This window comes from Humulus lupulus, chromosome 9 (assembly GCF_963169125.1).
Source record: "Humulus lupulus chromosome 9, drHumLupu1.1, whole genome shotgun sequence".
NCBI classification, from domain to species: domain Eukaryota; kingdom Viridiplantae; phylum Streptophyta; class Magnoliopsida; order Rosales; family Cannabaceae; genus Humulus; species Humulus lupulus.
Genome location: NC_084801.1, coordinates 118,395,509 through 118,467,597, shown reverse-complemented (window position 1 = coordinate 118,467,597; position 72,089 = coordinate 118,395,509). Strand labels below are relative to the sequence as shown.

At 38.3% G+C, this 72,089-nt stretch overlaps 1 protein-coding gene and 1 long non-coding RNA gene across 4 annotated transcripts; both read right to left on the bottom strand.

Moving 5' to 3' along the window:
- Nucleotides 1-15,919: 15,919 nt before the first annotated feature.
- LOC133802121 (uncharacterized) lies at nt 15,920-38,263 on the bottom strand. Of its 3 annotated transcripts, none has more exons than XR_009877151.1 (5): nt 37,537-38,263; nt 37,300-37,446; nt 34,514-34,642; nt 28,070-28,263; nt 15,920-16,159 (listed from the first exon to the last, which is right to left on the bottom strand). It is a non-coding gene; the product is annotated as an uncharacterized LOC133802121 (long non-coding RNA). The 3 variants fall into 3 exon arrangements; XR_009877149.1 differs by lacking the exon at nt 15,920-16,159 and adding an exon at nt 21,559-21,822 and having other exon boundaries at nt 37,537-37,897; XR_009877150.1 differs by lacking the exons at nt 15,920-16,159; nt 28,070-28,263 and adding an exon at nt 30,133-30,358 and having other exon boundaries at nt 37,537-37,783.
- Nucleotides 38,264-47,722: 9,459 nt separating this feature from the next.
- On the bottom strand, nt 47,723-49,745 carry LOC133802120 (glycylpeptide N-tetradecanoyltransferase 1-like). Its single transcript, XM_062240382.1, has 2 exons — nt 49,582-49,745; nt 47,723-49,285 (listed from the first exon to the last, which is right to left on the bottom strand). Exon 2 carries the CDS (start codon nt 49,243-49,245, stop codon nt 47,941-47,943), a length of 1,305 nt encoding a protein of 434 aa, XP_062096366.1. The 5' UTR covers nt 49,246-49,285; nt 49,582-49,745; the 3' UTR covers nt 47,723-47,940.
- Between the last annotated feature and the right edge of the window lie 22,344 nt (nt 49,746-72,089).

The following is a 72,089-nucleotide window of genomic DNA, read 5'->3' as shown; positions in this document are numbered from 1 at the left end:
ACGACCTCAACCTGAAGAGTGGCCAAGGCGGCCTTCGCGGCCTGCTCACCTTCTTGGGATGATGCAAGGGCGGCCTTGGCATCGTAGTCGCCTTTTTGTGTGACTGTGAAGGCAGCTTTGGTAGCCTGCTCGCCCTCTTAAGCTACGGTCAGGACAGTCTGAAGCTCATTGTTCCTAGCTCGAGCCCGGGCTATGTTGCGGTGTTGAGCCATGGCTGCCTGCAAAGTACAAAGGGGATATTTATGCACATACTGGGGGGTGAAATTGAAAAGGAAAATTTTCACTAACTTAAAGGAAAAGATCTTACAGTGAGGGTCATTCCCAGAGCTGGCTCCAGGACGTTCTCTGGGCTACGCTCCTCTATCGTCCTGAGGTCCCTTGGGTTAGCTTTGTAGACATGTTCCACCATGTGGTTCGCAGTCTCATAAAGGGTCCCCCTGAAGGTGTCGGGGATTTTCTCCAGGTTGTGGGGATCCACGGGAATACGAACGGTGACGGCAAGAGCAGCAGGAGCTGGGGGATCAGCTTGTATGACTTGATCTTGAGTAAGTGCAAACCGGGGAGGAGGGGAAATCCTTTTCTCCATCACGGTGGAGGCCGAAGATGCTAAGCTCATACCTTTCCCCTTAGCAGGGGACTTGGATGTGGTTCCTGCCGTAGGAGGCATTTTCTTCGTATATCCCGAGCTAGACTTCCCGCCCTAGAAAGCAGTGCAGAGATCGAGAGCCCCGGGTCACTCCATTTCTTCATCTGAAAAGAATAAGAAGGGAGTTAGAACATGGATAAATTCAGAAATTTACAAAAATATATATATACAGTATAATAAAAGTCCTACCCTCCGGCTTGGAGGAGGAGTCGATTGTCACAACCTCAGGCCTCAGGACTACTTGGGGAGATGGAGAACCTAAGTCTACGATTTCCTAAATTAAGGGAGGTTCAGGCTTAGGTTCTATTTCAGGGCTGCACTCCTCTACGTACTGCCTAAGTCTAGGGGCAAGGGTACCCAGGAGCAGAGAGGGTCATGACCTGAGTTTGGTCCCATACTTTCCAAAAAAGACTGACCTAAAGGATAGGGTATTATCTACAACAACAATGCCTTTAGGGTAGCCCATGTCATGGCGTAACACTAAGTGGTCCACGCACTGGAGCATGGTTATATTACGATGTGGATCGTTAGGGTGGCGATGGATGAGTTGGTTTGGATTAAACCTAACTAACCTAAGGTCAGTGACAACTCTATCTAATTCCCTATAGGGGTATGTTACCTTGGCCGGAGGGGCCGGCTGCTGCCCCCAATGAAGTTCGCTCTAACTCAGGGTCCCAAGCAGCCTCGGGAGCCCGCCTCTTCCACACGAGAGGCACTTCATCTTCTTCTTGCACCTCTCCTTCAACTGCCTTGGCGTCCCCTTCATGGGTAGGCAGGAGTTCGCGGGCCACCGGAAGAATAGCCCGTGACCTTCTCAAGGCTAGAGTTTAGCCTTTAGAGATTAACTTACACGCTAGCATCGTGTCATTGGTCACGATCTGGTGATGATCCTTCTCACTAGGCAGAAGCCTAGACAACATATCGTATTGACCCCTGAGGGTCACAGATTTGTCCGTCCTCACGAATATGGCTGCACAAAATTAATACTCAATTAGTATATACACGAGGAGTAGGTCCAGATACAAAGAGAATGATTTCATGAGCTAAGAAATGAAAGGATACTTACGAGGACAGTTGAAGTATCGATGTTCGCAGTTGCGGAACCCATTCGACGTAAAGAATTGATCTTTATAGTCGTTGGGGTGGCTGGGGAGCTCGATGACTAAGGGCAAGTTCGGGAATCAGGTCATGTAATAGAACCCGTCACCTCGCCCTCGTTGCTCCGGGCTATCCTTGAGGTAGAAAAAATAAAGGATGTCAGCCAGAGTAGGGGCCTCCCACTCGTGCTTTAGAAAAAGATACTTTAACCCCGCTAACAGTCGGTATGAGTTCGGGGGGACCTAGAATGACGCCAACTTCGCGTATTTGAGGAAGTCGGTGAAGTACTGGTCTAGAGGAAGGAAGGCCGCCACTTTCAGGTGCTCGTCGCTCCAGGCCGCAAAGTCATCCTGGAGAGGCACGCAGCTCCTTTCCCCTTCATACGGAGGTCGGGCGATGAGGCCCCCGGACCCGACCTCAATGTTGTGGGACAACATTATCTTATTGACCCTTCCTTGGGTCATGATTTGAAGACGATCGTCTCTACCTCATAGAAATCATTGGGGTCCACCACAATCTCCCTCTCCGCCATGGGGCCAAAGTGGGGAAGGGGAGACTCAGAAGCGATCTTCTTCCCCTTGCTGATTTGCTGGACAGACAGACCAGGAGCGTCTTTCTTTGGTACGTTCTTCTTTGGTGCATTTTTCTTGGGCGCCATTAGATCGTCTAACGAACAAGAAGGATGAAGCACTTAGTAGGTGACCTAATATTTTATAAAGTGTGACTCGAATGAGTGGGAAAGAAGGGTATCTGTGATATACGTGCTGAGTTGGTCTCAGCCCGTTGCGTGATGACACACGCTACCCTACGCTACGCGCCTCGATTTCCCAACAGATCCCTGATATCTCAGGATTCGTGTGTTAGAGAATTCGGCCACTACTGACCTTGGGAGGCAGTTTAGAGAAAAGACCACCCAAGGAGCGTGTTCCCTAAGCAATCTAATTTTTGAACCCTAACCATTCATCTTCTGCATCTCAAATGGGTATTTCCTAAAAAAAAACACTTACCAATCTACCTAGAAAATTCCCAGTTTCGTAATATCATTATTTTGGGAGGGGTTCTAAACCTTCTCTATAAGCCTAAGGTGGGATCATGTATGCCAAAAATATCAAGGAAACACCCTAATAGTGACTACGGAGAAGCATAAGTGGACATGGTAAATAGAACTCAGAAGTCGAAAAAAAAAAGGGAGTTTAGGTGAAACAATAAAACTTACAGTGTAAACGTCGATGAGAGAAGTGTATTCTGCAAGGATGGGAGTGCTCACTCCTGAGTAGTTGTATGACTTGGTGTTGAGAAGAAATCGCAACAAAGAGTTTTGGGGGTTTTCGTTTCTCTGAGAAAGATGAAGGTTTAAAGATGCAGAAGACGGAAGACAGAGAATTTTCGAATGAAATGTGATGAACTGTAGGAATTGTCTATCCCTTTTATACGTAAATGGTATAAATCAACATGAGCCACCTGATTTGGCCAATGCAAAATCCGAGGGTTGCGGTTTGAAAGACAAAACGACGGCAAAAAGTTAACAAGACAATTAATGCAGTCCTCGGAACCCGAACAGACACCAATTGTAATGTTCCTCGTGTCCAATACTCGAGTAGTGGGCAAACATGGGTAATTGCAATGGAAGCCTAAAGTTCCCTACTAGGTAGGTCAGAAGATGACATCATAATACACGAGCAAGGGCTTGGGGGGCAAATGTGCATCCTAATTTCAGCTCGAGTACAGCTGGAAAGTAAAGGCACGAAAAAAATGGCCAATGAATCCGTGTATTCTCCACGAAGACAGCATGGTTCCCAAGGTGATGGCATGAGCTAGGCTGTATAAAGAGATAGGCACGAACTTATAATATGTATAAGGCCTAGCACCAATGGCACGAGCTCATGGTATAATAAGCTCGGGGCACACTAAAGATCTGGCATGTCCTTGGATCCCTGAAAACCAGGACACGTTATATAATCGTCTATGGCCAAACATGGCATGTCCGCGGATCCCTGAAAACCCGGACACGTAATATAATCGTGCATGGTTAGGCAGGGCATGTCAGCATATCCCTGAGGATCCAGGATCAGTTTTATTTCCTGATCAGAGCATACCTTAGGATAAATTTGAATATTTATAATAAGTGTAATACATATAAAAATAGGGGTTTTAAGTCACATGATGACCCAAAGACTTGTCCAAGGATTTTCTCTATAAATACTAAGATCTTGGATAGAAGGAAATGAGGCTTTTCGGTAATGCAAAAAATCTGTCAAAATTTAGAGAGAAAAACAGTAATAATAGAGCCTCGTGGACTAGGTGGATTTTAACCACCGAACCACGTAAAAAAAGACGAGTGTTCTTGGGAGTCTCCTTTAGATAATTCTAGAGAGTCCTTTTTTCTTATTACGGTTTATCATTAAGCACTAATTCATCCCAATTATTCTCTTAATTCACTGTTGGCAAAAAACTGCGTCAACACTGCACTAATTTCTCTTTTCTTCTCTAAATCACATAACTCTGTGAAACTATCCAAAATTGACCTGGTCAACTTTGATAATTAAATCAATTAATTAAGACTATCTAGATGATTTTATCCAAGGTACCATGGGGACCATGGGCCTATGAAATCAAGCTCCAATAAGTTATCATAAATCTAACAAATAAATTTACTAACTTATTAATTCCTCGTGACTGCACTAAAAACTCGGAATTGAACTCTTAAATTCATAGAAGGCTCTATAATAAATATAGATATGTTATTAATCATCCATTGTTACAACAATAATGGTCACTTAATCATCTATGGATGGTCTACAATGAAATGGTATTACAATAATGTTTCCTTAAAACATTTCGTTCCTTGTAAATGATATTTCAGTAAACTAATATTAATTACTGAAATGAGATCTATATCATTTAGCACCTTGAACCAAACTAAAAGGAAACCATCATTTCACTTCTTCATCAGAAGCTATAGACGTTCATATCTATGATTAACACTCCCACTCAATTATACTATTGAATTCCCAAGATCTAAGTATGGGCTAGTCCGTAGGGTAAGCTGGTAACGAACATGTCAAAGAACTCAAATAATACAATCAGTTAGAATACAAACCACTCAGAATTGAGATTTAATTGACATATGGTCAATTATATGATATGACTAGAATAGATTATAACGGTATGTTTACTTATCCTATCAACTGTCAATATCGGTCCAGTCCGATGTAACAAATACATCTGATGTTATCTACTTTGCTAATGTTCTGGAAAGAACATAACACTACGATGTGTAAGTAGATCATATCATAGATTGGCAAGTAAGTGTAAATCCTGTGCACTGACTAATCTTAGGACTAACTTATTTTGAACGTACACTACTACAAAAAAGACTATTTAGGAATCGCATTGCGAGTCCTAAAAAATTTTTTAGGACTCACGGGGCGCGAGTCCTCTATTTGAGAGCCTTAAAAAATTGGAGTTTTTGCGAGTCCTAAAAACAATGCGAGAACTAAAAGAATGTTTTTTAGGACTCGCATTGCGAGTTCTTAAAAGTTTTATTTTTTATTTTTCAAAAATTAATTCGTGGGTTTTGAATCCGGTGGCGGGGCTCCGGCGACGGTGGCGGTGGCAGCGCCACCATTAAAAGGTGGTGGTTCGGAAAAAAAAAACTATTGGGTTTTAAAGCCCAAGAAGCAAGGAGTATGGTGGTGGTGTTGGTTTAGCTCGTGGTGGCTTGAGGTGGCCGGAATATGCTCGGAAAGTTTGGGAGAAACCCATGAACGACCGAACTTCAAGTGCTCCGTTGAGGGCCTTAGGCTGCGCGTGAGGTCACCATCTCCGGGGGTCGGGGTTTCGGGGGACGGCGCTTCCATTGGACAGGCGCGTGGCGGTGGCCGGAGGTGGGACGGCAACATTCGGCGGTGGCACTTTGGGAGAGAGGGAGAGAGAGAAAGAACTTTGGGAGAGAGAGTGAAAATGTGGGCTGTGTGATATTTTTGGTTTTTTTTTTAATATATAATAATTAAACTTTTGTTAAAAAAAATTGGAGGGAATTCGAAATTTTTCAAAATTCAAAATTTTATGATACACATAAGTTTTTAGGACTCGCGAAGAATGTTTTTAGGACTCGCAATGCGAGTCCTAAAAACATTCTTTTAGGACTTGCAACGCGAGTCCTAAAAAACTCCAGTTTTTTAAAATTCAAAATTTTATGATACACATAAGTTTTTAGGACTCGCAACGCGAGTCCTAAAAAACTTTAGATTTTTAAAATTCAAAATTTTATGATACACATAAGTTTTTAGGACTCGCAATGCGAGTCCTAAAAACATTCTTTTAGGACTCGCGTTGCGAGTCCTTAAAAGTCCAGGAGGTGTTTGTTTAAAAAAAAAACTCAAACTTTTAGGACACACAGTTTTAGGACTCGCATTTATGTGAGTGTCCTAAAAAGGTGTTTTTGTAGTAGTGATATAATCATATTTATATTCCATTGTGATTACATCACTATAAATATGATTAGCTATATGCTCGGGATTTAATAGAAGTTTATATTAAACAAATAATCACGAAAATAAAACATGTGAGCAAAGTTATTGACCAAGTGAAAAAATGATCTCTATTCTTTATTAATAATAAAATGAGATTACAAAGAAATTGGGCTTTATTTAGGGCATAAAACCCCAACAAATCAAACATACCTCATTGACAACTGTTGGAAAGGATTCCATTTAGTCTTAAACATATGAGAAGATGGTGCAATGGGATTCACATTGTCTTCGAAACACAAAAATTTTATGGAGTGATCTATGATCTACCACCAGAGGTTCAAAGATTTTCATCCAGCTTTGATGAACATGAAAAATATGGTGAATGGATGAGATCAAATCACCTAGCACATCAATGCATGCTATCGACCATGCATGACGAAATTAAAGAAAGATATATGGTTATTGAAACTGCATACGAGATGTGGGCCATGATAAAAGATGATGCTATTGCATATGCTCAATTTTTTAAATTAGGGGTAAATTCGATTTACTCAAAAACTCTTCTTTAATATTTTTGAATGGTTGATTCAAAGTTATGCTGCTAGTATTATTTTTCATTTGTTCTTGTTTTTAGAGATGTATAAATATTTTGAGGGAAAGGGTAGTTACATTGAAACCATAGCGAAGAGGAAATGTTGAAGACAACTAAATAAAGAAAAGAATAGTTTAGAAATTTATTTTGTTAATAACAATTTAAATTTTTTTGTCATTTTGAAATAGTTGATTTTCATTAAGAAAGAAATTAATAAGCTCTTTTTCTTTAAAGTGGTTTTAGAATTATTTCTAGAAACTATGTTTTAGATTCCTTTATTTGATGAATGAACAAATTTAGTATTTCTTTTTAATAATAAATTCTGTTGTTATTTTTTAAATATATTTGTCCCACCTATTTCATCAATGATTATAAATGATAATTATGAATTATTGTGTAGTCTCCAGAGGTTGTAAAAGCCTTGCTGCTCTCTAATGCTCATCCTTGACCTACTGACATGTCAAGCACTTAGCCACATATTCTATCACATCCCTCTTTATCTCAGGCCACCAATATAGCGATCTCAAATCCTAATACATCTTCGTGGTCCCTGGATGCAAAGAGTAAGGGGTAGTATGAGATTCATCTAGAATCTCCCGTTTGATAACAGTGTCCATCGAAACACAGATCTGACCCTTGTATCTCAGCAAGCCCATATCCAACATTGTATAGTCCCTAGCCACTTCAGTTAGGACGTCCCCTCTGACCTTTGTTAGCTATGGATCACTCAATTGACCTTCATTTATCCTCTCCAGAAGAGTAGATTGTAGTGTGATGTTGGCTAACTGGCCCACCACTAACTCTATTCCAGCTCTAGTCATATCCTCTGCCAACTCCTTGGATGTCTGTCTTGCACTGTGTAATTTCCCTAGATCTTTCTGGCTTAAGGAATCTACCACCACATTGGCCTTTCTTGGGTGATACATGATTTCACAATCATAATTATTCACCAACTCCAGCCAACGCCTCTATCTTATGCTCAGGTCTTTCTGTGTGAAGAAGTATTTCAAGCTCTTGTGGTCAGTGTATATCTCACACATCTACCCATAAAGGTAATACCTCCATACCTTTAATGCAAAGACCACTGCTGCTAACTCCAGATCATGAGTGGGATATCTCTGTTCATACTCCTTCAACTGACTTGATGCATAAGTAATCACCTTCCCTGACTACATAAGGACACACCCCAAACCCTCTCTCGAGGCATCACAATACACCATAAACTTCTCCTAATCTGTCAGAAGACTTAGAATCGTAGTTGCGATCAACCGCCACTTCAACTCCTGGAATCTATTCTCACACCTATCTGACCATGCGAACTTCTGATTCTTGCGTGTCAACAACATCAGTGGAGTAGCAATCCTTGAGAACCCTTCCACAAAACATCAGTAATAACCTGCCAGTCCATGGAAACTCCTGATCTCTGAGGCATTTTTTGGCCTTGGCCAATCTCTGACTGCCTCAATCTTAGTCAGTTCCACCTTGATCCCATCTTTATCGACAATGTGACTAAGGAAAGTTACATGAAGTAACCAGAACACACATTTCTTGAACTTCGCATACAATATGTGCTCATTCAGCCTCTATAGAACAAACTTGAGATCTTGCTCATGTTTTACCTCTGACTGAGAATAAACAAGAATATCATCGATGAAGACGATCACAAACTGATCTAGATAATCTTTGATCACCCTGTTCATCGGATCCATAAAAGCAGTTGGGGCATTAGTCAAACAAAATGACATGACAAAGAACTCATAATGCTCGTATCTGGTACGAAAAGCAATCTTTGGTATGTCTCCCTCCTTGATCCTCAGCTGGTGATAACTAGATCGAAGATCTATCTTTGAGAATACCGTCTTACCCTCCAACCGATTAAACATGTCATCTATCCTTGGCATAGGATACTTATTCTTGATGGACAACTTATTAAATTCCTTGTAGTCAATGCACATCCTCAAAGAACCATCCTTTTTCTTCACAAATAGAACTGGTGCACCCCATGGTGAGAAATTGGGTCTAATAAAACCCAAGTCTAAAAGCTCCTACAATTGTACCTTTAGTTCTTTCAACTCTTCTGGGTCCATTATGTACGGCTCCCTAGACATTGGCTATGTCCCTGGTGCCAAATCAATGACAAACTCTATCTCTCTATGTGGCGGCAACCCTAGTAAATCCTCTAGAAACACATCCAGATACTCACAGACCAATCTAGTCTCTTCTGGTCCCACTAGCACGACCTGAGTGGTATCTTCCACATTGGCTAGGAATCCTATGCAACCACCTCGTAGTAGGTCTCTAGCCCTCAACATTGATATCATAGGTACATGGGGTCCATGCATAGTTCCAACAAATACAAAGGGGTCATCACCCTCAGGTTCAAAGGTTACAATCTTCTTCTTGCAATATATGGTTGCCCCATACCTCGCCAACTAGTCCATACCTAGAATCATGTCGGTCATAACCAACTTTATCAAGTCAACTAACAACTCTCTGCCATCCACTGTCACTGGCATTGAACTAACCCATCTCCTGGAAACTACTAACTCTCTAGTGGGCAATAAGGTTCTGAACCCCACAGCATAATAATCACATGGCCTACACAGTCTATCTATAATCCTACTAGAAACAAAAGAGTGTGTTGCACCAAAATTAATCAAAACAATATAAGAGGTTTCAGCACTAGAAAGTTGATCTGTCACTACTGAGGGACTAGCCTCAGCCTCTGCCTATGCCAATGCGAACACTCAAGCTGGTGTCGAGCTGTCTGCCTTCCTTGGTTCTTCCTTTCTTGCTTTCGGGAAATCTTTCATTAGGTGTCCCACTATCCCGCACAAAAAGCATGCATTTTCCAAACACTTTCCTATATAGTACCTCCTACATCTAGCGCACTTTGGGAAGGTCCACCAGCCCTCATTGCCGCCCTAGCGGCCTATCTGTACACCATGTGGTCTTCTGTCGGGGCCTGGAGCTCGAAAGGCATCTGTAGCCTTCCTTTTCTGATCATTAGGGCCTCCGCCCCTACTTGAACCCATGAATGGAGGTCCCATCCTCCTAGTGTCTCTCCTAGCCGCGTTCTCGTGGAAGATTTTGTTCTCTACGCCCTCTGTAGTAAGGGCCTTCTCTACCACCTATGCATATGTTGTCACCCCAGGCACAGTGGTAATGTAGACATCCCAGGCTATCATAAGTTTTAGCCCATTAAGGAATCTTTCCTTCCTTGTCCCATCAGTAGGCACCAAGTTCGCAGTGAACTTGGCCAATCTATCAAACCTTAGTGCATACTCTGACACTGACATATTCCCCTGAAGTAGCTTACTGAACTCTTCCAGCTTTGTAGCCCTAATTGCATCGTTGTAATACTTCTCGTTGAACAGAGTTCTAAACTCATCCTACTCTAGGGTATTAATGTTCCTGGTCTGGGATATCACCTCCCACCGAATTCGGGCATCCCCTCGAAACATGTATGTAGCACATGCCGCCCTCTCATTATCAACCACCCTCATAAAATCTAAGATGGTGGTAACCATGCTCATCCACTGCTCGGCCTTAGCCGGATCTGCACTGTCCTCAAAGACTGGAGGGTGTTGTTTCCTGAACCTTTCATAAAGAGGTCCCCATCTGTTCCTAGCCTCTGGCAGCTATTCCACTATTGGCACCATCATAGGTGGTACCTCTTACTGACTGTTCCCTACAGAAACATGTTTTTGTCTCAAGAGGCAGCTTTCTTCTTCCTGCCTCTGAAGTCTGGCTTGCATGTCATCAAGCACTTGCTGCCAGTTCTCTGGAGCTGGCTGAGACGTTTGGCTCTGAATACCATTCTGACCCTATCTATCATTCTGGCCCTGTTATTCCAAACCAGTTGATGATCTATCTGCCTTGGAAGCATACTTCCAAGCTTGTACCTTGCTGCAATAATCAATTCGGCTTGTTAGGTAGTAATAACTAAATCTATTCCTTCCCTACGGTCCAAGACCAAACAAACAGACATTCACACTCAAGAATCATGCTAATAAGCATGTTGGCTCATATTCATACTCAAACATGGTGCTAATAAGCACTTCTTGACATTCGTAACCAAATAACAATGATGATAAGCATAAACAATTAACAATGCTAATAAGCATTTTCTGACATTCATAGACAAAGAGTGATGCTAATAAGAATTTCTTTAACATTTAACAGTGTTAATAAGCACCTTCGTAGCGTACATGTGTCTACAACAGCGCTAATGAGCATGTTCTGACCTACATGTCTTTATAAAAATGCTAATAAGTGTTTCCTTTGCATTCACAAGCAATAACAATGCAAATAAGCACATCTTTATCATTCATACAACAATCAAGGGCCAGGCCCTATCAGAATATCCCATGCTCCATAGTAAGGCAGGAAAATAAGGCATTTATATCTTATTTAAGTCGTTAAACACGTAACCACATAAATAGTTACCAAACTCTGAGTCGAGCTTGTCTTTAGTGGCGAGTGTACATACCTAACTAGTCTTCAGGAACCCTTGACCTTGGCACACTCTGATACCAAGTTTTAACACCCTGGATAGCCAAGACCATTACACTGTGTATTTAAATAGTGCTAGACTCGCTAATCGAGTTGTTTGGCCATAAACGTGCAACTAAACATGATTAACGGCTTAGGGTTAATAAATTTGGATGAAAGGATTAGTCATTTTATTAAAGCATTAACTCCGTACATGGGATCCCATAATAAACATTTACAAAGACGCTTACAGTTCCAAAAGGGTAATTACAACTCAAAAGTTACAATAACTGACCTAAGCGTCAAAACAAGGTTCGACCCTAGCTCCTCTGAGAAACCTCAACCATGGTGGTCGAGCAGCCGCATATGTACACGTCGCCACTGAAGCTCTCCAACTCATGGCTGGTCCAGCTTCCTTTTCCCCTTACCTACACCACATAGCATCTGTGAGCCAAGGCTCAGCAAGAAAACTCAAACATGCTCATAAGCAGTTATTGAATCATATTAAGCATGCCTAGCTGTAATAACCCTACTCATGCACGCATTTTATTCATATAAATGACTAAAGCCTCATATTAGCATCAGTTTCCCTAATTAACTGACTAATAAGTCATACTGGGGTCCGTTGCCCTAGGATATGAGACTAATAAGTCACACTGGGGACCGTTGCCCTATCCTCTGTATAACCAACCTTGGAGCAGGCCCTGCGTACCTAGTGCTTTAATTTTTCAATAACCATTGGGTCAGACAAGCGTATAATGCACTTCAGATTAGGCCTAACCATAACGGCCAGCGCTATTGATGTCCTTGACATATATGTCAAGCCTTCGACCAGAGCTCAGCGCTATTGTCGTCCTTGACTTATAAGTCAAGCCTTTCTCAATCAGATAATGCAAATAGACATACATTATATAACAATTATCTAGATACAGAGCATTCAACATGATTAATCATACAATCACAAGCATAATCATAATTATATGCATTTCCACTGTGTATTCTCCGAATTTAACACACCAAAATATACCCCCAAACACATCCCAAACTCATAATTCAGCCTCAAAACATCATCAATACATTAAGACCACCAAAACCCAACCTTAAACTTGATCAAAATCCCATCAAAACTCAAAACCCACATCTTGAGTTTAAGAACACCTCAAGAACATCCTTAAACCAAAAAAAACATGAATCAAAATAGGGTTTACAACCTTACCTTAGTGATGAATTATGTCCTCCTAGCTTAAGATAATCCAACCTTTCAATCCTCCAAGTTTTTTAGCCTTTCCTCCTCCAAATTCAAAAGCACCTCAAGGCTAAGAGAGAGAGAGAGAGAGTTTCTAAGTGTTTATATTTGGTTCCCTTGGGTTCTAAATTACTGAGTATATCCCTTCCTTAGGCTAAAAATGACCAAATTACTCTCTAGTCAAACTTAGGTCCTTTAGTGCCCTCAAGGGCATAGTGGTCCTTTTCCACCACTTTTTACTAATCTCCAAATTATCTCATAACTTCCCAATTGATTATAATATCTCAAATACTCATCAAATAATTTCCCATTACTTGATAACTCCCGATAATGCACTAAATTACCAAAATACCCCTAAGCTCGCCCCGAGCTGGTTATTTGACCCCGTTATGAATAAACCACTAACTTGCTCACTAGGATCACCTCGTGCCAAATAACCCTAATATATCCACATAATAATGTGGCTCAATCAATATATACACATATATATACAAACATGCCATCAACGGACCAAAATTACTAAAATGCCCTTCTAATAAGAAACGGGCTGACATGCATGCAAATACAGTAATATTATAATATAATTCACATAAATTATTATTCATGCATCAAATCACATAACAATACAATTAATCAGTTATTGTCCTCATGGCCCCCTAGTCAAGGCACTAAGCCTTATTAGGGAATTTGGGATGTTACATGTTGAAGTTTATATTTAACCAAGTGGAGGAATATTATGATTAGTTAAATACAAAGGCTAAGTGTTGTTATACAAGCTAGGTGTAAAACACTTAGCAATTTTACGTAGTGAAGATGTGAAATTTGAGTTTCAATTGTAAACACTTAAAAATTGTGTTTAAGGTTCAAAGTGATACGATGAGGTATCTAAGGATGCCCAAAATGTTTGGGAGCATTTGGAGATTTTTAAGGTAATTTTTTAGAGTTTTGACCTGCTTAGGAGATCGCCTAAAGCTTGAGAGCTATGAGAAACCCAGCAGGTGATGCCTCGCCTGCCAAAAGGTGACGCATCTCCTGACGTGTCCGTACAGACAGGTGTTTTAGCTCCAAATGATGTGCTTTTCAAGCTCTAGTATTATTGGTTAGAGTTAATGACTATGCCTATTCTATAAAAGGATTCTCATATAATTTTCGTAGACATGATCACTCCTCAAATCTCTCTCTAGCTTTCAAGATCTCATGTTTTCTCCATGAAACTCATTAAGAAAATGCTTGTCTTTGTGAGTTTAAAGGCTTGTTCAAACCCAATTCACATTTTCTCTTAGAAAGGTCTCAAGCATCCATTAGGAGCTAGGAAATAGAGAATTATGATAGTGATACATCTCATGTATAAGCCTTGGTTATGTTTTGTTGAAGAAGAAGAAGTTAAAGTTGGTGTTCTAAGCAAGGGTTTTTAAGCTCCAAGATTATTAAAGAAGTTTGGTCGACAAACTAGGGTTTGCGTCATCTAACTCAATTTTTTGTTGGTCTCTGTCAAGGATATTTTTGTGTAGACTCATAATTTTATTGTGGTGTAGTCTCACTCTCCCCCAACAGATAGCTTATTAACAATAATTTGTTACTCATGTATTTGGGGAAGAAGGGGTTTCATACCATAAATCTGAAATTTCATGTATTGAGTAATAAGGAATTTCTTAGTACATTCTTCTTCCGCTTTGTACTTTTTCCGTAAAGCTTCCCATATCTCCTTGGCGGTCTTTGTGTTAATGTAGAGATCATACAACTGGTTGGATAGCGCAATGAGAATATGACCCCTACATATCAACTCGCCTTCTTCACATTTCTTCCTTTGTTTGATGACTTCTTGAGTGTCATCCTCCTTTGCGGGTTCTATGGTTTTTAGATCATTATCCAAGACATATAGTGGTTTTAGAGTGGTTACCAAAAACCTAATCTTGTCTTCCCAATGAATAAAGATAGTTCCATCAAATCTATCCAATCTAACGAAATCTTGAGTCATGTATTTCAAGGCTGAAAATGAAGAAAATTCTTCCATGATGATGTTTCTCAGATAATAGAGAATTACAATGTTGGGAGAATGAGATTACACCACCACAATATTATGAATCTACACACAAATATCCTTGATAGAGGCCAACAAAAGATTGAGTTAGAGAATGCAAATCCTAGTTTGTAAACCAAACTCCTTTGATCATCTTGAAGCTTCAAAACCTTGCTAGAACACTACTTTAAAATTCTTCTTTTTCAACAAAACAAAGCCAAGGCTTATATACGAGGAGTATCGCTTTCCTAATTCTCTATTTTCTAGCCCTTGATGGATTCTTGAGGCCTTTCTAGAGAAAATGAGAATTGGGATTGAACAAGCCTTTAAATTGACAAAGACAAGCACTTTCTTTATGAATTTGTAGGAGAAAACTTGAGATCTTGAAAGCTAGAGAGAGAGAGAGAGAGGTTAAATAGAGATTTGAGAGATAGAGATAGAGAGAGATTTTAGAGAGAGAGAGAGAGAATGATCAAGTATATCAAAACTCTATGAGAACTCTTTTATAGAATAATCACAATCATTAGGTCTAGTCAATGGGATTAAAGCCTCAAAACACACCATTCGAAGCTTAACACGTGTCTGTACAGATACGTCAAGCGACGTGTCACCTGCCAGTAGGCGATGGGCAGTCAAGCGACGTGTCACCTGCCAGTAGGCGATGGGCAATGCAGGCATCGGTTAAACCCCAGATTTTTTAGGTGATGCTATGCCACAAGGATGGTGATTCAACGCCACCCCAGCAATTCAAAACATCCGAAATTGACCTTAAACACCTCGAAATGCTCCCAGACTTTTTGGGCATCCTTAGATAACTCATTGTATCACTTTGGACCCAAAAAAATACTATTTTAAGTGCCAACAATTGGAACTCAAATTTCACATCTTCACTATGTGAAATTACAGTACAAGAAAAAATGCTTTCAATAAGACCAAAAATGTATTATTAAATGCATACCATAACACTTTTTGATGTGTTAAAGAAAGCAGTATTATCGTAGGTTGGAGCACTTTACATAACACTTTTCCAAAGTTAATATGAAATTTTATTGTATAGTCTCCGATAATACTTTTATTGTGTTATTTTAATAAATGGATAATTATTTTCTTATGCTATATATAATAGATTACACAACACTATTTTGTACCTATATAGTACACTTTGCAATAACACATTTTCTGTATTATATAAAATAGTTTGCATAACACAATTTTATACTTATAAATATCTGATAATATTTTTTTTATATTATTAGAAACCTTATAAAAGTTTTAGCTAATGTCATGCATACACTTATATAACACTATTATAACACCATTCCTTGTAAATAATTGATTAAATAATATATATCGTTGAAGCCACACAAGATAATATAGATTATTAATTACTCGAATAGAAATACAATATTTAGTCTATATTAGGCTTCTAAAGTCATATTACAAGATGAATTTTACTCAATTAGAATTCTATCATCACTAAATATGCAACATGACGTGTACAAAGTTAAGAAATAAATTATTTGGTTCCAAAGACCTCAACTACGAGCATTACTCACATTTTCTTCAAAGAAATATAATCTCATTATTCCTGCACATTGAAAAAAAATAATTTAATCATTATCAAAGCAAGACGTAAATAGTTCAATTTGAGCAAAAACTTATATGAACTAAATGAAACAAATACAACTAATAACTAATTAACAATGACATGCAAACTAACAAAAGTACAAACTTTTAACTCAACATAGGAGTTGCAAATAAAAATAAATCCATTCCATATGTAATTATACTTCCCTACTAATTCTATTTTTTGGTAGCTATTAACAATTAAATAGATCAAACCTTTACTAATTCTACTGAACAAATACGAATTGTAAAATTAATGATGAAACAACATACCAAAATTTAAATCTTTTGGGCATGGTGATTTTTTTAAAGAAAAAAAAATAAATAATAATAATAATAAAACTGTATAGCTCGTGCCATTGCATAGTACTAAAATTGACAAAAGCTATTTGACATGTTTAAATGACCCAAACATGTTGAAACATGATCCACTTTTCAACAAACATTGATTTTTATTCTCGAACATCAATCACTTTCCAACTATTTATTTTGGTACTGACTTTCCAACAAAATTTGATTAACAGTTTTGCTCTCCTATCAATTCGGTCATACAAAGGATGTCATTATTGTTATCCCCGTTTCCTCCCTCCATTCACGAATCCGCACATTTAGTCCATCGGCCACCCTGAAGGGACTTAAGGCCAAGATCGGGCCCAATAGATGGAGAGGACGTGACTCCCAATGGCCCAAATATCGATACAGCCCAAACATTGTCCAGGAGTGAAAGCTGGGACCATGAGGTTGGCATGTTTCATCTTCCCAGACCCTTCGCACGGTGTGTCTGGGATGCGATAAGGATATCAATTCCTCCAAGTCTAAAAATGGATCGGGACGACAGTAGATGAACCTGGATCCTGGTAAATGAACCAAGGTCTTGGTAAATGAAGAGGGATGTTAGTAAACGAACCCGGACCAGGCGACCAGGTTAGGCGTGATAAGTTGTCCCCAAAACTGACATCACCCCAACAAACACAGAGTTTTGTCCCCATAACTAACCTACAAAAGAGGTTACATACGGAATGTACGCCGTTATTTCATAACCGTACTGCCATTACTCTAACGGATCCTATTCCCCAGATATCCTTAGAAGCCCACGCGAACCGGACTGACGTTGTGTACTGTTGTCAGTCTTATAGCGTGGTTACGCTCCGGCCGGCCCAATGGGCCCTGATTAGTGCATTTTATTTATTACACTCCTTTGTATTAAGCCTCCATCAGTGAGCAAATAATGTTTATACCCTCATTGGGATTGGATTAGTCCGGCCCAAACCCAGAGCACTCAACTGCCTATAAATATGCACAGTTGTGCATGGTGGAGGGGGTTGGATTTTTCTCTTGTAAGCATATACTCTACTCAAACTCAAATAAAAACTCCATTACTAAATCTCCTTAAGCCCTAATACAACAGACTCGTGGACTAAGGCTCTTTAACGCCCCAACCACGTAAAATTCCTTGTGTAATTATTTCTAATCCTTTCTTTCTAAGCTCTCTTATCTTTTATAATTCAAGTTACTGAAAAACTTGGTAAACATTTTCGTGCTTTCATTGAGAGCCGAAGAAAGCTTTTTAAAGAAGATATCGAATATCTATAACGATGGTGAACACGAGACATACTACATTTGATCCTGCTCACCAAGAACAAGGCAATGGAGAGCCACTGCCTAATCAATCTCTCCCTCAAAATTAACCTGAGGATACACCTTATCAAATGCCCCAGCCTGACGAATCCCAAAACTATGAAGACGGGGCAGATTACGAGGAAGGTTACTACGAGGAAGATTAGGAAAATGAAGGGGGATACCACAATCACGAAGCTGAGGATCCTGGGATCCCATAACAAGTAGACCCCGACTAAGAGGACCCGGACTAAGAGGCCAAGAGGACAGGATAGCAGAACAAAAAGAAGCCACTCGCCAGATGCAAGAATCCCTCCTGACCCTACAATCTTTCATTGCTGCCCAAGGGTTGGTGGCCAACCCTCTAGTTGTTCCTCCTCCAAGAACACGGCCGTCTGCCCCGCCAGTTAGGGCCAACATGCCCAAAAATACGATGTCGATCCCTCCTCTGGGACAAGATCCCGAAGTTGGCCCCTCTAACCCGGCTCAATAAAAAGGGAAAGCCAAAGCAGCTGACCTTGTGGGAAAAGCAAACCCCCAGAGGAAAACTCCTCCAGTTCTGAAAACCGGTGCCAACCTAGGGTCACTCCTTAGCAAAGATAAGGTGCATCCCATCCCAGAACGAGCTCACCCAATCGATCCGCAAGGGATGTGCCTGCAGGGTACCCGGGCCCAGGCTATCCACTGGAAGGGAACAGCATTTCCACCCCAACGCCTCTGTGAATAAAAATCACTGAAGACATCAGCGTGCTGACGAGCCAGACGTCGTTAGTTTAGGGGACGACACGTCTATGGTAGACTTGCACGACAGGCTAAATGCTTGAAAGGAGCGAGCCCGCAAGGAGAAGATCTGCCTCCGAGGGGGAGACCTGAGAAATAACCTCAACTACAAGAGGAAGGAGAGGGCCCCCCTAGATGATGGAATGGCCCGACAGTTCATGGAACAACTGGTCACATTAAAGAAAATCACGGACCGTCTAGTTCGTAAACAGGAGGGAGGCGGTTCTAATTCTGAGGAAGAGTAAAAGGAACCATGCACCAAATACATCCTGGATGTGGTGCTCCCTAAGGGGTTCAAAATGCCAAAATTTCCCACTTATACTGGGAACACAGACCCCAGGGACCATTTGTCCCGCTACAATCGGTTAATGACCATAGCCCATGTCTGCGACAACGGCAAATGCCTCTTTTTTTTCGATCACTCTAGATGGACCTGTAGAGGAGTGGTGGAAGAGGCTCAAGCCAAGATCTATCCAGTCCTGGTTCGAACTACAGTCAGCATTCCGCAAGCATTTTGTGGTAGCCATGAGGATGGACATGCAAATCAGCGCCCTCACTAACATTAAATAGCTCCCCACGGAGACTCTGAGGGCCTACATCCAGTGTTTCACGGAAAAGGCCTCAAAAACCAAGGTGGACGATGGGCAGCGCCTGGTGGCCCTATAGTCCAGGATCCAAGCCAGTTCCCCTCTCTGGGACAACATGCAGCGCAGTAAGGCGACCACCCTCAAAGAATTCATAAGAATGACACGAGGCTTTATCAATTGGGAGGAGGCCTGAATCCAGGCATTCGGATGGTAGCCGGCTCCCCAGCCGAGTGTCCAAACTTTTTCCGGGTACGAAATACAATATCCGGCCCTTCACTATTCAAGACCTCCGGTGGCGCCAGGAGTGATTGGTATGCCCGAAATGACTTTCGCAGCCCCAACAGTCTACGGTCCTACGTCCTCAGGATATGCGCCGGCCCAGTCCACCCAATTTTCATGATATGGGATGGCCCCAGTCGGGTACAATGCTGCTCCCAGCGGGGCCCAACCATCCCATATGGGAGGGATGGAAGCAAGCGTAAACCCTCCTGGGGGAAAAGATCAGGGAAAGGACAGATCCGGTTCGAGCCCTCTAAGAAGGGCAAGAAGGTTTACGAGTCCCAATATTCAGAGTACACCAACTTGGTGGATACCACGGAAAACATATACCTGGCCATAGAGAGGATGGTTCATTACTGGAAACCCACCCCCATGTTCAAACGGGGAAAGAACTCAAGAGACACCAGCAAGAATTGTGCGTATCACAAAGACGTGGGTCATTCGACCGAGGAGTGTCGTCAACTAAAAGACGGGATCGAGAATTTGACCAAACTGGGACATCTCCACCAGTGGGTGTTCCGGGACTGTCAGCGGCCCCTGGACAACCCACGATCTCAGGTGCGTCTGGATCATACCAACCTCCCCAAGGAGGATAAGCGATAGGACCTGAAGCACAGGCCCCCCAAGTGGCCCCAATTATGCAGGCACCCAGATCTGGGATGCCTTTCCCCTCCGGAAACGCCCCCCTATGAATAGATGGTCACGTAGCCACCATCTCGAGTGGGCCGCACCTAGGGGGACCATCCCGGAATGATCAAAGGCGGTATCTCAGCGAGCTTGACCATGACCAAGAGATATGCGCCTTGGTCCAAGACCCGACTCAACGCCCGAAGTTGATGAGTCTCCCCATCACCTTCACAGAAGAAGACGCCCAGAATGTCCACTTCTTGCATCACGACCCTCTGGTCATCGATGCCCAAATCGCCAACAAAATGGTGTCCCAAGTGTTGGTGGATGACGGAAGCTCCATCAATATTTTGTTCAAGCAAGCCTTCATCGCGATTGGCTTGACTGAGGCAAATCTGGCCTCGTGCCCAACTCAGATCCAAGGTGCGAGACATTGGGGAACGAGATTCAATACTCCCAATGGGGAAGATCCAACTTCCCGTGATGTTGAGGAACGAGATCCAAGGCTCATTCAAATTCTGTTGGTTTGTAGTGGTGGACTGCCCCACTGCATATAACATCATCTTTGGTCGGCCCGCACTGGTCGATTTCGGTGCCATTACTTCTATGCGCCACCTCTGTATGAAGTTCCCTTGCGACAACGGAGGGGTAGGAACGGTCCGGGGAGACCAGAAGAGCGCCTCAAAATGTTACCACATGTCCGCCCAACCTATTTATGTGGTCCATGAAGAACCTCTTGAGGAGGGAAATGTCGATCCAGCCCCGCCTCCTCCCCCAGAATGAAGGATGGTCCAGGAAGAGGACGAATTGGATCCGCGGATAGGGGCGGACTGTGTGCTGGAGCCCATGGAAGAAATTCAAGAGGTGTGCATCAGCGACACCGACCCGACCAAGGTGATCCAAGTCGATAAGAACTTGAATGCAAAGGTTCAGGCCAACATCATCGCCCGAGTGAAAGAGAACCAGGACGTCCTGTCCTGGTCTCATTCGGATATGACCGGGATAGACCACAACATCTTCTATCACACCTTGAACATCGATCAGGGTATGACTCCGGTCCGGCAGAAACGAAGACCTCTAGGGGTGGAGAGGGCAGAGGCCCTCAAGTTAGAAGTTGAGAAGTTATACTTGATCAACTTTATTCGAAAAGCTTTTTATCCCGTATGGCTAGCCAATCCGGTGCTAGTGCCCAAGCCAAATGAAATGTGGAGAACTTGCATCGACTTCACGGACCTCAACAAGGCCTGCCCCAAAGATTGTTTCCCTCTACCCCGGATCGACCGAATGGTAGATGCAACATCCAAATACGAGATCTTGAGCTTCATGGATGCCTATTCAAGCTATAACCAAATCTCAATGTGTAACGCTCTGGATAGCCAAGACCATTACACTATGTGTGTTTAACGTGCTAGACTTGCTAATCAAGCCATTTAGTTAAAGGCGAGTCATTGAAACTATAAAGGAACTAGGGTTAAAATGTTTTGGTCTCAAAAGCCACATTTTCATTAGGAAACATTTTCTGTTTGCACGGGATCCCAAAAATACCAAGTTTAAAGATTGTTTACAAGAAACATAAAGTTTAAATACAATATCAAGCCGTATTAAGGCAAAACAGACGATTAGGCAATCCCTATCCTGATCCACTCCTCGACCATGGCGATCGAACAGCTAGCTATGTACATTCAACCCCGCAGCTCTCCATCTCAGGGTTGTTCCAGCTTTCCTTTGCCTTTACCTGCACCACATAGCACTCGTGAGCCAAGGCCCAGCAAGAAAACACAACAACAAATCATTAGCAATCAACAGATAAGTCAGTTTCTCACATCGCATAACAAGTTCTCAACCATATAATCATTCAGTATAATCAAGTATTCAACATACTAAACATATCAACTCATATCATATATCACTGCACAAATTATAACTAGGGCTAGCGCTCTCAGGCTGCTCCCTCCGTTATTCCACTGACTCCGGCCCGCTTAAACCGAGCTCAGTGAATATTAAGTTGTCCTCGGCTACCAGTGGCCAAGTCGCGCCTGTGCGCAAATATTGTGTACGACACTCTTAGGCCACTTTTACATGTCCCATTGCATAATACCATCATTGACACGATACAAATATCGGGAGCACTTAGTCCCATCACAAACATATAACCGGGTGCAGTTTTCTTACCTTTCAATTCACTAGCTTTGATCCCTCGACTCCTTAAGCACGATCCCCCTCGAGCCCTAGCGCTCACCTAAACACAACCATAGGCCAAAGTCATCATCAATCCTCAAGTCCAAACCTAGCCTCGGGGCCAATCCCGAGCCCCCGGGAAGTCCTAGTTCCACCAAACAAGGTGGTGGAATCCAACCCCAAACCCTTGGTCAAAAACCCTTGCAAACAACTCTAAAATCCCCTTCAGAAGACAGGGTAGCGCTACAGCGCTCATGGGAGGGCGCTACAGTGCTACAAATAGAAGCGAAATCCCCTCAGCATGCATGGCCTAGCGCTACAGTGCCCAAAGGCTAGCGCTGTAGCGCTAGTCACAGACAGACAAACACCAGTTTTCCCTTCCTGCGATTTCCTCGAACCAACCTCAACCAAAACTTCTCCAAACCTTTTCCAAACTCAAAAACAACCTTATGGACATACTCCACTCATCCCAAGCACCCCAAATACTCAAAACCCAATCACATGCATCTCTAATCCCAAAATTCACCATAGCTATCCCTAAGCTCAGAAACTCAGCAAAACTAGTTAAACATCAAAGTTAGAAGTTTAGAATTTATACCTTTGGTGGAATTTCGACCTCAAGTTGCCTCTAGACCTCCTTAGCTGGCCCTTCCTCAACTCTTGGCTCCAATTTTCCTAGAATTCCCCATCAACACAGCTTAGATATCCTAGCTAAGAACCAAAACCAGAACTGAAGGAACTTACAGAATTTTACCTCAAGTGTTGGTGAGTTCTTGCTAAACCTCTGCCAATTCCTCAAACCTAGCTTAGGATCCTTGATGCTTAGCCTAACCCAGCTCTCCTCTGAACTTTGCTCCAAGAATCCTCAAGAAACTGATGAAGGAAGCATAAACCGACCTTAGAAAACTCTCTCTGTTTTCTCCCTTTCTTTTTTCTTCCTTTTCCTTCTTTTCTCCCTTCCTTTCTTTTAGACTTCTATTACTTTCTACAATTCCCACTAACATAAAGCCTCAGAATATCTATCCCTTGCAAGCCAAATGACCTTAATGCCCTCCCCTTTATTTCTAACCCTTTAATCCACTTAAGGGCATTTTAGTCATTTTACCCAATTCCCGCTAATTCCTCGAGTGTCTCAAATATTTCCCACTTAATTCCCGATACCTAATTAATCACCAATAATATTCCTCAATGTCAAGATAGACTCCAGTATACTCACTAAATTCCCATTTATACCCCTAGACTCACCCCGAGCCGGGTATAAATCCATGCCATGACTTTTCCGCTACTTTGCTCACTAGGATCGTCTCGAGTCACAGATCACAGACATATCCACATAATAATGTGGTCTCAAAAGTTATCAAATATATCAAAGCAGTTATGCCCATAATAGCCAAAATTACGATTATGCCCTTCTAACCTAATCGGTGCCTACATGCATACTAATACACATAGTCATGCATCACAAATATTCAAATAGTCATATAACATGCTTTAAATCATAATCATGCATCTTACTCATTAAAATCACACATAATTCCCATTATACCCTCCAGGCACACTAATCAAGGACCTTAAGCCTTATTAGCGAATTTGGGTCGTTACACAATGTATGTAGTAGACCAGGAACACACCAGCTTCCAGACAGACAAGGGGGTGTACTGCTACATCGTCATGCCCTTCTGACTCAAAAACGTCGGAGCCACGTATCAAAGGCTTGTCAACAGAATGTTCCAAGCCCAGCTGGGAAGGAATATGAAGGTCTATATAGACGACATGTTAGTCAAGTTCAAAACCTCAGGAGGACACGTCGATGATCTGGCAGAAGCATCCACCATCATTCGGAAGTATGGGATGAAGTTGAACCCCAAGAAGTACACCTTTGGTGTGGCATCCAAGAAGTTCCAGGGCTTCATAGTAAGCTACCTGGGAATAGAGGCCAACTCGGAGAAGATCAAAGCATTGATCGATATGCACTCGCCACGGAAGCACAAAGATGTTCAAAGCTTGACAGGGCGAATAGCTGCCATAAGCCGTTTTGTTTCGAAAGCCACGGACAAATGCATCCTGTTCTTCAACATCCTTCGGGGAAGCCAAAGGTTTGAATGGTCGACTAAATGCAAAGAGGCTCTCCAGAGACTGAAAGAGCATTTCGCCCAAGCGCCAGTCTTAGCAAAGCCGGTGGATGGAGAATCGTTGTACCTCTATTTGGTCATGACCAAACACGCCATCAGTGTCCCGCTCGTACAGGAAGATGAGAAGGCCCAGATCACGGTCTATTATGTAAGCAAGAGGTTATTAGGTGCGGAGTCGCGATACCCACTAATTGAAAATTTGACATTTTGCTTACTAATTGCATCCCGGAAGCTTAGGCCTTACTTTCAGGCCCACGTCATAAGAGTACTGACTAACCATCCCTTACGGAAAGTGTTACAAAGAACCAAATCATCGGGGAGACTCCTAAAGTGGGCCATGGAACTGAGTTAGTTCGACATTACGTATGTCCCCAAAATATCAATCAAGAGGCAGGCTGTGACCGACTTCATCGTGGAGTGCACTGGGATCACTGAAGATGACGATCCCGTCGACCCCACAGTCGGATGTACAATATACGAAACCTTTTGAACAAATAAGTAATATAAATGACTGAATACGATTATCTTAAGTAAACACACAGAAATTAATAGTGGTTCAGTCGTGTTTTGATGAACAGTAATAACCTAATCCACTTAGTCCTTAGTATTGAGTTACTTCGACAATTACAAGTATGAACTCAGTAATTCACTTCTCAGAAGAGTTTTTCCAATCCAGAAAAGAGTTCCAAAAAAGAAGTCCTTTTTATGAAGCCCTGTGTCCTTTATTTATAGTACCCATGAGCTGTTACACGATCAGTCGTACTGGAGATCGTGGTTTGGTACACGATCGTTGTGAGTGGAGATACATGTCCACCTTCCCACGATTATGAAATTGTGGGACTTCTCTTGTTTATATAGATTGTGGTAGATAATGCACGATAGAAACGTCTGGGAGATATTAAGTCTCTGTTGGTATGTCAGACTTAGGTGCTAGGCCTGATGACCAAAGCTTGGGTGCTGGACCTGTGACCTTCTGGGTGGTGGGCTTGTTGATCTTCGGGGTGCTAGGCCTGTTGATCTCAGTTTGAATGAGAGTAATTATTCTCAGTGAAGTGTACCTAGGGGTTTAGGCCGACCATCCTATGGAGGATAGGGTCAGGTCGATCACCCCTAATGTTCCTGGGCATATTGGGCCGACCACCCTTAACGGGTATAGGGCCAGCTTAGGCCGACCACTCCTAGGGGGTATAGGGCCTGCTTGGGCTGACCACCCCTAGGGGGTATAGGGCCTACTTGGGCAGACCACCCCTAGGGGGTATTATCTTGGCCGATTTTCCTATAGGTCCTGGACCTATCCTTTTTTTTCGTCGGTCTTTTCTCAATAAATGTTGTTTTTCCCTGATTTGTAATGTCACGTGTCACATTCTCATTCGCCACATCATCCTTGTATTTTTTAGGGATAACAGTACGAACAAGTCCGGGAACAAAAACAAACAGGATGCAAAAAGCAAAGTTTAGTCTTAGTTCGGATCATACAGACTGGGGGTAGCAGAAACCCAACTCCTAACAAAAGGATGCAAGGCTCAGGCCTAGTCCCAACTCAAACATACGTGGTTCGAGGGGTACAAACTCGATAGGACGAAAGGCTCAGGCCTAGTCCCTTACCTGGACATACATGGTCCAGGGGGTCCGAAGCCGATAGGATGCAAGGCACAGGCCTAGTCTTAATAGGACACAAGGCTCAGGCCTAGTCCATAACCCGGACATACATGGTCCAGTGGGTGTGGAATCGATAGGACGCAAGGCTCAGGCCTAGTCTTAATAGGATGCAAGGCTCAGGCCTGCTCCCTAACCCAAACATACATGGCCCGGGGGGTACAAACCCGATAGGATGAAAGGCTCAGGCCTAGTCCCTAACCCAGACATACATGGTCTGGGGGTGCAGACCCGATAGGACGCAAGGCTCAGGCCTGGTCCCTAACCCAGACATACATGGTTCGGGGGGTATAAACCAAATAGGATGTAAGGCTCAAGCCTAGTCCCAACTCGGACATACATGGTCCGGAAGTATAAAATACCTGAAAATTGATCGACCGAATGTGGTCCCAAATAACCAAATACTTGTCCACGCCTTCCCTACAATGGCCCAGAACCATTGGAACGTGAGTCCTAGGTATGAGTTATCTAAAATTAGTCTTATAAATAGCCCAGGTCGTGGGAACCTTACCCATAGATCCAAAATAAGCTAATCAACTAATCTTTGATGGCCTACGTCGTTGGAACCTGAACACCAGAATCAGGACAAAGAAATTTGGTGACACTTGTTAACTCCCTAGTGGCCTAGGCCGTTGGAACCTGAACAGCATGATTAAAGTGAGTTAATAAGCTAAAATCTAAAAAGAGATCTCTGATGGTCTAGGTCGTTGGAGCCCGTATTATAAAGTCAGGGTGACTCACTCTAGACCATAAAGACCCAAACATGGGTCCCCAGACGAGATAAATGTTTTCTACAACTTTTCCCCAATGGTCCCAGCCGTTGGAACCAGGACCGAACATTCGACTCATTCATGCAAGGTGGTAAAACACTTAGTGAAATTCTAACGGATGGAACGAGAAAAACTCGTGCAAAAGATAAAATAGATACACATAAAAAAATTCTTGGACACACCATCGTCCATAAAAGTGTTACAAAAAAAAAAAAGAGAAAAAAACAAGTAAAAGACCCAGGCCTAGGCTTCGTCGTGCCCTGATGCCTCCGGGTTGGCCCCATCTGTCTCCTCCTCAGCCAAGGGCTCCGCATCAGCTTTCTCCTTAGCCTCGAACTCGGCTCTCTTCGCGGCAAGATCGGGGTAAAGTAGGAGGTTCATGTTCTTGTCTTGGAGTCAAGCCATGTAGATAGCCTCATCGAAGGTGGCCTCCAACAGGGCAGGGCTTCCCTAGCGACTTCCCGCTGGTTCATAGCCCCCTCCAATTCCAGTTGGCCTGTCTCTAGCCTCATCTCCATCTCTGCCACCAAGTAGTCATTCCGATGGGCTAGTAAGGCGTCCCAGAACAAATCAAAGTTAGAAAACATACGGGTTAAAAATATGAAAAGCAAAGGAAGTTATTTACAGATAACTTACAGCGGTGGCCTGGTGACGGATAGCCTGGGACAGATAACTTACAACGGTGGCCTGGCATCCCGATTAGCCAAGGTGGCGTACCGTTTCAGTTGAAGGTTGGACATGGTAGTCCCAACCTACTCCAATAGATCGACGGCAAGTGGGGTCGTGTCCTGCCCTAGTTTTGGCAAAATCTGGTCTCAACGACGAGCCGATCCACGATCGGCTGAGGGGCACTAAAAGCGGCTAGTCGCTCGGCGTACGCCACCTTGCGCTGGATCGTCAAGGCCCAGTAGACCTCCTCCCTTCTGTCCCGGCCATCCTCCCAGGCCCGGGATACCATCCTCGATCTCTCCTCCCGGAGGACCATGTCCCCCTCCTCAGGGAGAGCCGGATTGATGGGAAGTGTGGGAGCTTCCGCGAGCTCCTGGGTGGCGAGCTGGCTTTCTCCGGAAGAGTTCTCCTGAGCCAAGGAAGGGTCCTTGGTTTTAGCCCTCTTGGCCCGGTTCACGGATTCACCAACAGCTAAGTCCGCAGCTCTTTTCTCTGACCCCCGACTCGCCAGAGGCTCTTGCTCCAGGTCAATGACCAAAAAATGAGCAGGTTGAGATGGTGCAATTTCGGTACGTACCGTCATAAGAGCGATCTTGATTGGAGCCTCCCCGACAGCATCCGCCTCCAGCACCGAACCTGCAAGGATCAAATCCAACACCTTGCTCTTGTGCACACCATTGGGGGCTTTCTTCACCGATGCCTTGGCCTTGGACGCCTGGGCCTTCATGGCCTGCTTCATCTTGGCCACGGGATTGTACATGTCGGTATCGTCTGAAAAAGACAAACAAAAAGAAAGTCAGCAAAATATACGAGTGAGGATAAGAAGTAATTATAAAACTAGTCTAAGGTCCTCCAGGACGAACCCTTATCTAGAACTGGGGCTCAACTCAACTCTCCTAAAGTGAAGGAATGGATTCGATCTCCCATGTCGTCTAGGTCCAAGAAGATACCATATTGAAGGAACCTGAACGAGTACATGAGAGTCTCCGGGTCTACGACGATGGGGGATGAAGGTCCCATTTCTCTAACGGCCCCAAACAGGTGGCCTCGATAAACTAGTCTATCCCTAACTAAGTCCCCAAAATGGAGAGCATAAGTCAAAAGCAAAGGAAAATTACCTTGCCCCGATATACTAGACTCGGGAGCCCCCGTGTTCGGTTGGGCCTCTTCAAAGATGGCATCTAGCTCGTCGGAGGCGGCCCTCTCCGTTTGTTGGGCTTGCTCCCTCTTCTTCTTCGACGTGTACGCCCGGGCCGCAACCTCCACGGCCTCGATATGGTCGAGAGCCAGCTCCTCCCTCAAGGTCGGGTCCTTCTCGCATTGCAGCCCCTAGAGGCTAAGGGCCACAATTATCTGATTGGCCGCCAACATCCCAATTGTTCGCAGGTTGTCAGTGTTTACGTAGCCTCCTACGTCCAGATCTTCCGCACTTAAAGAGGCGTAGAACTTCTTCCGGTCAACGATTGACTGGGTGAGAGGGGTCTGGGCATATGGTCTTGTCATCCAGGACTGTAAGTCGAAAGCAGATAACAAAAAGAATGAACAGGACTAAGAAAAAAAGATTACTTACCCACTCACTGGAAGTCCAGCACCAGTGTGGGGTTCTTATCCAAAAGGAACCCGGATGTCATAAACCAATAGTGTCTGAAATCCGGGGGTGCTTCCAGGAGCTGGTGGGAGCAGGATAATTTCCACGAGGCTTCAGTTTGTAGAAGCCATCCCGGATCTTATCCTTGGCATTAAGCTACGACTCCAGCTTATAGAAGTACAATACCTTTGTTGGGGTCGGCTGCGGTATCTCCCTCGCCACGCAAAAGATATGCCATCCCGCAAGAAGTCGGTAAGCTTGGGGCAAAAGCTAAAAGGGCGTGATCCCCACAAACTTCAGGGACTGCGCAAAATAGTTATGAAGCGAGATAGTGGCTCTCGCACTGATGTGGCCCATTCTCCAGGCCCCGAATTCGCCCATGCTGGTGTGGGCCTTTTCCTCCTTTCTGGCCAGGCAGTTATAAAAGATTTTGGGAGTGGACTCCACTCCCAAATACCTCTCTAGAACGTCCAGCATTTGGTAGTTCTGGAACAAATTATTCTCCCCATCCATCTCCCATGTGTTGCCACTGGGGGGTTTGTGTCCTTCTAGGACGAAAGGGGTCGATTGAACATACTCTTCTGGATGGAGGGTAACGCCGTGACTCATGACTGATGATTTGGGAACAAAAGAAAAGGAAGCAAATAACCAAGCAGTTAGCACCAAAACAAAAAAGGTCGGTCAAGGTACAGGGGCTCTCCTATGAACTACTTGGAAGAGTCCCCTCCGAATCAGATCCGAGATCACCAAATATCCCCAGAACCCTGATCGGGAACAAATAAGAAGAGTTCTTCTAAAGTTTCCCCAAGTCAGCCTATTACCGTTTGTTCAAGGACAACCCAGACCTGAGGGGATCCAGGACGACCCAGACAATTTGTTATACTATTCTAGTACACCCAAAGCCACCCTAAATGGTGGACCCGGCTCTAACAGCTCTATTGTAACGCCCTAGATAGCCAAAACCGTTACACTGTGTATTTATAAAAGTGCAAGACTTGCTAATCAAGTCATTTAGTTAGAAACGTGTTACTGAAACTATAATTGAACTAGGGTTAAAATATTTTGGTCACAAAAGTTGCATTTCATATAATTAAACATTTTAGTACATGGGATCCCAAAAGAAATAGCGTTTAAAAGACAGTCTACAAAATTTCAGGTTCTAGGTACAGCTACTAGCCACTCTAAGGGAAAAACAAACATTTAGGCTTTCCCGTCCTGTACCATTCCAGCCACAAAGCTCTCCAACTCAAGGCTGATCCACTTTGCTCTTGCCTTTACCTGCACCACGTAGCACCCGTGAGCCAAGGCCTAGCAAGAAACCAGATAACATAGCATAATCTTTAAGCAATCAATTTACAAATCAATAATCAAATAACTCATAAAGCATAACCACATGCTCAACAACCCATAATAGTTACATAATCAGGCATTAAGCATACCAAGTTCATCAATTCACATTAATAACTAATTCACATATAATAACCAGGGTCGACACCCTTAGGTCGCATCCCCTAATCATCCCACTGACTCCGACCCGCTTAAACCGAGCTCAGCGAATATTAAGCTGTCCTCAGCTACCAGTGGCCGAGTCGTGCCATGTGCGCAAATATTGATTCCGGCACTCTTAGGCCGTTTATCACATGTCCCGTGGCATAATACAATCTATGACATCATACAGATATAGGGAGCTCTTAGTCCCATCATTAACACATAACCGGGTGCAGTTTCTTACCTTTGAATTTTGGTAGATTTTATCAATGATGACAACCCTCAAGCACGATCCCTTCCGAGCCCTAGCGTACACCTAGTCACGGTCATAAATTAGAACCATTACCAAACTTCAATCCCAAAACCTAACCTTGGGACCAATCCTGAGCCCTCGGGAAGCCCTAATTCCACCAAACGGGGTGGTGGAATCAAACCCCGAGCCCTTGGGCAAAAACCCTAAGAAATAATCCAAAAATCCCCTTCTGAAGATAGGGTAGTGCTACAGCTCCCTAAAGTGAGCTCTATAGCGCTACAAACAGAGCCAAAATGCCCAAACAGCCCAGGTCTAGCGCTGTAGCGCCCAAAGACTAGCGCTATAGCGCTAGTTACAGCACTCCACCTCTCAGACTTGTCTCCTTCGAACTTCCTTGAACCAAAACTCACCAAAACTCTTCCAAACCACAACTATACTCCAAAATGAGCCTACCATAATCTATATCTCACCCCACACAACCCAACCATATAGAACTTAGCCACATGCACCCCAAAACAAAGAAAAAACCATGTTTGAGCATGAAGCTCAAAGACCCAACAAAAGAGAGCCAGAACAGTCCAGAATTCAAGTGTTCAAGCTCATAATTTCTTACCTCAAGTGGGGAATTCGACCTTATGCTATCTTTAGTATTCTTCAAGCCCTAAGCTCATCAGCTCCTCAAGTTTTCTCCCTTAATTTCCATCAAAACCAAGTTTCAGGAATCCATTTCAACATCAGAAACCAGAAACTGAAAAACAATCTTAAAACTTACCTTAATTGGACTAAATTTCAGTAGAACTCCTAGTTTCACCAAGAACCTCAAATACTAAACTTGACCTAATCCTCCTCTGAACCACAACTCCAAGAATTCACACGAAATGGTGCAAGAAAATGATAAACCAATAGAGAGAAAAGGGTAAGCCCCAAGTATTCTGTTTTTCCTTCTTTCCCTTTTGTCTTTTCCCTTTTTCTTTCAGCTTCCCTTAGTTTCTAAATATTCCACTAAGTGTATAAAGGCTGAAATAACTCTTACTCCTTATAAACCAAATGACCATAATACCCTCCCATTAAATCTAAGCCCTTTAAACATCCTAAGGGCATTTTAGTCATTATTCCCAATTCCTGCTAGTTCCTCGAATGTTCCTAAAAATTACCGCTTAAATCCCGACACCTAACTAATCACCAATTATATTCCTCAATATCAAATGGTCACCAATATATTTTCTAAATTCCCAGAAATATCCCTAGACTCACCCCGAGCCGGGTATAAATCCCCGCCGTGACTTTTCCGCTAAACCACTCACTAGGATCGCCTCGAGTCACAAGTTACAAATATATCTACATAATAATGTGGTCTCAACAATTTATCACAAATATTTATATTTATGCCCTCATCGGGCCAAAATTACGAATATACCCTTATAACCTAAACTAGGCCTACATGCATACTAGTACACATAGTCATGCATCACATTTATCCAATTAGTCATATAAGCATGCATTTAATCATTTAAATCACTCATAATCCAGTTATGCCCTCCAGGCACACTAATCAAGGCCCTTAAGCCTTATTAGTAATTTTTGGGTCGTTACACCTATAGCTACAAATGCGATACCACAAAACGATAAGCATGAGAAAGCAGAATTAAAAGTTTTGGGAAACTTACTTCAAAGTGTTGATTATGGAGGGTGTCGTGTTTCTGGCAATAGGGACGGCGGAATCACAGTCTTGAACAGGCAGAGGCGACACAGAATTTCATCTAATGGTTGAGCCGAGGGCACACTTTCAGGCAAGGGCACAGAAATTAGACTTGAGGGAAAGAGACAGCGACGGAGACAGAGTAGTTCACGAAGAATTTCGTCGGTGAGCTCGGACATAAAATGTTCTCGTTGTGGTTTTAGTTGTTCAGAATGCTTAAAACTTGTAAATGAAAATCTATGGGTATTTATAAGGACCAAAAGCGTGTTTTTGATCTAACGGTTCAGAACGACCCCCCACATCGGACGATCCCGGATCATGCAGGGGTTTTAATTAGCCCACTTGAGTATCAGATCGTGGATTCCCAAAGTTGCGATCTGTGTTATCTCGATCCAACGGTCCAAAGGAAAGGCATTTCAAAATTTGTCCCATCCAACGGTCCTCAGTAATGTAGGAATATTGAAGGATCTGTTCGTAAAGATGGGACTCTTCGAAATTAACGCTGACGTTTGGTTGCCGACACGATAACCTAGAGATTGTCTCCAAATCTGTCAGACACGAGTACCATCGACGCGCCAATTATAGGGAGACACGTGTGTGTAGCATGATGAAGTTGAAAGGTCAAGGATCATCCAAACGACCTTGAAGTGAATGAACCTGGGCTCTGGTAAACGAACCAGGATCCTAGTAAATAAATCGGACCTTTGGGATTTGATCAGGGATGCTGACTCAAATGCTTTTTATACAAGTTCCCAACAATCAATCCCCCACGAAAATGGACCCACCTATTGAGGAACGAACTGGGATGTCGAGAATTGATTCGGGAAAGGAAGCAAGCCTTCACTTCGCAAGCACAGATAAAGGCTTAGGGGGTAAATGTTATCCCCGTTCCCTCCCTCCATTCGTGGATCCATACATTTAGTCCATGGGCCACCCTGGAGGGACTTAAGGCCCACATCAGGCCCAATAGACGGAGAGGGCGTGAGTCCCGACGGCCCAAATATCGGTACAGCCCAAACATTGTCCCTGAGTGAAAGTCGGGACTGTGAGGTTGGCACGTTTCATCTTCCCAGACCCTTCGCATGGTGTGTCTGGGATGCGATAAGGATATTAATTCCTCCAAGTCTAAAAATGGACAGGGATGACAGTAGACGAACCCGGATCCTAGTAAACGAACCAGGGTCTTGGTAAATGAAGAGGGATGTTAGTAAACGAACCCAGACCAGGCGACCAGGTTGGGCGTGATAAGTTATCCCCGATATTGACATCACCCCAAGAAACACGGAGTTTTGTCCCCATAACTAACCTACAGAAGAGGTTACATACGGAATGGACGCTGTTATTTCATAACCGTATTGTCATTACTCTGACGGATCCTGTCCCCGGATCTCCTTAGAAGCCCACGTGAACCGGACTAACGTTGTGTACTGTTGTCAGTCTTATAGCATGGTTACGCTCCGGCCAGCCCAATGGGCCCTGATTAGTGCATTTTATTTGTTACACTCCTTTGTATTAAGCCTCCATCAGTGAGAAAATAATTTTTATACCCTCATTGGGCTTGGATTATTCTGGCCCAAACCCAGAGCACTCAACTACCTATAAATATGAACAGTTGTGCACGGTGGAGGGGGTCGAATTTTTCTCTTGTAAGCATATACTCTATTCAAACTCAGAGAAAAACTCCATTACTAAAGCTCCTTAAGCTCTAATACAACAGACTCGTGGACTAAGGCTCTTTAACGCCCCAACCACGTAAAAATTCCTTGTGTGATTATTTTTAATCCTTTCTTTCTAAGCTCTCTTATCTTTTATAATTCTAGTTTCTAAAAAACTCGGCAAACAATTATAGTTTTGAACAATAATAGACATTGAAGATAGTACTTTACAAATACACAAGTATAATATTATTTGTAAATGGCAGTAGACATATGTATTGTTGCTTCTTACTAAAAGATACATGGAAAATTAAATCAAGAAATTGCACAAAGCTTACATTTTAGATGCATTGTGGTGCTAGCAAAACTGATTGTGTTTGGAATGTCTTTTTACAGAAAGCTTCTGACACTTTTCTCAAACAAAGGGTATGTTGACTTCTTGATTATAAGCACACCTAGCTTCAAAACTGTTTCAACCGGTATCACCAACATATATTCATATTTAAAGTAAACAAAGAAAATGTAAATGTAATATGTAATCCACACAAACTTTCAAACCAATATAGAGAATAAACAGAACCAATTACATAATGATTTCAATACAAGCTTTCTTTGAAATTCATAGCATGAAGCATTATAAAACCGAGCAAAAAAGAAAAGGAAAGAATAGAGATAAGTCCTCAAACTGAATGCAATTTAGGCGACACCAATACTTGTGTTCATCTCATAAAAACAAACTATAAAAGAAAGATAACAAGTTAAACTTAATGGATAAAGATATAGATCATGGTTTGCTTATCCACCTGAATATAGATCAAATATAATTAGTCATAGATAAGTTAACAACTTAAATAACCTCTATAACATTCATTAATAATATATATCTATCAAATTCAAGGATATTAATTTATTGGGAATAATAATGATCATTGTACAAATTATTATTTTTACTTTTCCTACAACATCATATATAAATATATTAATTATTGAATTCTAATAAAGGCCATTAACTTATTGAAAATTGTCTTGAAAGGAGGAAAGAGCAAAACAATTCTAATAAATTGGATAAACAGAACATGGCAATCTAGATATTCCTTTATGTGTTATATTATATATAGATATCACAAAATTAATGTGTAATATATATTACTAGTCTTTTATTATTATTATTGCACTAATGTTTAGGGGTTAAAATAATTAATTATTAGTTATACATCCACATTGACCAAAACTATTTTACAAATAATATCACTCTAAAATAATTCTAATTTAGGTCAAGAATCAATCACTCAGGGCATACGGTTCCTTGAAACTTAATTAAGAGAATCAATATTCAAATAAAAACTTAATTAATCATGAAAGTGTGATCTAGTAATAATAAATTACCATTTTTTAGTATATCAAGCATCCATTAAATAAGTTTATTTTCAAATAGTACTTCACAAGAACTTTAATAAAAAAGACAACATGATACATTAAATTGATATTCCTCAAAGAGTAATGCAAATCAATGGAAGGCTGAAAAAAACATTAACATTAAAATAAATAAGAGTCACTGAAGACGTTCCTAAAGATTACCATAATGTGTATTAAGTAAAAGATGAAATAAAAGTGTTAGGGTTGACATGGCAAACTTTTCTTGCAGTCGTCATTCATAGATTTAGATAATGAAATAGAGATCCAACAATATTTTTCACAATGAAATGGAACTATGATAAATACTACCCTATTAGTTATACTACAACATTATCTTGTGTCAATTTATCTTCCTTAATAAAAGAAAAAAAATTAAATTAAATAAAAAAGCATTTCCGATTAATAAAGAAATCTATCTCAAAAGGCTCATTTATTATACAGAGTAATATTCAAACCCTAGATCCTAAAAATATATGTGGACATCATAGTGAAGGTAATGAATCATTCATTTAGTAGCAAAACTATTTATCTTGAATAAATTTTACAACATATAGAAAAATCCAAAGTTCATGTTTTAATGAGAAAGCTTAGAAAAATATGTCAATTAGAGCACAAAAATAAGTATGCCCCACAATTTCAACAATTTCTCAATCAAGATGAAATATGTGTATGCTAATTGATATACAAATTAGAAAAATGCACACCGATAATGAAATAAGTTTATCCTTGGTTCCCATGATGTTTCTTTACACTGTCTTTTTTATGCATTTTAACAAGCACATTATTTGCAACTGAGAAAAGAAAGGGAAATAAATTTATCACAGTATCATAAAAAAAAAAACGAACCCAAATCCATTCGTCAGAGGTATTGCAAGTCATATAATAGTCAAAAGCAAGTGATCGTACCTATATATTATCATTGATTAACCATTAATTGGCAGTTGTAGATTCCAATTGAAAAAATAAACTAGTCATGCTTTTTTTCAAATCAAGGTGTAGCAGAGAAATGAAAGTAACGGAAAGTTGGGATTAAATGTGAATTCAAAGAATTAGGCAACTCTACACATAAATATAAAAAATATTAATTATTGTCTACAATTGTTAACAAAACAAGAACAACAAATAATATGTTCATGAGGATACATGGAACCTACTCAATAAGATTCCTTGGTCCACTTCATATACCCATTACCAAATCAGTTACCATTTCGATGGGTAAAAAAACATAACTAAAGCTTAAATATCCAAAAATTCAAGCAAAAAAAGATGTTAGATAAAAAAAAGGATTAGATGACAGTAAAGATGTACACAACATTTGAAAACTATATTTTTGATGGATGTTCCACCTTTATTTTCTAAGCAAAAATTGCATAACCATAAGAAATATATAATAAAAAATCAATGAGCGAAACTAATCCAAAAGATGAGTTGAGAGAGAGATTGAGATAGATATATGATTCACCCGAAGAAGAAAAGAATAAATGAAGAAAAAAGACTTTACGGCTTGAGAAGAAATTGCTCAAATTTTTTTCTTCTTCCTTTTCTTCTACAATATGCAATATACACAATATTTCAAAACTATATTTTTTATGATCTTCCTACCTTTAATTTATGAGCGAAAAATCACACAAATATCAGAAAAATAAAATGAGGGAAAGAAACCAAACCAAAAAATGAGTTGAGAGAGAGAATGAGATAGATGATTCACCTGAAGAAGAAAAAAATAAATAAAAATAGACTTTACGAGAGGAACAGAAATCGATCAGATTTTGTTATTCTTCATTTTCTCCTACAAGATGCAATAGATAGAATATTTCAAAACTATATATTTTTTATGGCTTTCCTTCTCTTATTTCTGAACAAAAAAGAAAAAAAAAAAAAAAAATTAGTAAGAGAAACCAAACCAAAAAATGAGTTTAGAGAGAGATTGAGAAAGATAATTCACCTCAAGAAGAAAATAGACTTTGCAGGAGGAACAGATGCCAGATGGAGAGGCGATTGAAGTTAGATAGAAGACAAATCAAAGAAAATGACAACAATGAGATGAAGGCGAGTGGAAGGGAAGCTTGATGGGTGAGGTACAAAATAAAAGAAGAAAAGGTGTTTAACATTATTTTTTTTTATTTTTTACTAAAAAATATAGAAATTTCACTTGCGGTTTTTAGGCTTCTTCATTTATTTTACAGCTTTTTGTTTGTCTACTGTAATACTTTTTTAATACACTTATACTTAAGTGTTGTAAAAAGGACTTTTGGAGTAGTGTTATTAAGTGTTTTAAAATAGCTTGTGTAATAATATTAGTCTTTGTATTTTAGACAATCATACCATGTCCTTCTACCACTTTCACCTCACCTATATCCAACTTCACTCCACCACCATCACCAAACATTGAGCCTCCTATTTCAACCATTACGAACCTCGTTCAACATTTGGGTGAGTTTGTGCACTGCTTAGAGTCAAAATTGTTGGCATTTCAACACGACATTTGCGAGATTATTTCACAAGCTTGCTGCACTACAATGAATATTGATGCCAGAGCAACATTGCATGACATCAAAGAACCTCTCTGGAGCATCTCTGACACAACGCATACCGCTGGAGTGGTGCAAGAGCTCGACATCACAACAACAACATCCTCTCATAAGCATATAGTCTATCTTTAACAATGATGGCAACTGCACAAAGACTCCACCGAAGACAATAAGAAGTGGAGGTGTGGCAGCTAGTCGTAATCTCAAATTGGCGGCACCGTTTAGCAAAGAGAAAGGATGCGCTAGCTTCTAAGAGTGAAATGGGTCAATATTCTATTAACCCTATTAAAGCCCAATATATGTGTATGCCATAGTTTTATATAAAAAAAAATGGGTCATCACTCATTAGCTCCAAATAAGGCCCAATTACATTCTAAACAATACAAATTCACTTTTGAGCCCAATTTTCCTCAACCATTTAAACCACCACTTACTTACAAATTTAGACCCATTTTGCTAAAGGATAGGCCCACAACTTTTGCTAATATGATAATATTTGTAGAGCAATGGTTTCACTTGGAAGAAATTAACTATTCTTCTGGTGTTGATTTGAAAGAAGAGCTTGTTAATGGCAGCACCAATGATCAAAATGAACTTATGGGAGATGTTGATATCATCACAATTGACACACTACAATTGAGAAAATATATTTTGACAAACTAATGGTAAAGCCAAAAGTTACGATTGCTCAAATGGTTGGTACTTTTGATATTGATTTTGGAGGCTTCAAGACTACAAAGGCAAGGTGATTCCAATGGTGGATAGCTTGCATTTCTTATTATTTTATTTGGGTATTACTATGGTGCCATTGTGGCTTTGGGATGAGGTTTGAGTCATTTTAACCTTTCGTGGATGGCTTCAGGCGAGATGTTGCCTATTGTGTTTTTCAACATAAGGCTTGTTATACCCAAAAATTGGAGATCAATGTCGTGGCAATAAAGGTGACAAGCGACAGTGCATGATCAGTAAAAGATACATTGACTCCTCAGAGTTGTGATAAATGGACCCGGTAGACTGACGAAGAATTTGGACTGCTTGAAAGATGTCATAACCAAGCCAAGTGCACCTTGGTCCGAGGAGGCTAAGGAGAATGCATCCTAGGAGGCTAAGGAGAGTGCATCCTAGGAGAGGATGCTAAGGAGAATACATCCTAGGAGGCTAAGGAGAGTGCATCCTAGGAGAGGATGCTAAGGAGAATACATCCTAGGAGGCTAAGGAGAATGCATCCTAGGAGAGCTAAGGAGAAGGAGTCCCATGCAAGCCAAGAATTGGGACTTAGATTTTGACAAGGAGAGCCTACACAATGTCCGATCGGACATAGTTGGGAGATGCTAAAGGAGAGTGCCTCAGACTTGTCCAAGGTGAGATGCCAAGGAGGATGGGTCGGACCACCTTGGTCCGAGGAGAAGGCAAGAGGAGGATGCCTCGGACCACCTTGGTCCGAGGAGAAGGCCACAAGGTCCGATTGGACCTTGATTGGAGGAAGTAGGCTCGGACCTACCCGAGGTGAAAGGCCAAGGGAGTTGGCTCGGACCACCTTGGTCCGAGGAGAGCCAAGCACGCATTACTTTGGTCCAAGGAGAGCCATGCATACATCACTTTGAACCAAGGAAAGCTTGAAGGAGTAACCAACATGCATGTGAGACTACGTCAAAATCCCCAGAACGACTTCAGCAAGAATTGGTCTAGGCACCCGGGAATCTCTTATTCCTCACTCAAATTGAGGAATCTATTGTATTTTATATATTTTTTGTAATTTAAATATAAGATAAATAATAAAATATCCCTATCTAAAGGGGATATCAGTTGAGTATCCCAAACCTATAAATAGAGGGCTTATGGGATGAGAGAAGGGCTTCTTCTGCTTCTTCTTTCTAGAGAGAGAAAATTTGGGTCTGAGTATTCTAGAGAGAGAAAGTGCTGATATTTGAGAGAACTCTTGTATTTTTGCAATCTGTACTGAAGAAACTCAGTTGGCTTTGTCCATCTGATCTTGAGTACGGATCTATAAATCACAACTCTAAGTGGATTAGGCTATTACCGACAATCGGGGCTGAACCACTATAAAAATCTCCTGTGTTCTTTATTTTCTTTATTAAACCGTCTGTGTCGTTTTTATTTCTCTTGAAGGTTTGTCGTATTTGACGTTCTCACGTCGTTGGCTAAAAACGCAGTCAACAAGGCTTTTAAGCCTTCTAGCGACATGTCGCCTCTCCACTGCCTAAGGTGCCCAAAATCACCTTTAAACACCTCCAAAAAACTCCCAACTTTTAGGGTAAGCTTAACTACCTCATTGTATCATTATAGACCAATAAAAGCCAATTATTAAATCCTAAAACAAAAGCTCATATTTTCACTTCAACTTAAAATAAAATCATTAAGTAGTTTACACCACATTGTATAAATAACTTAACCATTATATTTAATCAATCTTAATAGAATCTACCATTCTCACAAAATGAACTCTAGGTCGAGTTATTTCATAGTGAGGGTGAATGATGTAGAATATATTGTTGGTTCTAATTTTCGTCAACTAATGAATGAAGGAAAAGCTTGTAGAAAATTGTAAAGGAAAAACAAGAGGTTTTCTACGTGGTTCGGCCGTTAACGAGGCCTAGTCCACGAGTTACTTGTATTACTGAAGGCTTGTTGAAATCACGAGCCTCTTAGGGTTTATATCTTGGGCAGAGGGTAGTGTTGCGCCAAGGAAACAATGGTGGATCGAAAATAGGGTTTCAGATCTTTACACATGACCATTCAAATCCTTATTTATAGGCAATAAAGAAGGATTAGTACAGAAAGTTAAGTAATTAGATTAGTGTTAATATCCCAATTAGTTGAGAGTCATGCATGGGATTCTTGACACAAGTTACCAAGCTGGAGGCTTTGTGCTTGATTTGGTGAGGCTAGCTTGGTTGATTTGGCCTAACAGACTTCCTTTGCATGGGAAATGGAGGGGAGACCAAAGGATGGTAGTGCCACCACTCAGTTGTCACTATGCATAAGAAGGTGGCGCACTGAAATGTCCAAGAGAGGTGGGCACGCAAACCTACTAAAGGTACTCCTCGTGGGACCCACTTTTTGGGAGACCCGCTGATTTGTCCCCTGGGACACTTCTCAGACCTTCGAGAAGTGAGCATGTGGGCATACGTTCATGGACTCTCTTGGGGACCTTCCTGACAGGTTTTTGCAAATCAGTTCTGAAGACATGTTCCTAAGTCGTGAGTAGTCGATGACCAGCACTCCCTCCGACTCTTTTCTCGGGGAGTAGGACATTTGGATAGGTGTTGGCCACATGTCAAGGTTTTCTAAGATGTCATTGCCCTCCAATAAAATTGCCAACCCTATTTAACATATCATAATATGTAAAAAAAAAAAACTGACAAGCAATTTTACAAGTACTCTAATATAACATACCATTCACTTTTCATTGACCAAGTATGGGATGTTATAAAAACCCCTACATCCAAAATAATTAAAGAAAAATATCTTCTTTTATTGATTGTTTTACTCCAACCCTTCAAAAGGCTCCTTAACTAGTACATAAATAGAAGAGAACTAGCATTGGAAATTCAATTTCTAGTGCTAAATAATATATCTAACAATATTTGATGTTGTCAGAATTATCTGACTATATGTAGCTTGTACTAATTTCTAGCTTTTGTAACATGTGTCATCATTTTTACTCCATTGGCATATTTATATAGTTTGAAATAAAGTGTAGTAATTTTTTCTAATATTTTATGCAGCAAACACATGAGGTTCCCCAAAATTTAGGAGCATCGTCACTGTATGTGGTTTTTGGGGATGCTTGAGTGACATTAGTCAATCCTAACTCATACATGGCATTGCTAATGCGTTGGAGGAGAAAGAGTTGTCCACTAAAGTTGCCTTTGTCAGACAACGTTGCCTTTATTTTATGAAAAACACAAAATGACTGTTGGCTAAATTGATAAAATATATTAAAAATAAAATAAGGATTAACGGTCAAAGTGACCCTTGGCTAATTTTAAAGAAAATTAATTTTTTTTTCTTTTATAAATACTCATCAATTTCATTTATTTTTCACATCATCCCATATATTCTTCTACAATAATTTTAATATCACAAAATCCTCTTTTCTTAAATTTATTTCGTAAATTCTCCCTATACAAACCCCCAAAATCCAAATTTCCAATATTCTTAAATATTTCAAAATTCATCAAATTCCCCACATACCAACCCCCAAAATATAAATTTTCATTATTCTCAAGTTACTCAAAATTTATCAAGTTCTCCATGTACCAACCCCCAAAATCTAAATTTTCAATATTCTCATGTTGATAAAAAATTTCAAAGTTATCCTATGTCCTCCTTCCCTTACCTAAATATGTGCTCTTTTGAAATACCTCAACATGCTCCATTCTTCACACTAGGAAATTCACTACCATATGTCTTTCATACGTCTTCCCTACACCAACCCAAAATGGTTTCAAGAAATTTTAGGCCGAGTATGGAAAATACTAGTATTCATTTGAATCTTGAAACGTCATCAACATCTGTCTCTGAAACCCAACCTATACATGATGATGAAGGGTTGGAAAATGTGGTTCTACACAATGAAGAGGAACCAAGCCAAAAAAGATAAAATGAAATGGTGCAACGAAGCAACTATACATCTAATAAGTGGATGGCTTAATACATCTAAGGATGTCATCAGGGGGAATGACCAAACTTCTGCAAATTTTCAGGATCGGATCGCAAAATACTTCAACACCAACCAGAAAGGTGAGCAAACAAAATCTTGAAAGCAATGCAAAGACCATTGGAATAAGATGAATCAAAAGGTGACGTGTTTTGGTGGGTGTTATAAATGAGTACAACATGAACGTCGCAATGGTTGATCTGATGAGAAAAATCTTCAGAATCTGCAAATCAAATGTATAAATTTTAAAATAAAAACTCAAATTTTTTGCTTGTAGACTATTGTAGATTGCTAAAGGATGAGTCGAAATAGAATGCAATGTACCAACTAGCAAGTGCAAAGATAACATATGGGTCAGAATCAGAGGCATATACTTCATCATCCAATGCAAAATCAGTGATGATGAAGTACGTGAAGTGCACCCTATTGGCCAAAAGGTCGAAAAGAGAAAAGGAAAGGAACAAAAAAGGATACACATACTACATACATAGAGATTAATGCACGAAAAGCATCTGTACATGAGAAATTGGTGGCAATAAAAGAGAAAGATGCAGAAGATAAAAGGATGACAAAATACATGGATTATCTCATCATGGACACATCACATATGAATCCTGAGCAGAAAGATCATGAAAATTTGTGTACTTATATTAAGACTAATATCTTGAAGTTCTAATGGCTATGTATTTTTTAAAAGATCAATATTATGTATTATTTTATTTAAATAAATTATCTTTCACTATTTAATGAGTCAATAACAATTATATCTTAACGACTATTTTTAACAGATATATATATGTCACCATGTCTATAAATACCACATTTAAATCTTCTTTTTACTCAACTCTCCATTTCATACTCCATTTTGCTCTCTCATTCATCTTACATTCCCAAATATCTTTTAGGTTCGACAATGGATTCACCAAATTGTCTGAATGTTTACGACAATATGAGTCTGGACGATATTATAATAGCAGAATATACTGATGAGAATGATGATGAATATTTCAATAATTTCTTGAATGAGGGTAGCTCAACAAGGCGAGGAAGGAAGAAAGCCCACATTGATAGGGGTAATGTAGAAGGACGCAAACGTTTATTCGATGACTACTTTTCTTATCAACTGGTGTATACGGAATCTCAATTTCAAAGAAGATTAGAATGTGTAGACACGTATTCATACTCATATTACAAGCACTAGGAAATCATTCGAAGTATTTCCACATGTGGTTTGATGTAATCGCTAGAAGAGGGTTTCGCCAACACATAAGTGCATCATTGCTATGTGAATGTTGGCATATGGAGTGCATGGAAATTACGTTGATGACTATGTTCGAATGGGTGAAAGCACTGTTGTTGAATGACTAGTCAATTTCATTCGGGGAGCGAATGAGATTTTTGGGCTCGAATATTTGAGACGATCCAATGTCGACGACATTCGTCGCTTACTTCAAATAGGGGAGGTGCGCGATTTTTTCTAGGCATGTTGGGAAGCATTGATTGTATACACTGGGAATGGAAAATTTTCCCAATTGCATGGAAAGGCCAATTCACACGAGGTGATCATGGCACGCCAACAATTATGCTTGAAGCATTTGTGTCACAAGATTTTTGGATCTGACATGCATTTTTCAGCGTCCTAGTATCCAATAATGATCTCAACATGTTAAAAGAATCCCCACTATTCATTGACACTTATAAGGGGAAACTCCTAGACTTGAGTATACGATAAATGGCACAGGATACAACAAGGGATACTATATAGCAGATGGTATCTATCCATAGTGGGGTATATTTGTTAAAACTATTCCATAGCCCCAAGGAGAGAAAATAAAATTATTTGCCCGATGCCAAGAAGCGGTATGCAATGATGTTGAACGAGCATTCAGAGTATTTCAATCTCATTTTGCCATTGTACGAGGACCAACACATTTTTGGCAAAGAGATGCTCTCAAAGATATTATGTATACACGCATCATATTGCACAACATTATTGTTGAGGATGAAAGAGATGCATATGAGGGTTTATTTGGTTTTATTTCCCAATGATGCTTCAAATAAATGCTGAAATTCATGGCAAAACACATTCATAGCAATCTTTAGGCTGACTTGGTAGAACACATATGGTCCAAATTTGGAAATCATTTTGGTTAGATTTTTTTCTTAATTATGTTAGATTGATTAATTATTATGTAATTTTATGTGCTACTTTTAAATTTGGTGTAACCTAAATATTATGCAATATTTATTCATATTAAATAGTGTGAGAATATTTTTAAAAAATATTATTTGAAAAATTTATATGTGAGATCATGGGCTGGAGTTACCACTATTTTAAGAATAAGTTACTAAGGTAACGTGAATGAGAGAGGAAAAAAAAAAATTGTAAGATGAATTTTGTATTTTTGGCAACCAATGGTGTTGCTAGCATTCGAGATGCTCTAAGTACATGGTTACTCATTTTAGAAAAAAAATTGTGGCAGCTGAGCAGAGAATAGGATTACCGAAAATTGATTTTTTTTTTTCTTTCTTTTATTTTTTGAATAGTCTAGTCTAGTTATAATCTATACTAAGAATATTTAGTGCATTACTATCTTCAGCATGGGCCACAGGTGGGAGGTTACTCACCAAGAAAGATTATGTACAGCAATTATCAAAGGCTTGAATTAATGCTGTAATATTGACACTTTCCCTAATTAATTACAAATGTAGCATATTTATTAATGGAACGATTGAATGGGTTTTCTTTTCGCCTCCATCTTTTTAGTTTCTTCAATGTTCGTCCTCAATATATCAATGGCATTATTTAGGTAAAGAACCCAAATTCGGTCTTTTAAAATTTTGAAAAAGATACATTTTCAAGTGTATGTGTACAAGAAGAACGGCATAATAAGCCCCAAAAATAAGAAGTGTTTTTATTTCTTTCTACCATCTTGGTTTACTCTTTGTTACATTATATTTAATCTTCATCGATTGAGTGAGGAATTCTAAAAATATATTTGTATACCATTTGATTTGATTTGATTGTCGACCATGACATTTGCTTTGAAATTTTATGACGATATTTTCTCTTGTCTTGTCACTTTTGATGTTCTTTCAATCCAATGTGCATTATTTTCTAATTCGCACATTAAGTATGAATTTCATATTTTAGATCAAATTCAATCATCATTTTAGTACAAAATCAATCCAATTCAATCCGCAAAATACGGATTGGATTCATTAATCTAAATCCATTACTTTTTTGGGAGAAAATTAAACACTATTTATTAATTTATATTTTCTAACTAATATTTATAATTTCACTTTTAAAAAATTAAAATTAGTAATCAACATCAACTTACATAACAAATAACTTAAACATTACATAAACTCAAATAATAAAATTAAATATAACATCTACATTTAAATTTGATACAAGAATCCAAATATAAAGTTTCCGAATTAAAAACTTAAGTATTACTTAATTTAATTTAATTTAGTTTATTTTTTCAAAATAATTATTATATCACTTTACTTGTATCAAGTATATAAAAATTTTAAATTATTATCTTACATATATATTTTTAAAAATTATTTATCTACATAAACTGCGGATCTGATTAGTTACTTTCAATATTAAAAGTGCGTCTATTCCGCACAAGTGTGGATTTTAAAATTTTCAATCCAATCCAATATGCACTTTGCATGTTGAATTGAATTTGATTGTTCAAATTTGATTGAATCGGTTAAATCTTGAACCTACTTGTGTGTATACATTGCCTTAGAAAACTCAATCCTTCTTTACAAAAGGGGAAATAATACATGTCAAACAAATTTTTCTTCACCAAAAGGAAAATACTACATGTCAAATAATCGTGTTGTTGATGTTAATTTAAAGAAAAATTATTGGTTAATGATTATTTTTAATCACTATCTACATGTAGTTTGAGTATTTTTAGTACATAAATAAGTTACAATTCTATTTTTTTTCCATGATGGTATTAATGTAGTTAAAGGGAACCTCTCACAAATTTTCAGAAAATTTTAAATAATTTAAGATATTGAAATCATGATCTAATTAGCTCCAAAAATTTGTGAGAGGTCCTATCTAATTACATAATACACGTCATGTAAAAAAAAGTTGTAATTCATATACTGAAAATACTAAAATTATATATATATATATATATATATATTGGTAGTGATTAAATTAGGCACCCTAATTTTTATTAGTAGATATCTCGTTTAATATGCATATATAGGAAGAAAAAGAAATATACCCTAATTTCTAAACGAATTAATGTAAACGTAAATTGTCCTCAGTGATTTCTTCATTCTACTTTTTAAGAATACATAACTATTTTTGTTTCTTCCTATATATATGTATATTTTTTAATTCATTTCAAATATAATGGAATGTGGAAAAACTTTGCCCAAAAAAAAAAGAAAAGAAAAATGAATGAGTAAAATTGAGAACAAAGAGAAATTATTTAGAAAATTTACAATTATTTTGAAAATGTTAAAAATATACATACATTGTAGCAAAATTTAACATATAAAAAGTGTTGGAGTTCTCTTTTAATGTAATTTTTTATATTATATATGGAATATATAAATGTAATCTTATGATTGATGTGCTTCAAAAGTTCACTTCTATGTGTTTAGCATTTCTTTCCAGGATGTGCCTTCATCAGTGAATTGGCATACTAAATGTGAACAGTACGCAATTCCTGCAGTGAGTAGCATTCATCCTACCTCAGAGACGGTTTCAAGGAAAATAAGTAAATATTGTGGAATGGTAAGGTATATATGATATAGGAGAATTAATTTTAATTATTAGGGCGGCGCCGGTAGTTAAATGGAAATTATGCATAATTCCAACCAATATCTCAGTTGGATCAGTTTTCTGCTCCCTGATAAACATCATGGTTCCATTAGCGTTGTCAGCAAACAAGGTCTTATTGCCTCTGATAAAAGCCCCATCTCAACACATTCGCTCTCTAACCATGCATAGAAATAAAAAAAAAAAAAGAGAAAAATCTCATCCTTTGTTGCAAAGAAAACAAGACAAGGATACCAATGCCACTCAAACAGATAAACAGTTTGTTTTAGTTCAAATGCAATGCTAAAACCACCAAAAACTAATGCCAAACTACAAGAGAACAAGACCAAGCTCTGACGGTTTCAACTCTTGCCTCACCCTATAGTTATAAAGATAATAGTGAAGTTGCCCATCACCTGGTCCGAATTTTAGCTCCTTCAAGAACGAGTCATTCTCCATCACGTCTAAAGCATTGAAAACATCAAAATCCTTCTGTTTTGCTACTATAAGAGCATCATTCATCAACTGAAGCAATGGAGTCTTGGTGGCCACATTATAATACGAGTAAGCAGCTTTCAGAGTTGAGTAAGTTTGATTGCCAAGGATAGATGAAGGAAGAGTGTAGAAGCTGCAGAAATCAGTGATCTCGTGCGTCTCTGGGCTCTCGACCAGGAAACTATCCACTACACCCTCAGTTGGAAGAAGCCAATGCTCAACATCATCTTCATCAAAATCTGGTGCGACAACAAATTGTCTCAAATAGTTTCTAAGCAACCGGTTTACTGCAGGAACATCGCGAAGTTCCATCTTTCTGAATCCAGGAGTAGCTGGTGAATCTGGTAACTTGTACAGCTTTACAGTTCGGCTCATTGTCATCCTTGCACCAAGCCTTGAGAACCCAACATCAATAAGCTTTTTTGGATTGAGAGACCTATGCCAGTACTGGCAAGTTGTTATGGGAGTTGGAAGAACCACTCCAGCAGTGTATGCTGCCTGCCATATATTCTCCAAGTGAACCCTCCGTGTAACCTCCTTGATCATGACAGGGGCAAGTCTCTTTGACCTGAGCTTCTTATGAACACACAAGAAATTAATCTCAGCCATTTTTACAACCTCATCCCGAACCCGGATCCTAGCAGGGATTCCAGTAATAAAAGCAACAAGCTTTTTTGAAGCCTTTGCACGCACACCAATGTGCCAGCTCCTGTAGAAACCTGGAGGGCGCAAAGCCCACCTAAGGAACTCCTTCGAATAGTTGAATCTAAACATGTTCTCATCATCCTCAACGTAATTATTCTTCAAAAGAGCATACACCTCATTGCAGGTCTCTTCAGAGTCCATGTCGCAAGTAGTCCATTCATATTGACTAGGCAGATTGTAAGGCTCTTGTTTGACCTCAGATAATGGTGTTGGAGGCTCAATAGGACCCTCAGGCAAACTAGTATCCTCCTTATCCTTGAATTGCCCAACAGGTTGGGTTTCCCAAAACTTGTGTCTCTTGCTAACAGACATCGTGTCTTGGAACTTTTTAACGATATTTTCCAATTCACTATCATCTTTAGCAAGTTGGTTCGAATCAGAGACATGATCTGGGTTTTCTTTAGGAGACTCGGGCGGAGAATTGCTATCACCCATTTTAGCAAAATTTTGTATGCAGCGACTTTATTTTAATGTCCTATCATAGAAATGGAAAGCATCTTTAATTAAAAACCCAGAAGCAAGATCAGGCACTCAAATTAAACAATTCGAATCCAGCTCGCAGTAACATGATCTATCGAAACTCACACACACACATGCATATCTGATAAGTATAGTCATATTTGAAACAAAGTCAACAAAACCCATAAATCGTACAACGACCCAGAACAGTAAAACACCTTCAAATAATAAACATCTAATCGATACAATAAAAGAAGTTGATGGATCGATTGAAAATAAATAAAGAAGAAAAAGACGAAATCTACTACGGACCTGAAGGTAGCGATGAACAACTTGAAGTAGTAAAAGCTGAACAAGCTGCTAAGACATAGAGAACAGAGATCGAAAAATAGCGATTTAGGTTTTTTTTTCCCAAGCTCCTCGGATTGACCTGGGAGTTCAGAAAAAATAACTAGAGGAATCTTTTCAAGTTTCCGAAATTACCCCTGGTTTGTAAAAGCCGTCTCGACTCGAATAATATATTCGGGATGAGCCACGTGTTAGAATTTGGTTGGTGGATCAATTAAATAAATAAATAATATTTTTTTATAGGGAGGTTCTGGTGTCCCTCACTTAGTATTGAAGGACTTAGTCCTTCAATGAATTTGGATCGTCCGATGTATATACTTTTTGAGTTTAATGATTAGATTTCAATTAAAGGCTAGTGGTACAAAAAGACAAAAATACCCTAATATTTTACTCTTTAACTAGCTACCATTTCTTTACACCTATTCGTGGGTTCTTCATATTTTTTTAATAATTTCCTCATCAGCTAAGCCACTAAATATGGTGTGCACTTTAACTCACATATCTCACTATGCATTTCAGCTGAACCAAAAAAAGTGCATTAGTTATTATTTTTACAATCATTATCTCTTCAAATGTTATCACTATTCTCTGTTTCCAATAAAAAAAATACAAGCAAAGTGCTATAGTACTAGTATTATTTTCTTTAAATATTGTCACACATAATTAGACGTCGATTATGAAGTCATCCAATACTAGAAGAGAAAGGACTTCAAAAAAAAAAAACCAAAGCATTGAAACTTAATTGAAAAAAAAAACTATACAAACTTACACTAAAATATATGTTCTCGTTATGTTGTACTTTAATTTTCTCACTTAACAAACCCTCAAAAGTCACTTAGCATAATGAAACTTCTTATGTAGCTAATACCTATACTAATATGCTCAATATTCATGCAAAATAAAAAGTCCATGCAAAAATTAACTACTAAATGGTAATGTAGTGTGTCATTCAGTAATCCCTACATTTAAAAAGTTATTATTAATATTAAAAACTTTCCACCACATTTTATTCATTTCATATATCGCATTAAAAAAATAAAAAAGCTTCAGTTTTTGTTAGGTTATTTTATTATATATTTATGTAAGTCAATTATAATAGTTACTTAGCTGCAGTCAAATATTTACGTGTCCACAATCGTAAATAAGTCTCAACTCCTATCTAAATTTACTATAAAACCCTCAACTATACAGTTTATTGGACCTAAAATTACGCTTCTACCCCTCATTTATTTAAGCTCCGTCAGCTCAAAAAACACAGTCGGTTGACACAACCGGTTACACCAAGTAAAAAGTTAAAAAGTCAACATTTTAACACCAATCCAATATTGACACTTGGCAAAAATCTGGGCACCACATGAAGGACTAAGTCATGTGAGGGACGCTAGAATTCTCTTTTTTTATATAATAAATATTTAGATAACTGAAATTATTAAAGTTTTTTTTATTATTTTTAACTTGAAAGGAATATTATTATATATAACATAATATTTTTATATTTACTGATAAATTATAAACATGATTTAAACTTAAATCAAATTTAATAATAACAAATAATTAAAAAAATTAAAAAAAGATATTTTTGTCATATTTTACAATGTCAATTATTTTAAAATAATAAAATCATATATTTTATAACTTAAATAAAATTTAATTAAACTTAAACTTCATGTATTAGAATAATATCATATTAAACATATAATATAATATAATCTACTATCAACTAGAAATAAACTTCTTTTAAAAAAAACTAGCAACAAATTTAAATTTAAAATTCATGTATAATATTAATATTATATTAAACATATAATATATAATATTAATAGGGTGCACTCTTAATGGTTACTACCCATAGATGGTTACTTTGATATTAACCATTGGATTAAGATCAATGGTTTATATTTATAGTTTTTATATAAAATTTCTAAAAATAAATTGTGATTTTTTTAAATTTTTATAAGAGTGACCTGATGACATGTCGGTCATATAATTATTAAATTAAAGAATTAAAAAAAATCATATCTAAACATTATAAAGGAAATTTGTATTATAAATAAGCATTAAATATTAATAAAAAAATAACTCAAGAATGTTATAACTGCTACATTCTAGTTTTCAAAAAGAAAAACTGGTTATTTATTTTTTGGGTTTTCAAAAAGATTGACTTTGAATGTCGCCGACGTTTCTGGGATTCTCGGCTCCGATCTCGCTCTATAGACAGATATGAAAGTCACTGCCACCACCATAGGACACCTTAGGGTCAAGACTTCAAAGCCCAATGTCGCGCACCTCCCATATTTTTCATTGTGCGGTAATGCTCTCATATACTTTTATCATATTTTAATCTTCACTATCATCCTTATTTTCATTTTATCTTTTTTTAAGGGTTATTTTCTTATGATATGTCGAAGATATTGAATATTGATAATGAAATTTCTTTGAGTGTACGATTTTAATCTTCACTATCATCCTCATTATTATTGGATTTGCAGGCATTATTTCAATTTAGTGATGCAGAGATAGCATCGTTAACAAGAAATGGCTTGGTGGAGGGAGCATATCTAGGTATCATTCTGTGAGATTTGGGAGGTGTCTGAAATACCAGTGCAAGCATTTTGGCTATGCAAATTGCAAAAGAAAATTAAGAGCTTAGAAGATTTTTTTTGAAGAAATTGAAAGAAACTGAAGAAGAAGAAGGAAAGCTCTATACTACAATTATGTATTTTGTTTTAGTAAACTTTTGTAAATAGAATTACATATGTTTTATTTGTTATGTGTATTACGTAGATATTTTGTATACATTAACTAATATTGTAATGTTAAATTGTTATTAGAAAGTATTTATAAAATTTTATTATATCAAAATGTCTACAAATATACATTAAAAATGAATTTATTTTCTGAAATATCATTTAGTAACATTTTTATAGAATGTCACTAAAAAAAATTTAATATAAAAAACAAGTATGTAATTCATTATTATTAAAAATTTCGTAATATTTGAAAATGATATTTAATTATTTTTAGTTACATTTTTTCAAATGCCACTAAAAAGAATATAGTTTTGCAACAGTTACAGTTTTGCAACATATTTTAGTTTCTATATATAATTAATAATTTTAACATTAGTGTGTGTATATTTATTATTTCAAAATTTTAATTAATGAAAATTATAATTCTATTAGTTTATTCAATACCCTTCAATAGTTAATGAAAAAATATTATTTTATTTGTTTCCAAATATAACAATGGTGATTGATATATTTAATAGCTTGTAATATACATTTAAAAAAAATTATTCATTAACATATCGTATATAAATATAGTATTTGTTAAAACATCTTTTTGTTATTTTATGTTTATATTAAAAAATTCAATATATTTTTAATAATAGGTTTTTTCTATAATAAAACATTAAATACTAAAATTTACATAAATGTTTATTTGAAATAAACTATCACCTAATAAACTTTAATGCACAATATATGTCATTTTTATTTGTCTCGTAATAAAATTCATTGGTAGATTAAAAGTTACATTTTCTATTTAATAAGATTACTAATTACAAAATTTGGCTATGCTTAGCATTTAAATTTCAAATATTCAATCACCCATTTGTGTATTTATATTCAAAATTCAAAATGAGAAAAATATATTTATTAAAATAATAAATAAATTTCAAAGTTATTAATATTATATGAAAATAATGTAAAAAAAAGCAACAATAACTTTTGACTTTTTTCAAAACATTTTTATATTATTAGAAATCTATATATATTTTTTAATTGTATTTTAATAAAAAAAAATCATATTCAAAATATAAAGAGAAAAAGCTATATTAAGTATCTTATTGAAATATTAACTTTTTGAATTCTCATAAACCAAATATATGTTTTGTTAGGCATAGAACAAAAACTCAAATTAGCATAGAAGAATATTAAGCACACAGTAATCATCTATATATGGTGATGAAAGGAGTCAGCTCCTTGGATCCATCCCCATTTGATATCCACTTCAGATTTTTGTTCATAATTCTTTATAGATATTATCAGACATTTTCTCATGGATTGGAGTGGAGAAAAGAGGTCATCTTCAATAAATTTCCAGAAAAAAGAAACTAGTTATTCAAGATTTATCAGCCTGAATATTAAGCACAAGAGCCAAAGTAGATAATAAACTATATCAGCCTGAGAACTGACTGCTATGTTGTTTTGCCATCTCACTAAGAGAATATCGGCAGTTCTCAACGTCTATCTGAGGCCACAGATTCAGCAGAAAAGATGTACTTGACTCGAGAAAGAACTGAATCATGAGCAGGGTCGTATGGATGATCCTTGGATGGGATCTCAAGTATGGCTGGAATAGGTGTATTGTAGCTGTCCACTAGGAACCTTATCATGTTTGTGACCTGTTTTGTTTTAAAAAGTAAAAAATTAATCTCTCAAATTAATCTTTCAGAATCATGAATGTTTTTAATGGATAATAGTCTCTCAAATTTATATAAACATAATATAATGGTCTCAATATTAGTATTACATTTGATCACACATCAGAGAGATTAAAAAAGCAATATGGACTTACATATTGGCTAAATAAAATTATGTCAATTTCTATATAAAAAGATTAAAATTTCTATATAAAGATTAATTATGATAAAAAAATAATAACTAAATTAATCAAAATGACCTGTTGGTGACTTGCTATACCAAGTCACCATATTGCCACATCACCATAATTATTAGTACCCATCTATGGGTAGTAACCATTGAGAAGTCTTCCAATATTAATATTATGTTAATGATATAATATATAATCTCTTATTGTCACTGCCAAATTCAAAAACTAGAACAAACATAAACATAAACAAAAATTAATTAATTAATTAATTAAAGTATGATATTTTTAAGATATTTTATGATAATTTAAATAATTAAATTATATTTATTTAAAAATAATAAAGTCATATATATCATATTTTTTATATTATAAATTTGTGTGATAATTTCTTTTTTATCAAGTGATTGAAGCTATTTTTATTCATCAAATTCACCAAAGGGCATTGTGAGATACATTAGAAACTAAAAATAGTTGATGCATATATACTACTCTAGACTATGACTTTTTCTAATCTTATTTTATTCTATTATTAATTTTTTTTAAATATTATTGTAATTTATATATATGTCATGTAGTCATGTAATATATATATATATATATCTATGTTAATAGTGTGTTTAGATGTCATATATGTAGAGATTATTGATATAAATATTTATATATACTATAGAATTGTAATTCATTCTATTGTATATTGAAAAAAAGTGAACCAGTTTTTATTAAAATTATAGACAATGTTTTGCCTTAATTTTTTTAATACATTTATGTCATACATTATATTAAACATATTTTATTTATTTAAAATTTATATGATAATTAAAAAATAATAAAAATAAATATATGTTTAAATAAGCATGTTTATAACATTAAAACTAAGCGAACGTTCATTTGCACGTTATTTTTACCTACATAGACCCTTCACCTTCGGGCGGTCCAACCTTAAATAAGCCATTTGGATCAACAAAGTATACGAGCTTGGCCTGTCTTTAGATATTGGAAATTACATGAAATGATCCAAAATAATGGCATCAAGAAGTTAATATCTTCATTTTTAAAATTGTAGAGAAATGGTCGTTTACATTGTTGATAACCAAATTGCCATTTTTTATTTTATTTAGTAGCGTATCACTTTAATATAGTAGTATATGTATATTAGTTTTTGTGGATGCCAAAAATCCACCAAATAAGAAATCTCTAGTCCCTGATTAGAATAGAGGGATAAAGGCCACTTAATCATGCAATTGGACTCGAGCCTGTAGGCCCTTTTTGAATACAGGAGATTGTCTCATGAGAAATGTGGATGCTCGAAATTCAACAGTTATAAAAAGGCCAAAAGCGCGTGATAGGCTCCCATAAACGCCTCGTGGGTACGCCCGATATGCTACGGGCATATCGCTCCAACTATTTTAGGGACCCATCTCGCGCCCATGCACGACACGGCCTCGCATGCCCCCGCACCACGGCCTCGTGCACCACCAAGGCCCCACACCACGGCCTCGCGCAGCCACGCTCGCACACCAGGCGGCCTCGCGCCCTAGCAGGCCCTCGACCTCGCGCAGCCACGCCCGCACACCAGGCGGCCTCGCGCCCCAGCAGGCCCTCGACCTCGTGCAACCACGCCCGCACACTAGGCGGCCTCGCGCCCCAACAGGCACTCGCCCTCGCGCAGCCGTGCCCGCACACTAGGCGGCCTCACACCCTAGCAGGCCCTCGGCCTCGTGCTGCCACGCCCGCACACCAGGTGGCCTCGCGCCCCAGCAGGTCCCCGGCCTCGTGCAGCCACACCTGCACACCAGGTGGCCTCGCGCCCCAGCAGGCCCTCAGCCTCGCGCAGCCACGCCCGCAGTATCAGGTGGCCATGCGAATGGGGGCACGCGTCAAAGGAGCCTCGCCCCCAAGGGCCACGCATACCTAGTGGCCTTGTGTGCCTCGCCTTGCGCACCGGCCACGTCAAAGGCCTCAAGAGACATAGCCTCCACTAAACACCCTTCGGCCATATACCAGGGGCCTCGCAGTGTGGGGGCTGCAAAGTGATGGTTTCACAAGATGAGACCCTCATCCCATTTGTAGGCGTCATGCTTCATTACACACGCAGCAGACCCCGTTGAAGAGGCCTTACCTCTCTTCCTGAGGTAAGTGCCACCAACAGGGCACCACTCTCCCTATGAGTCACATGAGATGAAGAGCAATAGGAGAGACCCAAGAATTATTAGGTATAGAGCCAATAGTGGAATAGATGACTGAGTATATCGTTCATGTCAACACACTTGCTTCCCTACACTTAGTAGGACGTGGAATAGCCTTGAGCAGATACATGCCTTGGCGAGGCGAGAATAACCATCGGGTACATAGTACCCGTACGTGTACGGGTGCATGACGTACAACCATGAGGAGGACAGAAGTATGACCCTGACACCTGTATCACATAGGTAGTGGAGGTACGGATTTGTACAGAGAGTAGAGGCACTATATGCATGCCTCTGACTATGTACCAGGCTGACAATATGATCTTCTGCTCCACCACTCTTCCCATACCACTACCACCTGTGCTATTACCCTGACAGTGTACTTATGTACTATTTTGTCCCAAGGGACCACCATGTATAAGGGGCCATTAGAGCCCAGCTATAAAAGGAGCTTGACCCCTCAGAATGAGGGGTTGGAAAATCCATTGTAAGCAGAGGCTATTGAGAAATATATCAAGACTTGCTCCATCATTTATCTGTGTTTACTTTTCCTTAAAGTTTATTCTCAGTTCTTATATAAACATCACCTGACTTACCTTTGAGTTTTCCGATCTAATTTCGTTGACGAGATTTCACCGTCAACAGTTTTGTTAATTAATTTTTATTTTAAAGTTATATTGAATTTTTAAGTTTTTTTATGAGTTATTGATATATTATTTTCTAATTAGTGTATATGTTTGGTGATATGGTATATCATATATTTTATGATATTTAGTTTCTATTTTATTATATATAATGGTAGTATATAATTTTGTACCATAGTATATACATTTTAATGGTAGTATATAATTTTGTTAGCCTAATATATATATTTATGAGTAATAATTTTGTAAGTTTTGTTGGTATATAATTTTTCAACTCGGTATATATATTTTGTAGTATGATATATCATTCAACAACCCATAAAAAATGAAAAAAAAAAAAAAAAAACTTTAAAATAAAAACTAATTAAACCAAACTAATATACATATACCATAATATTAAAATATTTAGAATAAAATAGTAATTTGCTAAATAACACATTTGGTAATATGTATTATTAAAAAGGTGGTTAGACTATTTTACTAAAAAATTAAAAATATAAACATTTACTTACTTTCACACACCATTAAATGTCATTTTGCACAATGCTCCTTAGATATTCTCTGAAAGGAAAAATTAAAATTAAAATATCACTAAATTACATTTTATATGAGGTTTTTATTGAAGTTTTAAAAAATATGGCTTTTTTCAACATAATTTTTTTATGGCTTTTTATACATTTTTATCATTTTTATGGTTTTTTTTTTCCATATTTTTGTCAAAAATTCTCATTATGCCATATTTTTATTACTATTGAACTTTGTTTCAAGTATTAGGGTAGTTATGTAATTTCATTTTATTTTATTTTTTTAACTTTTCCATACTACGTTTTTCATTGAAAATAACTTACCTTTTCAGTTTTTATATTTTTATTTTATTTTATTTTAACTTTTTTATATTACTTTTCACTAACTTTACCATTCACCTTTTCCCAATTTGACTTTGCTTCTTCTCCTCCTTCAAGATGATTTTTGTGATTCCATTTTCTGCAACTTCGGTGAACGAAGTGGTCGAATAGAAGCTCGGTGAACGGATGGGACGACTAGAAGCTCGACGAACGGACGTGAAGGAGTGGAAGATTTTTGGAAGGGCTCGGCAAACGGACTGGAATGGCTAAGTCCGATGTATCTACTGCGAATGTATGCATTTTTTGTTCTGTTTTGGGCATTTGTTTTCTCTTGTCAGTATGTTTTTGGTTTCTTTGATTTTGTATTTTGGCGATATTAATTGTTAATGTGTTATGTGTTTTATCAGGGGTTTAATTTGGCGAACGGCTAATTGCGGAGGTATGCATTTTTTGTTCTATTTTGGGCATTCGTTTACTCTTGTCGGCATGTTTTGTTTTCTTTGATTTTGTATTTTGGCGATATTAACTGTTAATGTGTAATGTGTTATGTATGTTGGCGATATTAACTGTTAACTGTTAATGTATTTTGGCGATATTAATTTTCTTGTAAGGTATGTTTTAAGGTTGGTAAGGGTATAAAATAATTAAGAGATATTCATTAGTCCCGTAGTAATGTCATGAGCACTTTTAATGTGTTATGTTTTTAATCAGAGGTATTAATTTGCTTGTAAGATATTTATTGTTTTAAGGTTGGTAAGGGTGTAAAATAATTAAGAGATATTCATTAGTCCCGTAGTAATGCCATGAGCATATTGTTCCAAATTCATTTTTTGCATTTTTAATTGTCATCTAGATATTTTTGTGGTGTGCGAGTTTTGAAGGTTTTTTCTTGATCTATCTTTGTTATAGAGTTTGTCATGATTATCTTTATTGTTAGTATTTAGTTCTTATGAATTTGTTTTATTTATATTTATTAGTTTTGCTTGGTTTTTTGTGAATTAGAAATAGTTAAAAAGGGAGATAATGTTGGTCCTTCAAAAAGTCCTTATGATGTTGTGCCTTCTTTAAGTTTGTGTCATTCTCCTCGAAGTCCAACAGTACCTGTTAACAATGCAACACCTAACATTAAGGTATTTTGGTTTCTTTTATTTTGATTGGTTTTAATTTTAATTTGTATTTTTTTTTCTGTATTTTGGTTTGGTTATTAGTTTTTTTTTTTGTTAATTAGAGTTATTCTCAAATACTTTTTTCTTTGGTATTCATTATTTTTATTTTATGCTTATGTTTACCAGGGAGGTAATGTTATATAGTTCTTCATCGACAAGTGTTGATGGTGGTTTGTGTTCTTCCCCTCGAGGTAAAGAGTCAGCAAGGATCAAGAGCACAATTGTTGGGACAAAGAAAGATCATGGGAGTAGAGTTAAGGTACCTAGTTACTTTGATATTGTTTTCCATGTTTATATGTATGTTTTTATTCTTTTATTTTTTATAAGTTCCCAGTTTCTATGTGTTTGGTATTGCTTTCTTATGTGATCCATGATTACTTTATATGGTTTAAGTGTATGATTATGTTTATTATGTTTAGTGTTTTGTAATGTGTTCTCTTGTGGTCCCTAGTTACTTTTGAATTGATTTGCTTTTATTATTTTTTGTTATTTTAATGTTAAGTAACCCAGTACTGTATGTTGTCCACTTTTTCTTTTTCTTTTTATGTTTTTTTATATTTTTTTTGGCTTTTATAGGTACCGAGTTAGTTGATGATGTTTAGTATTTTTTTTATAGGTACCTAGTTACTTTGTTTTATTTTATTTTTTTTGCCTTTATATTTTTCACAGTTACTTTATTATGTTTAGTGTTTTGTAGTTTATTCTCATGTGGTCCCCTCATTACCTTGAATTTCTTTGCTTTTATTGTATGTCTTATTTCAATATCTTGTATGTCTTATTTCAATATCAAGTTACTAGTTACTTTGTGTTGTCCACTGTTTACTTTGTTGTATTTATTTTTTTATCTTTATAGGTATATATTTACTTAATAATGTTTAATTTTTTTTTAGGTTTGTAGTGTGTCTCATGTGGTCCCTAGTTACCTTTATTTGCTTTGCTTTTATTATTTTTGTTATTTTAATGTTAAGTAACCAAGTACTGAATGCTGTCAACTTTTTTTTTTGTATTTGTTTTATGGCTTTTATAGGTACCCAGTTAGTTGATGATGTTTAGTGTTTTTTTTATAGTGTTTACCCAAAAAAAGATTCACTTGATGACGTGGCAAGATTAGTACGCACGTGAGATGCGCGTGACTATTTAAGTAGTTAGGTTCTGGTCAACCATTGACTAGAGGAGAATTCGTACGGCAGATGGCATATTTCTTAGGCGACCAGGGCTGGTCGCAGTATATCAGATATTTTCTAGAAATATTTGATCTTGCATTTATGTAAAAAGTGTAATTTCCATTATTATTCAGATATGTTTGTATTAAATGTAATCAAGGCCCATCGACCCAGAGGTAGATCCTTGAGCCTATAAATAAGACTCAAAGGGTTCGTGAGAGGGATTTTTTTTTTGTTGGAGAAACTATGAGAGAAAATAATTGTTCTTACACAATTCTTTGTATCTATTACTGAGCTTGTGAAACTTGGTAAACCCTTATTTACTAATCGCAGATTCTCATTACATTAATAAGAACACTAAGTGGACGTAGGTCATTACCATCACTTGGGGACGAACCACTATAAATCCTTGTGTCATTTATCTTCTTGACTGTAATTCATCTAATTTCTATCGTTTTATTTGACTCCGTGTCATTAACCAAATCAAAGGTCAACATTTTGGTGCTTTCATTGAGAGCAGAACTCAAGACCTCCAAGAAGATTGAATGGCGAAAACAACTAGGAAAACTGGGCAAACCTCTGGGCATGTGCCAAATCAACCTCCTCCATAAGGTGTAGCTGAGGATGAGCCACAGGTGGAATTGGAAGAGGAGGAGATGGATGCTGAACTTTGAGGACAACTTTCATTGTGTTGTAAGAAGAATTAGCTAATTTGAGAGCTAATCAAGAGAATGTAGCTGAAACAATAGTGTTGCAGCAGATGGTGATTGATCGGCAATGCCAATAACTGAATGAGCGGCAAGCTGACATGGACTGCCGACAAAGGGATGCCACTACAACCTTGGAGGCATCCATTCAATTGGCACGAGGACAACCTGCACCTGCCTCCCAACCAGATCAGCCACCTAGTACTCACCCACAACAAAATCCACATTCAGAGCATCCTCAACATCACCACAATCTGCCACAACCAATGCATCCTCAGAGGCCAGAGCAACCCCTTGCTTCTCAACAGAAGAGACCGTTCCAGGACCCTGAGCAGCAACCATTGTAACAACCCAGATTTTCAAGACTCGATAATGCAGAAATATAATATTTTCATTTAACAAAATGTCTCAAAAACCCGTATAAAAAAACTTTTTAAAAGTCGTATGGCCATACTTAACATTTAATTACAAACATATTTTATAAAGAGTAGAGTGAGCCTAGTTTAGGAAAATTACACAACATTTCCAAAAATAAAACGGCTTCCCAAAAGGTCGGTCCACATGTACATTTGCAAGGTAGACTCCAGCGCCCACTGCTCTGCCTTGCCCTTGTTCTTACCTACAACAGGAAACAACTAGGTAAGCGAAAACTCTTAGTAAGTTCAACATTAAAACAAAAGTGTAACGCCCCAACTCCAGGGACCGCTACAGTGCACATTGCAAACAGTGCTAAGCTCGCTAATCGAGTCGTTTGGCCATAAACGTGTAACTAAGCATGATTAGCGGTTTAGGGGTTAAAAACTTTGGTTAAGATATAACGTTTCACTAGAACGTTTAATATATACATTGGGATCCCAAAAATATAATTTCAGAGTTTATTACAAGAAAGTGTTTACAACAGGTCGTTCTAAGCGGCAAAACAGGGTTCAGCCGTAGTTCCACTTTCAAACCTCGCCCAAGTATTGGTCGAGCAGCTGCATATGTACATGTCATCACCTAAGCTCTCCAACTCAAGGATGGCCCAGCTTTCTTTTGCCTTTACCTGCACCACAAAGCACCCGTGAGCCGAAGCCCAACAAGAAAACTCATATGCTCATAAACAGTCATATCATGATATCAAATCATATCTGCCATGCCTGGCATTCATAGCTCTATTCAGCATGCAAGTGAATTCAAACAGATGCTGGGGTATCCAGGATAAGAAGTCCTGGCCTTCTGATTGGAGGACTATCAAGTAAATCCTAATCAGATGAGTGTCGCAACACTTGAGGTTCTGGTAAACCATACTGAGTGACTGACAAGCAAGTCACTAATTCAAATGGAAGGGTGGCTATTGGGTAAGCCTCTAACCTTCAACAGGTTCTGGTAAACCATGTTGAGTGACCAACAAGCAAGTCACTGGGGCCTCAGCGCCCAAAGCCATGCAAATGATGATCAAAATGATCATGCAGAGCTCATAGCTCTGATCAGATGAGTGAATATCACTTTGAGGTTCTGGTAAACCTTACTGAATGACTGACAACCAAGTCACTAGGGCCCGGTGCCCATAGCCGTGTAACAACACCGTTACCCAGGCTTTCCTGCAATGGCTCTAAATGACTAGCCCTTGGCTAGATAAATGCTTGTTTATATTCATCGAACTTGAGGTCGGTTCTGCATTAATGCTCTTTGAGTCATTCAATGCAGAGGGTCGATTAGGTCCAATCGACATAGCTTGTGCCAAACACACTAGGGTTGTCATGACTAGTGAGTTAGCACATTGTGACCAGTGCCCAGTACCACTGCCGAACCTGACTAGTGAGTCACGGCTTCGCAGTTGATACTAACACCTTTGCCAATTCTGACTAATGAGTCAGCCCTGTGTGACCAGTGCCCAGTACCACTGCCGAACCTGACTAATGAGTCATAGCTTCACAGTTGATACTAGCACCTTTGCCAAACCTGACTAATTAGTCAGTACCATGCACAAGTAAGCAATGCTATCAGTGTGTATCATGTGCCAATTATCCAAGAAAAGGGCATTCAGCATGCTTACTAAACAGTTGCTAGCATAATTATGATCATGCACAAACTCAGAGACTCAAGCCCTGACCAATCTCATGTTCATCATTCATGGCATGCCCTAATCACATGTTTCTCGTGCATCGCATGCATCACACTTAATCATCCAGCATGCCTCGGTGATAATCATATGCATATGGGCAAGATTGCAAAGCATTCATTATGCTATCAATGTTTACATTTAAACATCCAACATGCATCAATCATAGCCATGCATGTCATACATGGGGTGCAGTTTTCTTACCTTGGGTTCGAGCAAGAATTAGTAAAATAACGACCCTTGAGAACGATCAACTTTTAGTCCTTTAGCGGTCGCCTAGTCATAACCAATTATAATCCATTAATAAAATAAATTAATAAATGGTTCACAATCTAAAACCACACTCCCGGGATCAATCCCCCACTCTCAGGAATCTTAATATACTCAAACGGGGCAAAGGAACCAAACCCCGAGCCTTAAGGATCATTCCGAGCCCTAAAATAGGTTTGCTGAAAAATGGACTAGCGATGCAGCCCCACCAAATGGTACTGCAGCCCTATCAAGTGGCGCTGCAGCCCTAATAAATGGCGCTGCAGCCCTATTTCCAAGTTAGAGAGCCCAGCTCTGAGCCCTGCCTAGCGCTGCTGCGCCCTAAATGGCGCTGCTGCGCCAATAACAGACCAGAAACTTCCTGGTTCATCTTCTTTGCGATTTCTCTTGAAACAAAACCTCCAAACCAATCCCAAACATCATCAAAACATCAAACTCAACCCCCAAACCTCATCTACATCACACCCTCATCAAAACCCAAGCAACCAAACTCAAGAACTTCCATTAATTCTCAACTAACACATCAAAATTATCAACTGAAAGCTTAATAGAAAAACAGGGTATAGCTTAAGTTCTTGGATGAAACCTTACCTCAAGTTGGATTTAGACCCCCTTCAATGATTGAACCAAAGTCCTAAGCCCCCACCTTTGATCTCCTAGCATGATACCTCAAGTTGGCTCTCAAAAATTGAAAGGAAGATGGAGGGAAGAACATGTACGGGAGGGAGAGAAAGAGATGAGGTTGATGCTCTGTTTTACACTTTTCCACAGCCTTCCAAGCTAAATGAGCTGATATAAATCCTTAAGGTCAAAATACCATAATGCCCTTAGGCCAAATAAATCCCTCTAAAGGCTTCCGAGGGTAAAACCGTCCTTTCCAACCTATACCGTTAATTATAATTAACGCTCTCCAATTCCCGCTAATCTCAAAATTATCGAATACCAATAAATCATATCCCATTATCCTATAATTCCCGGTAATGTTCTAATCATCAAAATGACCCCGAGACCCATCCCGAGCCTCAAACTTAATCCCGTTATGACTAGACCGAAAACTTGCGTTCCCATGATCGTCTCATGCCGAATGGCTCGAACCAATCTGTTGACCCAAACTCTTAAGTCTCCTTGTTTTGATGATTAACAAATATTTGATTATTATTTGTTACTAATTATTTGTTGATTTTGTAGCAAAAACCAAAGTGAATTAGCACTCCAAAGTCAAACTTATGACCAAGGGCAAAATGGTCATTTTACCAAATTTTCCGGAAATGACCCGAAATGGACTTCAAGACTCAAGAAACTCAAGATAAAGGTTTAATTTCATTTCTTAGTCTTGTAAAGTGATTGCAAGTATACTTTAAGTCATAAGTATAAAATTTGGCTCACTCACGTACTAAAAAATGGTGATTTTTTAAAATGAGAAATAATTATCCTAAATTCACTTTTAAGAAAATACATTCCGATACGGTCGTAACGCAATTGGAATTTTTGAAATCGGATAAACGAGCTAAAAGTTATAAAGAATTGAAAAATGGGAAAATAGGCTTAAAACTGATTTTGCTCTCTGTTTGCCATCCGGAATTCCGGATGGGCAACCGGAATTCCGGTTGCTTCCAAACCGGAATTCCGGTTCCTCATCCGGACTTCCGGTTCGCGGCAGACAGGTTCGAAAATTAACTCCTAACGGCTATAAACGGCTAGTTTTTTCCCAAACTCTATATAAACTCGTTTTTCACTCAAAGTTGGAGGTTGGCTGAGCATTTATTACATATACCAAACCAAATCCATTGATTTCAAAGAGCTTTCAAAGTTTAACTCATCCAAACACATTTTCACACACTTGAGCCAAAATTTGTATTTATTTCTTCTAAGTGTGCTTGCTAATCACTCTAGGTTTCTCATTGTATTATCATACTTCTAGAGTGATTTTTGCTTGTAATATCAAACACATTCCATATTGTGATTGAGGTGAGGTTGGCACCGGTTTTGTAAACAACCCGGTTAGAGTGAGATTGGCACTTCAACAATCCGAAAAAGAGGTTGATAGTCCTTGGTGGTGGAAAACTATTGTAAGAGGTTTGGAAATACCTTGGTGAAAAATTCCCGGTTGTAAGGGTTAGTCAAGCCCGCTAACTTGGCTCGATAGTTGAACTCAAAGCTAGGTCCTTAGCTTTGAAGACCAAGGACGTAGGTGGCTTAGTTCTACCGAACCTTGTAAAATTCGAGAGTTTGCGACTTCTTAACCTTCAACTCTTTACATTACAAGTTTAAGTATTTGCTATATCTATTTGATTGCCATATTATTTGCTTTTACTTGATAAATTTAATTTATTGCATAATTTGGCATATTAAGTTTTAAATTTCCGAAATTAGTTTAAATTTCCAATTCACCCCCCCTCTTGGAAACATATCTTGGGTTAACACAATCCACATATAATGTGGTAAAATTATAATTCACCCATATGCATGAAATTACACAATCACGCCCCCAACGGCCAAATTACCAAAATGCCCTTGCAATTAAAATATGAGCCCATATGCATGCATTCACCATCATATAATAATATAATTCACATAAACATGCATATAATCATTAAATACCATAATAAATCAATTATGGCCCTCCCAGCCTCCTAATCAAGGTCCTAAACCTTATTAGGAAATTTGGGGCATTACAAAAAGCATGCAGAGAATTAGGGTTCTGGATCCATCCGGACCCTACACAATCAATTTCAAGAATGCAAAAGCGTCCTGTCAAACTTATGGTCATGCCTGATAACCAATGACAATTTATTTCATATAAACAGATAAATTCTTGCACTCCAAAAATCCCAGAGCAAGCAGATATATTATATCACAACTATATCTTATCAACAAATATATCCCTGCACTCAGAAAATCCCAGAGCAAGCATATATATTATATCATAACTATATCTTATCAACAAATATATCCCTGCACTCAGAAAATCCCAGAGCAAGCAGATATAATATATCACAATATAATTCGAGACCAACGCTCGACAATTTCCAACAATTTGGGCGTAACACGCCCTCCAACATAAATGCTAATCTGTAAGAAAGAATTGAGTCTCAACACTAACATCTAGCCAATAAATATCCCCATCAAGGGTAACTATCGTGTTACCTAGGGCATCACTACTTATCCAAGAGTGTAATCAAATTTACATGAGTTTACAGAGACTTCTATGTTAATTAGTGGTGCTGGTGAACAGTTGCCCCTAGGGTGTTCAGCCTCACTCAAACTTGGCAATCCCTAGTATCTCTAGGCACTCTCACTGAATGGCCAATATTCACGGCTGCTATCCGGGAATAACTTATCAGAGCACTTGCTTGGGTTCTAACCGTTCACTGATTAAGTAAGCATGAGGGCCCTTAGGTCCCATTCATTTTGGCGTCCCTAGGTTTAACAAGCAATCCTCACCTCTTGGCCACTCATCGCAGTAATGAGCCGGACATCGAAAATCAAGCAATGTGACGGGGATCAACCATCTAGGATATGACGGATATCTACCGTTCATATTTTCTAAATTAACACTCACTAGACTAATGTCTCTAAGCAACTTTCTACGACAATGTATATATGTGCATGTGTCCCTATACAAACATACAATACATAGTCGTTTCATGTTGCAGCCACACAATACAAGTTGACTTACTTGGAGTCCTTAGCACTTAGCAGGTTTTCACCCTCCAACGTTCAATCCAGTTACGCTAGCCAATACTGTAGTTATCCATACAATATACTTGGATTAATTATGACACTCATAATTCATTATTATTATTTTGGGCAGTTTGGTCATTTCAATAAAAATCATTTGTAAGGATTAATGATCCTTATTTGGTTTTAAACACATTAAGGAAGTTCATACAAAAATTGTGACAGTCAGAATCCCGTGATCCGTAAGGGGAAAGACTGGGTAAAGCTGTGCAATCCCACACCTCCTGGGGAAGGTCAAGTGTGATGATTCTAAGACTGTGTAGGTATGGGACTACATAGTTGAAGATGGCTTAAATGGATTGATGGGTACTACCTATATCAACAAGATGCATCTTCTTTTCGGTAGCCCATCTGTTGACGCCGTTTTTCGTCAGCAGATAAAAGAAGAGAGCACGTAAACAATTTAAGACAATGGCCAAAAATAAACAAACGAATCAAACACGGTTTTTTACGTGGTTCAGCAGTTAAATCTGCCTAGTCCACGAGTCTCTGTTATTAATCTCAAGATTATCTCTGAAAAATTCTTTAGTATGAATTCTCCAGAGTTTTCTCTCAAGGATCAGAATTTCGGTCCTTTACAATGGTGCATGCCTTCTCTATTTATAGAGAAGGGTGTAGAATACTATCCCACATATTTTGGGTAGTTACTCTTTTGTGAATAAAAATAAATGGCTTTAAATGCCAATAATCAGATATTAAAGGAAACGTCCCCCAAAGATCAGGGGGCGTATAACTGTATTAAATAATATCCCACAATTCTTGGGGATTTACATCAATTAATGAGGGCTACATCTCATAGTCATTATACTTGTAGATACTCAAGGTGGTTATAGCGTATCTTCAAGGCTCCAGCATTTCTGGTCTCATGTGATTGTGCGAGCCACTGACATCTCCCGAGCTAACGTTTCTTTCGAGATGGGATATCGAGCTCAAGAACCATGCTCCGAAGTTCCTGAAGATGAAGGTGTTCTCGGAGCTACCTTTCGAGATCGAGGTCATTTCGAGATCACCGCATTCGAGATCATACATCATACTTTGCAAGCTCGACTTACAATCCTAGATCACTCTAATCCTCACGAGACCATTTGTTGCGAACTCAGTTTTCGAGGTCATATTTACTATGGCTCGAAATCTGGGTATAACACCATCACTTGAGAAATCCAAAGTTAAGCGTGCTTGACCTGGAGTAATCTCAATATGGGTGACCTCCTGGGAAGTTTTCCCAGGAAGCGTGCGAGTGAGGACAAAGCACGCTGGAAAGACTCATGTTGGTTTGTAGGGCCCGTCGTCATTCTAGGAAGCAGCCATAGTGACGTGGGGCGTTACAAAAATATTTGAGACTAAACCCTAAGTCTCGGGGAGACCTATCCTATGATCTCAATACCTAGGCTCGGGTATTACAATAGTATTTTCCCACAATCCGCTAAATATCTTATTCTTTAAAGGTATCGCTATTAACACGTACTTTCAACAAGTCAGTTAAACTATATATAAGATTTTAGCCGGTATTATATCTAGAAAATGCCAATTAAATTCCTTAATTATTTTTCAAGAAAATAAACTCTTAATTTTCCTTTTATTTTTCTTAAGGTTTTAATATCTAAAAACTGTTTTAAGAAAATGGCCTAATTTATCTTTATTAGGAAAACCGTTAAAAATTTCCCATTTTGACTAGTTAATTTTTCAAAATCAATTAATCAAGTTTACTTACTAGAAAAATAATTCACTTAATCATTTTCTCAAAATATAGGGTTTTAAACCCTCTTTTTATTTATTAACTATTAATAATTTAAATCTTTTATTTTTAAAAAGAATAAAAATTCTTTAATAAAAATAATTCACACTAAACTCAAAGTGGTAATTTTAGTCAAAATATGTTTTCATGACGTACCAAGTTTATATCTTACAATAAGCAAAATTTTAGTTTTTACACTAAGTTCCAAAATCTCATTTTTTTTTACACTAAGTGTGAAAAGCCTATTTTTTTTCCACATTTTTAAGTACATAATTTGTTAGTTCATAACTTTAAATTTACTTACCCAATTATTATCAAAATTTCCCAATTCCATTTTTGGTATGCCATTTAGGTCTTTGTAAAATCTTAGGTCAAAATGAGCATTTTTTATTGGTGAAATTATTTTCCAACAAGGAGGTAAAAATGACCTTCTTTTCAAGTCCTTATTTTTTCCAAACTTTGACACTTAATAACTTTCAAACCGTTCAGTATTTTCTTACCAAATTTTATAGTATAATACTAGGTTATGAAAATAATATGTCCACCAAATGTCAGAAAAAAACTGGGTTCATTTGCACTATACAGTGGCTGTCCAAACTTGGTCTCGAAATTAAGAATATGAAAAAATAGTTTTTTACCTAAACTTTGAAATAGCATACCTCGCTCATTTTTAAACATTTTGAGTGTTTCAAAAGCTCAGTTTTATGTACTAAATCTCAACAACATCACAGTACAATTAAATTTTACAAAATCAATATATAGTGGATGCTTGAGCTCTTGGAAGTCACAGTTCAAAACATGTATTTTGTTTTAGGGTTTCCTACAAAACCCTTGGGGGTTTTGGTCTCTATTTTCAAAAATCAACACACAAGCATCATAAAAATTATAAAAAAACTACCATAACCTTATTACATCACCAATAAAAAACTTTAAGCATTAACTATCTTATTGAACCAAATATGAGGTTCCAAGAAAGATGAAAGAAGATAGACAAGAAAACAAAATAGAAGGAAACAATTTATACAATATAATGCTTAAAACTAAAAACTATACAATAAAACCATAAAAGTAAACTTTTTACCTCTTGTTGTTCTTGCTTAAGGTTTGGATCTTCCTATTAGCGTTGGCTCCTTCAAAAACCTTTCAAAACCTTAACCAACTCCCCCTAACAACATAGATAATCAACTATTTGAAAATCTATGGTTAAAAATTTATAAAAGTCTAGTTTATTGAAACTTTACCTTAGGGAAAACCCTTCCTAGACCAAAGCTTAAATGCTTCCAAGCCTCCTTAGTGTTCTTGAGGTTGAAGATGGAGAGAAAACTTGAGAGAGTTTTCAAAAAGATGATAGTGAAAGAGAGAAAGAAAGTGCTCGATTTTTGGGGGGGGGGAGGTTAGAAGAGTTTATACAACTCTAAAATATATCTTAAAATACTCAAGTGTTTTACTACCCACTTGACATTATCCCTAATATTTAAAATGAGATTAAATTCAATTAAAATTTTTTCATCCCCATTTAATTCTTCACATTTCCGGCCACCACATATATTATATAAATCTTATTTTTTAATTTTTTTTATATAAAGGTTAATAAATAATTAAGAAGAAGAAAAATCCATTTTGACTTCCTATAAGCTTTTTCACTCCTATTAAGTTTTAAACAAAAAACTTAACACATAATAATTAAATTAAATGTCTCTCACATTTAATTTAATTAATCACATAATAAAATTTAACCTAAGGTCCATTCATGGAATAAAATTCCCCATTTCAATAAAATTAAGCATTTAACACAAAATGCCCTAAAATTTCCATTTTCCCATAGGTTTATTATTTTTGACCAAACTTTAATTTTTATGAATGTATTTTATGCCCAAAATATATTTCCCATAGTTTTTCATTTTATTTTTCTGAGATTTTTACCCGATCAGGGTTTTTGTGTCGGTCCAAGACCGAAAGTCTTATCTTGACTTTTAAATCACAAAATTCATATTTTGGCTAGCAATAACTCATGGAATAATTTCCAAACAAATATAATATTATTTAAAATAATATTCTTAACTCGGGGAAAAAATCTCGACCCGAGTCGTTTAAAGGTACTCGAAAACGCAGGACGTTACAACCACCATCTCGCGCTGGTCAAGATAACACCTAGTAGCAAAGGCAGAATAGGGCCAGACAACATCCTAGAAGCCCTAGACGCCAAATGGATGGGGAAAAAAACTCTCCGAGCAGAGGACAATGTCCTTCGGGGAGTAGAAGGCAGGTGGAGTCAGGCTCTGCGATCAAGGGTTCCCCACGACATAATAATGCTAGGGGACCTACCGACCAATGCAAGCCTCCACCTATCTATCGAGACATTCCAACAGGGAGAGGGAGAAATAATGCGAACAGAAATAGTGGGTTCATCGGTCACAATTTAGAGATGGCCATGATTATAATGAGGCAAACTCTGGCAGGAGGAATGCTGGTCGACGGCAAGAGGAGGGGGGTGAAGGACAGAACCCTCTGCCAATGGAGAACCGACCAATAAGCCAGAATGCTGGGGGGCAACATAAACAACCCAATGTCTTTGACCAACTAGGTGTGAGCGAGCAAAGGCGTAGGGAAGAAGATCTGAGGGATGTTCTTAATGATCGAAGGGAAAGGCACAACAAGTACTTCCCCTCAGCATCGGTTGCTCCAGCAGTACCAGATGCTGTACAGGCCCAGCTAGATGCCTTAAATCAAGTCGTCTAGCAACTGGTTGGGAACAAGACATCCCATATAGAATTTGATCGGAGAAAGGCAATCCATTTCTGCATAGAATTGTTGTGGAAGAGACTCCAAGCAAATTTAAAATGCCAGTCTTGCCCAACTTCACTGGATTGGAGGATCCTGTATCTCACGTTAACAAATTCGAGATACAGATGGACATCCAAAATGTGTCAGACGATGCTCGGTGCAGAATTTTTCCGACCACCTTATCCGAAACCGCTCAGGAGTGGTATTTAAAATTCCCTCCACCCAGTATAGTTTCTTGGGAAATGTTCGTAAAGGAGTTTTATGGACAGTTTTATGTTGGTTGAGTACATTTGACCGAGGCCAATCAGTTGGTCGAAATACGCCAGAAGGAAGGAGAGACCCTAAAGGGGTATATTCAACGATTCATGTGAACGACTGCTGGGGCCAAGATGGTTGGGGATGAGGGAAAGATGATGGCTCTCACTGCTGGGATACAACGCCACTCATCTCTTTGGAACCATTTACGAAATAATGGAGTCAAGAGCACTCAGGAATTTCTGGATCGAGTAGACAGGT

Bases quoted from the DNA above. Each gene is read 5' to 3' on its own strand.
- LOC133802120 (XM_062240382.1), bottom strand. From the start codon at position 49,245: ATGGGTGATAGCAATTCTCCGCCCGAGTCTCCTAAAGAAAACCCAGAT.